This window comes from Podarcis tiliguerta, assembly GCF_965153285.1.
Source record: "Podarcis tiliguerta genome assembly, chromosome: 3".
In the NCBI taxonomy this organism is placed as follows: domain Eukaryota; kingdom Metazoa; phylum Chordata; class Lepidosauria; order Squamata; family Lacertidae; genus Podarcis; species Podarcis tiliguerta.
The window spans coordinates 113750184-113801774 of record NC_139536.1 but is presented as its reverse complement, the minus strand read 5'-3'; the positions used below and the strand labels follow the sequence as shown (position 1 = coordinate 113801774).

The 51591-nt window shown below is 42.1% G+C and overlaps 2 protein-coding genes and 1 long non-coding RNA gene across 6 annotated transcripts; 1 reads left to right on the top strand and 2 right to left on the bottom strand.

The window, feature by feature from the left end:
- Positions 1–2550: 2550 nt before the first annotated feature.
- Positions 2551–21449, bottom strand: LOC310675212 (N(4)-(Beta-N-acetylglucosaminyl)-L-asparaginase-like). 2 transcript variants are annotated; one of them, XM_083435469.1, is made up of 10 exons: positions 21317–21449; positions 17826–17964; positions 17443–17599; positions 16519–16564; positions 12818–12856; positions 12249–12337; positions 9335–9350; positions 6506–6573; positions 4538–4642; positions 2551–3810 (listed from the first exon to the last, which is right to left on the bottom strand). In XM_083435469.1, the coding sequence occupies exons 1-10, from the start codon at positions 21426–21428 to the stop codon at positions 3718–3720; spliced, it is 864 nt and encodes a 287-aa protein (XP_083291595.1). In that variant the 5' UTR covers positions 21429–21449; the 3' UTR covers positions 2551–3717. The 2 variants fall into 2 exon arrangements, with proteins under 2 accessions (XP_083291595.1, XP_083291596.1); XM_083435470.1 differs by lacking the exon at positions 17826–17964 and having other exon boundaries at positions 17443–17576; positions 21317–21444.
- Positions 21450–21568: 119 nt separating this feature from the next.
- ACTR2 (actin related protein 2) lies at positions 21569–48057 on the top strand. 3 transcript variants are annotated; one of them, XM_083435427.1, is made up of 10 exons: positions 21569–21714; positions 28621–28731; positions 33574–33588; positions 35771–35986; positions 37707–37779; positions 39870–40006; positions 41503–41652; positions 42974–43119; positions 43451–43583; positions 46664–48057. In XM_083435427.1, exons 1-10 carry the CDS (start codon positions 21667–21669, stop codon positions 46832–46834), a joined length of 1200 nt encoding a protein of 399 aa, XP_083291553.1. In that variant the 5' UTR covers positions 21569–21666; the 3' UTR covers positions 46835–48057. The 3 variants fall into 3 exon arrangements, with proteins under 3 accessions (XP_083291553.1, XP_083291554.1, XP_083291555.1); XM_083435428.1 differs by lacking the exon at positions 33574–33588; XM_083435429.1 differs by lacking the exon at positions 21569–21714 and having other exon boundaries at positions 28637–28731; positions 33571–33588.
- On the bottom strand, positions 32121–49266 carry LOC310675256. The gene is made up of 2 exons (XR_014510003.1): positions 48084–49266; positions 32121–33561 (listed from the first exon to the last, which is right to left on the bottom strand). It is a non-coding gene; the product is annotated as an uncharacterized lncRNA (long non-coding RNA).
- Between the last annotated feature and the right edge of the window lie 2325 nt (positions 49267–51591).

Sequence of the window (51591 nt, the reverse complement as noted above, 5' to 3'; positions counted from 1 at the left end):
TCTTGCGAGGCACCACTGTATTGCATAATTCACTCTACAGAACATTTGTTTGCACCTGCAAAACAAGTTGAAAAGTACCATACAGTAGATGTGGCACAATGAGAGCTGTAGTGCAACAACACCGAGGGCACTGGCTAGGCCTGACCTAGACAAATAGGATATATGCAAAAATTAATGTAAATAGCACAAAAGCATATTAATGAGCTTCTCAGCATCCCTGAGAAGTTGCCTGGTTTAACACCGATATGTTTTGACACTTCTGCAGAGCCGCCAGTGCAGTAAAAATGTCAGTTATTTAACATTGATAGGAGTGTACATACAACCTGTTAGCTATCAAGAAAATGCTTTTCCCTTTCTAAACAGAGCATAACAATAGTTAGCAGATTCTGGTACTAATACTGGAGAGCTCAACCAAATACTTCAAACCCTGTCCATACTGACACAATGATAAGTGGTCAGAGCACCAAACAACAAGGGGCCACAATTAGCTATTAAGAGGAACAAAGAAGTAGGGGTGAGGAGATGATAAATATTTGGCTTACAGTTGTTTTCTGTCTCTTGCAAAATAAGGGATAATATTCTCATGTCCCTTTGAGGGACTCGTACAACTTTGATCATGCACGTACATGCGCAGACCAGAACCCTCTTACACCTGGAACTTTTGTGTGTGCAGGAGGTGGATCCAGCAAGCCTATCAGAAAACAATTGCGTAGATGTTTCCTACACAATTTTATTTCTAAATTTTGCATCTTATTCATTGCCAGCATATGGGTACAATGAAAAGCTAAACTTAAAAAAGCAGTTATCTGAATTGGAAGATAACTCATTGCTCCCTAAATAAGTCAGCTAAAGGATTTGGGTGGTTGTGAATTTAATTATAACATTCAGACATCTCACATTAGACTAGTGCTCTCATGTTATGTCTCCAAAGATGTTTTAAAACTGGTTAAAGAAATAGTTGTGGACCAAAAGGTAACAGCAATCCTGTTTCCTTGTAAAGAACAAAAGCAGTGTCCAAATGACAAAGGCAGCCCATAATTATCAGCAGCCCATATTTCCACTGAGATGGCAAGCTGTGATTATATCCTAAAATGTCAATGTATTCTTATCTTCACCCTTTTTTGCAGGCAGAATGTTTTTGTCTTCTGTAGATAGTCTCTCCAGGCACCTGATCACAGATCAGGAAGAGAATCTGGAAGAGATTCAACGAACTCGTGGGTCGCATCCAGTTTCCATGGACTTTTTTCCAAATGCAATCATTGTCTGCATTGTGCGAGAAGGGGATTTTTAGTGTAATGGCAGAAGCTTCTAAGATGTCTGCTCATTTTATGCTGGGAGCTGCCACACAAATATTGCTTTAGGCCTGGCAAGTGTCCTTCCCAGGGCCAAAAGTTCATTTTCTGCTAGAACAAGTGCCTCCCAGATTAAAAAGGTAAAGGTACCCCTGCCCGTACGGGCCAGTCTTGACAGACTCTGGGGTTGTGTGCTCATCTCACTCTAGAGGCCGGGAGCCAGCGCTGTCCGCAGACACTTCCAGGTCACATGGCCAGCGTGACAAGCTGCATCTGGCGAGCCAGCGCAGCACACGGAAACACCGTTTACCTTCCCGTTAGTAAGCAGTCCCTATTTATCTACTTGCACCTGGAGGTGCTTTCGAACTGCTAGGTTGGCAGGCGCTGGGACCGAACAACGGGAGCACACCCCGCCGTGGGGATTCGAACCACCGACCTTTCGATCGGCAAGTCCTAGGTGCTGAGGCTTTAACCCACAGCGCCACCCGCGTCCCTATGCCTCCCAGATTAGAAGCCGTTTAGAACCTTACATACTGCTTTTTAACTTAGTAGTGAAAGAAGCTGCCCAGAGTGGCTTGGGAAACCCAGCCAGATGGGCGGGGTACAAATAAATAATAATAATAATAATAATAATAATAATAATAATAATAATAATGCCACCTTTACCTTCCAACATGGCAGAAACCCCTACTGGAACAAAATAAGAGGGGAGGGGACATTTAGCAACTTTTATCAGCCTGGGGGTGGGATAACCTGTTCACTGCAGCTCATGTTCCATTATGTCACTCTACCATTTCACTTCAGAACTAGGTCTAGAACTCGTTTAAAGTTGTGCCATTGAGGATATGTCAATGCTCTGGAGTAGTGTGCTGTGCTGCGTATTATGACTGGGGTCCCTTCCAATTCTACAGTTCTTTGAGTCTACGAAGAGGTGTCACAAGATGTATGCTGCTCCAACAGCTATTACTTTACTTATTACTTTAATAAGGCATGGTTATAGCAAATTTGCTACAGAACGTTGTACGTTTTGCCAACCACGGCAATTGACTGCCTCCAATGTGGCAGGGCTATCAGCGCTAGTACCAAAGGTCGAAAATCTGCACTGATTTGCGCAACTTCTGTGAAATCAGCAGCACACAGAACTTTGTCACTGCGATGTACAGAAGTAACAGTCATCAGTAATAAAATATTGCATGTTTCTGCTCTATGCATCCCAGAGCGACTTTTATTTTTAAAAAAAGCCTGGACAAAGCATGTATAACTGAAAGCATGTATAGTTTTATTGAAAAGGCTTTCCCTTAATAAATACAGCGCTAGCTTTCATTTACTCCCGAGAGTGAACCTGTGATGTCTGTATGTAATATGGAAATATGGCATTTTTGCAGTTTTTTTTTGCATTTTTAATTAATATTAGACAAAAGAGAGCATTATATATTTGCAAAAATACTCTCAGGGAAATACAGTGTAAGCATATTATGAAAGGTTTCTTTTTTAAAAAAAAGCAGAACTCCACCCCCCTTAATATATCTATGGTCTTACCATCTTCTTCCATGAGTGGAGCTATTGTGGCTAGTTTCCAAATGCCACCTCATAACTGAAGCTGATATTTGTTTTAGGAGAGAAGCTGTCATTGGTGTTAATGGCAGTTTTCTTCCCGGAATGAACAGCAGGTGAGGGTGGGTGTGATTTTGTAATGATCACAGCAGAGGGGAGAATCCTCCTCTCAGTTCAAGGTCTTTATTCTCTCTCACACACAGTGTCAATGGTGGGAGGCAGCAGCTGGGGAATCGCCAGGGGAACACAGCTCAGAGCCCGGGGAAGATGGCTGAGAACCTGGAGATTGGTCGTGGGACAACAATGAGTGATCAGAGGGAGAAGAGGGGCAAACATGGGAGGAGGTGTCAGAAGCTGAAGAGTTAACAGGGTTTAGTGAGCAAGAAGAGGCTGTGGCAGAGAGCAGCCCAGAAGCAGGAGAGGCGGGGTGGGTGTGTCAAGAGGCAGAGTGGAGGCAGACTGCTGAAGAAGCCAGGGAGTCTCCCCCTCCTGCTGCGACCAGCTCCCCTCCGCCCTGGTCTCCCAGAACACCCTGAGCAGGCCTTGTTTTCTCTAATAAAGTGTTAACTTCATGTACTTTGTGTGAGTTATTGCTGGCTCCCTGGCATACATGGTATAAAGATCAACAGTAACTGCACATTTTAATGTATTGTCCAGCTTGGCCGTAACAAATCAGAGTTTCTTGATTAGGTATAGGCTGAAGCTCTCATATACCCATAGTTCAGACCTTCTGAAGAAAAGTCTCAATTCAGATTCTCCTCCCCAATACTTTACACAAGAAAAGGAAACGTCACAAGATAAAGGTGGATGTGACTCTGAACCTGGGCGCAAGAGGTACACAATATTTTTTCCCTTGATCCTTTCAAAGTTGTTAGCATTGTTGCATCAATTGCTCTACAGAGTCCTTTCCCTGAGACCAGATGCAGTATGGGAATGGCATTGACGAAGCAGCTCCAACTTCTCCCTAAACATTAGAAATCCACAAGGGGAAAAAAGATGAATAAATTAGGATTCATTAATATCCTATTCGATTTGCCTCAATTATTACTGCAGCAACTCCCATCCTACCATTTTGTCCCTGTTTAGTCATAATCTAGGCTAGCTTGCTACATTATCCCATATGTAAGATATACGATGAAAGGTAAATAGGAACATACCGTATTTTTCGCTCTATAGGACGCATTTTCCCCCCTCCAAAAATGAAGGGAAAATGTGTGTGCGTCCTATGGAGCGAATGCAGGCTTTCAGGCAGCTATCCGCAAGCCTTCGGAGCGCTCCGAAGGCTTGCGGATAGCAGCCTGCAGCCTGCAGCCAACTGCCGCTGCGCTCCCTGGGCTTCAGGCAGGTATCCGCAAGCCTGAGCGCAGCAGGAGTTCCTGCTGCACTCGGAAGGCTTGCGGATAGCTGCCTGTTTTGGGAAGCTCGGGCTTCCCCCGCCCCAGCCGCCCGGCTGGAGAGGTTGTGCGTGGCTAAAGAGGAAGCCAAGACAGCCAGCGGGATGGATCCTGCTCACTGTCTTGGCTTCTTTGCTCTTTGGGGCTGGCGGGGGGAATAATTTTTTTTCTTTATTTCCCCCCCTAAAAACTAGGTGCGCCCTATGGTCTGGTGCGCCCTATGAAGCGAAAAATACGGTAAGTTATCATAGCCATCATCAACCAAGAAAGCGTGGGGAAACACTTGTCTTTGCCTACCTTCATATTCATTGCAATTATTCCAAGTTCAAACATATTTTCCTTTCCTGTTCGCTGGAGGATATCCTGGACAACAGTCTGGCATGCATCCATGGGAGACAAGCCCTGAAAGGTAAACAAAACCTAAAACAAGTTTCTTTCGCCACTCATTTCTATTCTATGTATCTAAGCAAGTTTTAATTCCTGCCCTCTCAATGCTGCTTACATTGACCAACAGACCGCAATGTAAAAACAGATGCACATTGCTCTTCATTTTATCTGTTTATGCATTAAATCACACAGTACGCTGCAAGGCATAATTTGGACTGTTCAACAGAGGGCATCGTAAGGATTACAACTCTGTAGAAAATGCCACAAGGACATTCTGTGGCTATTTCATTTATCAGGAGCATGTGCCAGGATTTATTTGTGCAAGAAGAATTCTTATATTGGAACTCAAATCCTTATCTCAGAATTGTACTGCCGATCAATGGATTGCCACCACCTCTAACAAATTGGTGAAACATGTCTAGTCCCTCTGTGATTGGTTTGCAGGAATGATTTCACAAGGGTCTGTAAGAAAGTGGTCTAGTGCAGTGTTCCCCAACCTTGGGCCTCCAGCTGGTTTTGGACTACAATTCCCATCATCCTTGACCACTGGTCTTGCTAGCGAGGGATGATGGGAGTTGTAGTCCAAAAAACAGCTGGAGGCCCAAGGTTGGGGAACAGTGAACCAAAATTCCTAACAGAGCCTCGCTTTCTTGTATAAAGAGGGCTGGGTAAAAGTTTTAACAGGGCTGGCAAGCTTCCATGAACAGACAAGGGACAGAATGTTTTACATATAAAGAGCTAGAGTCTAGACTGCACCCTCCTCTTCAGCACTCTGTCCTCAACTTTAACTGGCTAACTTTGACTACTGATGTTTTCAGCTTCTGCCTACCATTTGGCCTATCTTTCTGTTCTTTTCAATCACCTATGTCAGAGGTATGTTCCTTGAAAGGGACTGATGCCCCAAACAATTTCTTTAGAGAGTCTACACCACCCTCTTCTCTAGCAGGAGGCTTCAATCATTTCTAGTCAACACATTACGGTTGAAAACCACTTCCCTTGCCCTTACTAGCTAGTCCAGGGGTAGGCAAACTAAGGCCTGGGGGCCGGATCCGGCCATATCGCCTTCTAAATGCAGCCCATGGACGGTCCGGGAATCAGCGTGTTTTTACATGAGTAGAATATGTGCTTTTATTTAAAATGCATCTATGGGTTATTTGTGGGGCATAGGAATTTGTTCATTCCTTCCCCCCCCCCCATAGTCCGGACTATATGGAACTGATAGAAAGGACTGACAGAATCCGAGACCAGGGAGAAGAGATGGTGGAAGAAGATTGGAAGAAATTTAAAAATTTATTTAGAGAAATATTGTAAAATTAATGAATGTTAGGAAAATGTTGGAATGAAATTACATGGCTTTAGTAGAAACATTATAAGGAGTTAAGTACAAATAAGCTTTAGGGTCTTGATGGTAAGATAAGGTTAAAATAAATTAAGATAATTAAATGACAGAAAGCAGTGAAAGATGGAAAGGATTTGCTGAAATAATTAATAACCAGAACACAAAAAAGGGAGGTGTGAGGAGGTCGAGGAAATAAGTTAATGAAAGATAATGATAAATATTGGATGTGTTTTTAATTGTTTTTGTTTTGATGTATTGTGTTTTTTGTTTTTTTATGTATTGTAATGTATTGATTTGTATTGTTTATTCTTTTTTCCTTTTTTATTTTTTTCCCTATGTAATCTTTAAATTTTTAATAAATATTATTTTTTTTAAAAAAAAAGTCCGGTCCACCACATGGTCTGACGAACTGTGGACCAGCCCACGGCTGAAAACATTTGCTGACCCCTGAGCTAGTCTCTCTTCCTCTCCTCTCTCCCAGTGATGCTCTTAATGATAGTGCTTCAAGTAGGCATGCTTGAAACCCACTGATGACATACCTGTTTCATTAACAGGACTGCATGAAAACAAGGACAGAAGCACATAATCTTGTCTCCATCACCAGTAGCTGATGGGTTAAAAAAAGTTTTACTTGTGAATAAGTGTTCTGTGTTAACTTCTGGAAATAAGAAAACAGAATTGCAATGCATCTATATACAAATCACTCCTCTTCTATCATACATTGTTGGAGTAGGACAATGTTGTCTGGTTTCAGTGGATAATACCAACAGAGAAACACTTCGACTAGACTGTTCCCAAAGTATATTTTCTTGTACTCTCTGTATTGTTTTGGATTTAGTAGCTTGTACAGTGGTACCTCAGGTTACATATGCTTCAGGTTACATACACTTCAGGTTACAGACTCTGCTAACCCAGAAATAATGCTTCAGGTTAAGAACTTTGCTTCAGGATGAGAACAGAAATCGTGCTCTGGCGGCGCAGCGGCAGCAGGAGGCCCCCATTAGCTAAAGTGGTGCTTCAGGTTAAGAACAGTTTCAGGTTAAGTACGGACCTCCGGAACGAATTAAGTACTTAACCTGAGGTACCACTGTATCACAATGGCAAAAATCGCCTCCAGTCAGAGAAACTTTACAAAACCTGTGTTGTTTTCCACCCCATGCTTTTAGGAAATAGAGACTAAGGCTGCAATCCAAGGCAAACAGGTAGAAGCAACAGTACCTTACTTCTGAGTAAACAAGAATAGGATTGCACTGTAAGGCTGCAAACCTACACACAATATGGTAAATCCTGCTTGAACGCAATGGTGCTTATACTGTAGCAGAGACATACAGAATTGCAATGTAAAAGATTTATGTGACTGTGTGGTTGATCAGTAATTTTGGCGGGCTAGCAACACTCAGCCATGAAACTCACAGGCCAGTCATTCACTCTCAGCCTAACTGACCTCACAGCCTTATTGTGAGGATAAAATGGGGAGGAGGACTCCTATGTAAACCACCTTGACGTCCTTGAGGAAAAGTGGGATATAAATGTAATAAATAACAAACAGATAACATTTGCAGTTATGGCTGGGATACTTTTTTTGCAATAAACATTTGTACACGATCCTTATTCATCCCTCAAAACGCTTTAGGTGAATGTGTATTTCTAAGGACTAAAAAGCCAAACAGTTCTTAGCAGTTATCCAAGCAGCTTGGAAACAGGTGTGGCAGTTTTGCTAAGCCCTTGCTAGAGCAACAGAAAATACTAGCATTAGCATAACAAGGTTCGTGCATGAGATTAGGCTAGGTGGTTTTTTTCCTTAAAGAAAGTCCTCATATATGCATACTTGCAAACTAGTTTCCCCTAATATAAAGCAATACATACATAGATGCACACACATTATATGCACACTTTAGATGTATTTTATAATATAGGTAAAGGTAAAGGTACCCCTGACTGTTAGGTCCAGTTGCGGACGACTCTGAGGTTGTGGCACTCATCTCGCTCTATAGGCCGAAGGAGATGGGGTTTTCCACAGACAGCTTCCGGGTCATGTGGCCAGCATGACTAAGCTGCTTCTGGCGAACCGGAGCAGTGCACGGAAACACCGTTTATCTCCCTGCCAGAGTGGTACCTATTTATCTACTTGCACTTTGACGTGCTTTCAAAATGCTAGGTTGGCAGGAGCAGGGACCGAACAACGGGAGCTCACCCCATCACGGGGATTCAAACCACCAACCTTCTGATCGGCAAGACCTAGGCTTTGTGGTTTAGACCATAGCGCCACCCGCGTCCCCTATTTTATAATATATTATATGCATTTTACACACCCTTTACCCTACTATATGCATTTTTGTAAAGATTACTTGGCTAGAGAACTGCACCACAAAATTCAGAGAAGTACAAATTTTGAATGATTGCTGAGTTTCAATTCACATATTGTTTCCTAAAGTGCAAATTACATAGAATGATGACGTTAATGCCCCAGCAACTCATAATGTGGTGGCAAGAAAGATTAGGAAGAGATCAGGATAAAATTGCAGTAAACTGTAAGTGAGATTCAAAGGTCTAAATGGGAAAATGCTGTATGTTAAGTGGAGACCCTTAAGTCATGCGTTCTATGATTCTGATGGTTTAGGCAGAGGTTCTGTTTTTATACATAGATTTATAGAGATTTATTTCTTTGGTAGTCTGTATGCCTTTGTCATGGCCTTTGGCTAGTACAATAAAGCTACACACACACCCTACATGCTAGGAAAAAGGTTGTGTGGCCTATTCCCTCCTTTCATAGCCACCCCAATCATCCTTCAGAAAGTGAAAGTTTTGGAGGATGGTTGCGGTCATGTATTGTTTTGGAAAGTGTGGATTAGATAGGCTTGCCTTCAAATGCAAAGAAAACTGACTTTCTCCCCCATCCCCACCACAGATATATTCTTCCTTTTCAAACTGTGTTCATGGCCCAACTAGTCTCTGAACTAGTAACATCACATACTCACTCTTCCTGATCTCATACATTGCTTTGTTATTTCTGGCTAGTGTGCTCCTTTCAACAACTGCACCAACATGAGCTCAGCAAAACAGAATTGTGATCTGGGAAGCAGGAAGACGGCCTGAAGTGTTTAGAACCCTTTAAAATAGAAAGGGACTGATGCCCCAAACAATTTCTTTTCTGGCATGAGTACAAGAGGTAAATGTTTCCATAATGTGTGGATTCTTGGAAGGCCAATTAAACTACCGGCGGGATAAACTCTAAAAGAACCTGGAGTAAAAATTAACATCAAGGATATTAACTGGTTCATGGGAGATTTCAGCTCTAGATATATGCATGAATGTATTTAAACATAAACAGGTATGCAAATCTTTTAATTATCGCTACTAATACATACCTACTGCAGCTCCTACCTAGAAAGAAAGAAAGAAATTACTTTGGAAGTAGCATGATCTGGATTAATTATTCTCAGAGCCATAAAGAAACTGACAGCACAATTCTAACTCCCTGATCAGCATGGCTGGGAACGGTAAGAATTAGGTGGAGGTGTCTCTCTGCTGGCAGGCGGGCTCCGCTGCAACAGATGCCCCTGTTGCGCCCACTGAAAGTGTGGGTGGTTGAGAAGCTACTGCCAGCAGTGGCCAGTGTAAGGCACAGAAATAGGGGAGAGCGGAGAGCAGGGTAAAACTACCTCTCTATCCTGTCCAGGCAAGGGCTCACTCTAAGCCCCTTGGTTAGTCCAGTCTGGAGCTGGTATAGCAAAATAATAAGAACAAAAAAACGTCCCCCTTCCACCCTGGTTGCTGTGAGTAGCAGGGCTTGGATGCAATCGTGGCTCCATTGCTTCCCAACCACCTTTAGGGTTGCTGCTATTATCATCATCATCATCATTATTATTAATCACTCACTCATCTTGAAGACAGACCTCAACATTTCAGAAAGGACAAGAGGTTTCCCTGTTGCAAAATGTTGCCTTTTCCGCCATCTTAAAGAGAAGGAACTTTATATAAATAAGAGGGGGGGAAACGCATAATAGGTTGCAATTAACCAGCATATTCCTTCTGAGCACAATCAAAGAATCACAGAATTTGAAATACTTTATTGTCACTTGCACAACTTGTATACAGTGAGATTCCACAAGCACCCCCCCACACTCAGCTCTCTTAGTCTTAATTCCCCTCGTTTACTGACGCACACACACCAAACCCGAAAGTCAGTTGCCCTGTTGTTATCTTTTCATTCAGCAGCCTAACAGCCCACGGATAGAAGCTGTTCTTTACCCTGTTGGTGCGACTAAGCATGCTTCTTTATCTTCTACCCGAGGGCAGGAGATCAAGAAAGTGCCGGCCAGGGTGTGAATCATCCCTGAGAATTTTCCTCACTCTCCTGAGGCGACGTTCTTCCGCTATTTCATCCAGTGGATTCATGGGACAGCCCATAATATCTTGTGCTATATTTACCACCCTCTGTAGGCACTTCCTATCAGTTGATGTCAAACCAGCATACCACACCGTGATGCAATATGAAAGGACACTTTCTATTGTGGACCGGTAGAAGGAGATTATCAAATGTTGATTGACAACATTGTAGAGTTGGATCATCTAGTCCAATCCCTGCAATACAGAAATCCCAACTAAAGTATCCATGCCAGGTGGCCATTCAACCTCTGCTTTAAAACCTCCAAAGAAGGAGAGTCCACAACCTCTAGAGAGAGACCAGGTGTGTGATCGGGAAAAAAAGGAATTACAGTGGTGGCCCGCAAGACGAATGCCTCGCAAGACGGAAAACCCGCTAGACGAAAGGGTTTTCCGTTTTGGAGGTGCTTCGCAAAACGAATTTGCTATGGGCTTGCTTTGCAAGACGAAAATGTCTTGCGAGTTCCTGTGATTTTTTTTCGCTCCACACCCCCTTTTTCTAAGGTACTAAGCTGCTAATAGCCTTTTAGCAGCTAATCCGCTAATCCCTTAAGTCTTTAATAGCCGCTAATAGCCGCTAAACCGCTAATAGCGCTATTCCGCTAATCCGCTAATGGGCTTGCTTCGCAAGACGAAAAAACCGCTAGACGAAGAGACTCGCGGAACGGATTCTTTTCATCTTGCGAGGCACCACTGTATCACTTAGCTCACAGGGAAAATTCTTTCATCCTTTTTTGTTTGTTCAAATTACTCTATTCACATTTATGCAAATTGTGTCCATGGTCTAATGAAACTGAGCAAAAGACAACATGCAAAATGTTCAGAGTGGTTTTGAAACTAACCAGGTGTCACATATTTGTTTTGTTGTCAAGTAAATGCAACTGGCTTCCACTTCTACAAGGTCATCCAAAAAAATGGCAATGGATGGAAACAATTTTGGTTGTTAAGGCTGCAATCCTTTGCACACCTGACCAGAAGGTAAGCCCCAGTGACCACAGTAAGACTTACGTCTCGGTAAAGATGTAAAGGATTGTGTGGCAAGGCTATTTCCTCCCTTGAACTGTTTTCTATACTTGTGTGTTTTTAGTAACTATATTTCTTTAATGAAATATGTATACCGCCCGTCATCCAAAGATCACAGGGCAGTTCACAACATGAAAATACGAAACACATAATAAAATAAAAGCAAAAGAAGCCAGTAACCCTTTCTTCCACAGACACATTTAAATGAATAGTACTATTAATCAGCCAAATGCCTGGTTGAAGAGAAACTTCTGAATATTTGTGTTTCTATACACTTCTTAAATATAACAAAATCAATATGACTAACTGTTCCAGAGATACCTGTGTGATCACATAACTATTGCTGACAGTGGAGTGGGAAATACTTTTACTCTCAAGTTACTTTTTAGGAGTATTATGGTTGACTACTTGCTTCTATTTTTTTCCCCTAGCATCTTTTTTTTATAAAAAAAATATTTATTACTTTTCCAACAATTACAAAGAAGAGATAAAAGAAAAAAGAAAAAAAGAAAGAAGAAAGAAGAAGAAAAAAACAATACAATACAATACAAAAACACTACATACCACTAACACATTAAACTGACAAAACAAAACAAAAACAATTTAAAATACATCAAACACATCCAACAGTTTCAATATCTTATCTTTCATTCACTTATTTCCACGACCTCCTCACACCTCCCTTTTTGTATTCTACTTCTATTAATTGTTTCAGCAATTCCTTTCCATCTTCCTCTGTTTTCTATCCTATAATCATCTTAACACATTCTAACCTTATTTTTCCCTTTAGTACTCTATTATGGTTGACTACTTGTTTCTAAATGCTGTATCCTACTGCCATTCCTATGCTCCATACAATTTATCTTGGCATACCTCTTTATCAGCATACAGCCCACATCCCGGCATCGGGGAATCTCCCACTCTTCCTGGATATTTAAAAGGTGCTCCAGAAGTAGAAACCCCTAAACATTTTTTTTCAAATCAGTAAAATATTGGTAGTTATTCAGATAGCAATAGACAAATGGTTACATGAGATAGCAGAAATGATGGAACTAACTGAATCGTTATCTTTTATTCACCACAAACACACATCTCACCATCTTTCATGCGTTTGGTTTATATCCTCGGTGAAAAACTGTCAATGATACAGCTTCTCCGCTAACGAATTCTGCTGTAGTCACTGACTGTGAATGTTACACAGTGCTAACAATTGTAACCAAGCTCTATTTTTTTAAGGGTTCGTAAGTCCCCTGTAAATGCTAACACAGATGGATGTTTCTCATGACAGATTTTGCTTCCTTCTCCCCTCCAATAAAGCAAGTGTATTATTTCCCTTCCTGTAAATGATGAGAAGACCCACACAGCTAATTAGCAGCAGTTGTATAACATAAGGCAGGGATGAAACTCATTATTTTTTTTTTGTTTATGCTGCTCCCTCTTACCAACTGTTATATTTCCAAAGGTATCCAAGGCAATCAAACCTAATGAAAAGGCAAAAATAGAATATAGAATTAACTTACCAAGCAACACTAGGAATATTGCTTCAAATAACAGTCTCTATTGAAATTTTATAATTTCCCCATTTTAAAAAATACAGGAATATTTATCTGAAATTTTCCTAGACAACAGAGTGAAACCCAGATGACATCTTCATTTCATCCCAAGTCTGCTATACTGTCACCTTGCAACTTAGAAAGGACTCTAATAATATGGGTGAGTGAACTGTAGAATTCAATACAGCGGTACCTCGGGTTAAGAACTTAATTCGTTCCAGAGGTCTGTTCTTAACCTGAAACAGTTCTTAACCTGAGGCGCACTTTCGCTAATGGGGCCTCCTGCTACCGCTGCACCGCTAGCACACGATTTCTGTTCTTATCCTGGGGCAAATTTCTTAACCTGGAGCAACCACTTCCTGGTTAGTGGAGTTTGTAACCCGAAGCGTCTTTAACCCGAGGTACCACTGTACTGTTAAAAAAACCAAGCATGCGGCTATGATATCTGGAATAAAGAGAGATCCAGATAAAAGAAGTATATATTGGATAAATTCTGTACTAGTACACTTGTTAACCAACCCTTCCACTTTGAGAGGGTAGCCGTGGGGAAAGTGGGGGCAGAGAAGTCTGCTTCTGTAATATAGGTGGTATATTACACCGGTAAAATTAGCGAAAATGTATAAGACATGTAATAAGTGTTGGAAATGTAAAGAAAAAGAAGGTTCATTTTACCACATGTGGTGGGAATGCAAGAAAGTGAAAGGCTTCTGGGAAATGATATATAACGAGTTGAAAAAGATTCTAAAATATACTTTTACAAAGAAGCCAGAGGTCTTTCTGTTAGGTATTTTAGGAAAGGAGATTAAGAGAAAGGATAGTAAGTTTTTCCAATACGCAGTGACGGCTGCAAGGGTGTTGCTGGCTCAGAAATGGAAACAACAGGAAATACCGACAATAGAAGAGTGGAGATCGAAGTTGTTAGACTATGCCGAATTGGATAAGATGACTGGGAAGACTAGATACCTAAGAGACCAAAAGTTTACAGAAGACTGGGGAAAATTTGTTGAATATCTGGAGAGTATAAATGAGGGTCAAATAACGCTAGAGGGTTTTAAAAGAGCACTGTGAAAACGTGAGAGGTATTGTTAAAAGGGAATAGAGGAAAAAGATTTAAATAATGACAATATAAACAAAGGAAGTGCGTAAATTAATAATGACTACGAAAGATTTACGGAAAAGCTGAAGGAAGTTCAAAAAAGAAAAATTTGGAAAATTTGAATGTGAAAACAATGTATGTTTTGTTTTGTTTTTGTTGTAAATTAATAAAAAATATTTTTTTTAAAAAAAGAGAAGTCCGCTTCTGATGCCCCTGTTTCATGCATTAACCCAGAATCATGTTTAACTGTGATCTGTAAATTATCTGAATATTTTGGATTACTTTGAGATTGTTTATATACGTACATTCAGGCATATTGTACAGGTACTGAGTATCTGCCAGTGTAAACAATTAATTGTCATAATTTCTACTGAAACATCTTTTCAGACATCACTTTACACCTAGATGTCAAGCAACTGCATTTAGATTATCTTTCATTTTTTATATGCTGCCTAGCACACAATAACTATTTGATAGGCTAAACTTGGTGCTGTTTTAGAACCAGCAGAAATATCAAACCCAACGCCAAATTTCCATGAGTCTTTGATGATTTTGGGAACATAACAATAGTTTGTGTTATAGAGCCATTATTATCTGCAGTATACCTGCTCTTTATTGTGCACTACTGCCTCTGGCCAAACTGGCCTTGCAAGTGTTAATAAGGCTTTAAGTTGCACTCTGGAAACAGCCAAAACAAGTCTCAAGAAATGTGGCACTGCTGAAAAAGAGAGAGTGGTAGTTTTGACGTGACTTTCACAGATGCCTATTGGACTGTCTTCATCCCAAGAAAAATGCTGCATTTCTTCCATCCTAAATATGCAGAACACTTTTGGAACAAAGTTATTGTTTTTAAATCTAAAGTATTTATCAATATACAGCTCTTGAGGTCTTTAAAAGAAAAGTTCAACGTCTCCCTGAGAGAAATTTAATAGAATCTTCTGTTTCAATGGAAGACAGCAGCAACTAATGAATTGAGAAAGGGTTCCCTGAAAGTTCAAAGTGGCTACAATAGGAAAACACAGCCTAAGATACTTCTCTTCTCCCACCCCTCCCATTCATTACATTAATAGTGATGACTCTTTCAATCCTAGATCAGGACTTGTGCCACGTCTTAACAATAAAGGGGAAATGGTAGCTGTTCCATAGAAATGTTTGTGCGCTGCTAGCTTCACCACTTCTGTTGTGCGTATCTAACATGGGAATATGTATGAACACAGTGATTTTTTTTAAGAAGGTGGAAGATTTACCCTTAAATTAATTTTAAAAACCCTGTGATTCTACCTACTGTACTTGGGAGTGACACTGGACTCATTTTCAAACAAACTTGCATAGGATTGGAAGGCAACTGCTTACAGTTGTTCTGTCAACTGGATATTTACAATGTCACTTTGAGGCTGAAATCATTTACTCACTTACCTAGGAGTAAGACTCACTGAAATCAATGTGGCTTATTCTCTCCCCCCCCCCCTTTTTATGTGGCTTATTCTGAGTAGACATGTATAGGATTGCACTATAAGGCTTAGATCCTATCCTAAGCACCCTTAGAGCCCATGTATTTATGTCTCTTGTAATGGAGATGGTAGGCACAATTGCTAGAGCTGGAATAATTGCCAGGTGATTTTCAATTATTTCAAGGCAGAAATTAAATACCTTTTCCTAGCCACCATTTCCTTTAAATCCAACCTTAACAATTTTCTTATAGCTTTTATTAAGCCATAGCACCCTCTTGAGGCTGAACAAAGAACAGGATGTACAAACTTTTGCAGGATACTGAATAGGGCAACATTTTCTGGAATGGAATGCCCAGTACTGCACTAGGCAGAAGAATGCCTAACCTAGATTTCTGTAGGCCCTCAAGTAAAAAGATCTAGCAATAAGTTCTATTTACTTCCTACTGGTTCCCTGGCCACTGAAAATGAAGTTATTAGGATGAATTAGAGAGCATGCTATACTCCATGATCTCACGGCAACTCCCTGAATTTTCCAGGCACAATGTCACTTATATTGAAGCTTTCTTGATATTCTATGCGTACTAAAAAGGGGGCTACATTTAAACTAGAGATGTATGTCAGGCAGAAAAGAAACCATGCCCATACATACTGTCATCTGAGAAAGACAATATTTATTTGCTGCAGCCTTGTGCACATGTCCACGTCTTCATTGAGATAGATGTAGATGCTGCTGTCATGCATGACACACTACATGAAAAACCGCATGCTTGGCTATAAGGAAATGGAATATGTAGGAAATTACCATGCTGGAATCAGCCCAGATTGTTTCCAAAACTTAGATTAATTCCTGTATTATTTCAGAAAGTCTGTAAACGTTGCCAGTTAATACATAAGAATTAATTAACCACAGCATCTTATGTACCTGTAAATTCTTGGTAGCATAAACATACAACTAGAAAATGGCAAGTTAATGCCTCCACAATTACAAAATGAAGACCCAGCACATCCCATAAAAGTGTTATTTTAATAAAAATATTACTTACCCAATGTATCATGTTTCTTCAAGCTCTTTCCCTGTTCTAAGTATTCCTACAGAAAGGATAAGACTAGAATGAATTGTGCTATCAAATGCCACCCATTTGTAATGATAGTTTTTTCCCCAAGTAGAAATCTGTTAAGTAAGCAGAATGTATCTTCTTATGTATAAGTAACATCCAGAAGTTGTAACTGAAACATGGTTTCTTTCAAAGGATTAATCCTAAATTGTATGTGGGTTCAGAGGGAGAAATTGTTGGGCTCTTCTGATCATTCCGTCAGTGCAAGCATTGTCGGCTTGCTAGACAGAACAATCTCCACTCTCCTCCTCCCATGTGCTGTTCCACAGGTTCTCCAAGCACCCCAGAGCCAATTTTTGGGGTGGGGGCACACAGGGGGGAAAACACTGATGGGATTCATTAGTTGAATTCCACCCTCAATCTTATTCTAAGGGCTGGCAACTCACAGCCCATGGCCACTGGCAGGGGTTTTCCAATGCATTAAGAAGCAGCATAACTTCCCAGCTAGTTTCATGCCCAGGTGAGACGAGGAAACGTTAACTATAGAATGGAGAAATAAGCAGAATTTCAATCTATTTTGCTCTCCTTTCCAAGCCACCCATAGCTGATCCTTCCTCAGCAGTCAGCGTGAGCATATGCCATTGTCCATGCAGTTGGGAAGCACTTTGGCCAACAGAATATTAGTAGTCAGCTAATTTGAATTCTATTTCTGACTATCTGATGCATGACATTTTGAAAATGTCACGTTAGGTGCCCCCTTTGTTGTTTGAAATGACTTCAAAGAGACTTCTTGATGATTCATGAGAGTCAGGGGTGCTCAGAACATCTGCAAGGATATTTATTCCTAATGTGAATTATTCTACTACTGCATAAACAAACTCACATCACTATTGCTCCAAAGTAGAGTGTTACCTGATAAGCTTCTGTACTCTGCTGACTCATCATACTTTGGTTATCTTCCACAGTGAAGCCTTGGTCTTTTGCAAAAGCCACAGCACCATCCCCAACCAGAAAACTGTGTGGAGTTTCTTCCATGACCTTACGTGCTACAGCGAGAGGAGTTCCAATTCTTTATCAGCAGAAAGAATATAATTTGAGAAGGGGTTTGTTCCATATATACTTTCAAAGAACTGAGTTCTATGGTTAAATGCAATGATAATAATATGAAGAGCTAAACCATTAGGCTCTAAGGAATAAAAAAAATTCTGTGAAAAAGCATAATTAAAAAATAATAATCTCAGAGTTTTTGGTGCCGGGCTGGTGACCTCTGACTCATAGCAAGGTATAATACATACCCATGCAAGGCTGCCACAGCTCCAAAACGCCCAGGTTGTCCTTCCATTACTGCTGCATCACATTGGATTATGCCCTGTTTATTTGGGTAGCCTCCCCGTCCTACTACAAAACGTCCTGTGTTCTCATCGTTCTCAATATCTGAAAACATTTTTTAAGAAAAAAAGTGTTTTAAAACCTTTTATTTCTATAGCTATATCCTTGAGCACATTCAAAGCACATTTTCTCCCTCAAAGAATTCTGGGTACAGTCCTGTTGTTAAGGGTTGCTGGGAATTGTAACTTTGTGAGTGGAAAACTACAGCATCCAGAATTCTTTAACAGGAAAATGTGCCTAAGATTTCCTATTAGCATTTGAAAATTTCCATACAAAGGCATCCAGTGTGCGACAGTTAACCATTAATGTATGATTAACAGCATGTGCTTTAATAAGCTAGGTGTTTGTATTATTATTTTTGACCTGGTTGGAAAACAGTATTTTCCATGATGGACTGATATTAATGATAATACATAACTATTGGTTAAAGGGCAATTAGTCCTGAATTCACCTCAGTTACATACAGTGCTTTTATCTGGGTGTGTTCCATTCATACGAAAGGAAGCAATTGTCACAAGTACTGCATCCTTTCTATGTGGCAGTCATATTTGTGGTGCATCACCTTTACATATTTGCCATCTTTATTTTGATCAGCTAGGTGGACAATATTGACATCTTATGTCATTCATATGCCACTAGATATAGAATGAAACAGTAACCTTTATAAGTAAGGTAAAGGACCCCTGGATGGTTAAGTCCTGTCGAATTCTACTATGGGGTGTGGCCCTCATCTCCACTTTCAGGTCGAGGGAGCTGGCGTTTGTCCGCAGACAGCTTTCTGGGTCATGTGGCCAGCAGGACTAAACCACTTCTGGTTTCATGATGAAAGCCAGAGCACATGGAAATGCTAATGCTTTACCTAAGTTATATGTTAGCTACTTATATGTTAGCTACAGCCACAGTACTTTCACTGTTGGTATGCTGGCATATACATTTGGCTGGTTTTTTGTTGCAGAAACTGAGGGGGAGAAGGACAATAGCCAGTGGTTTTCCCCCTAGAAAAATACGTGCTGGTACCCACCATGAAATTGTTGTAGTAAGTGCCACACTTTTTAACAACAACAAAAGAGCTGCCGGTACTACATATCCTTTGAAAAAAGCACTGCCCATAGTGCACCATTGGGGTAGGCATCTCTCCTATTGCATTGTTTTTTTTAATCATGGGGGGAAGTCTTAAAGCCTTTCAGATTGAAGCCTTGAGTCCCAAGCCTTGAGTCTCAAACGAAAGAATTGGATCCTTAATATTTTGTTGTACATATCCAAATTTCTCTCCACCCACACTTTACACTTAAGTCTTTGACAAGTGAGATATCTGCATATCTATATATCTCTATTTGGGCCTACCCTGCTATTCCGATAGTAAATTTTTAAAAGCTGGTTTTGATATTGTTGTAACCTGCAGCGCGTTGAAGGATGGCTAAGAAATCCAATAAATTATAGGATTGTAGTGTGGGAAGGGACCACAAGGGCCATCTAAGTCCAACCCCCTGGGTACCCAACCAGGGCCAGTGCAAGCAATCTTGCTGCCTGAGGCAAAGGGCAAGATGGCACCCTCCCTCAAGGTGCACACACACGAGGTCAGCCCACCAGCCTTTGAACCTTGCTCCAATACAGTGGTCCCTCTGGTTGCAAACGGGATCCATTCCAGAGGCCCATTCGCAATATGAAAAGAACGCGATCCATAGCGGCGCGTCTGCACACACGCGGGTCGTGATTCGCCGCTTCTGCGTGTGGCATCATTTTGTGCTTCTGCGCATGTGCGAGCGGTGAAACCCGGAAGTAACATGAAGCGGATGTAACATGTGTTATGGCTGTACTACAAAGGACAGCACCTTCCACTGGACCTGAGGGCAGCAGGCTGGTGTGCAAGGTGTGCAGGCCCAGGACCTGCAGCGTTCCCAGCTCTGGACATTCCTTGAACCCCAGCCTAAGGTCTTAGAGGACAGCACTGATATATAGTGGACATAAGGGAAACTAGGTGGAACTGAGAAAACCAGGGCTTTTCCCTAGCCAAAACTCACCCGACAGAACTCAGTTATGGCACCTCTCCGGTGGGCACCATTGCCATTCTAAGAGAACGAGGGAGATGTTCATGGTGAGTTCTGGCAACTCTTTTTCTAGAAAAATGGCACTGGAGAGAACCAGTGTGACACTGTTATCTCTGGATATGAACCCAATAGGAAGGGCACAGAAGGACATACTGCAGGACATACTGCTGCTTTGTATGTGAAAGAAGGCGCTGATTCAAGCAAGCTAGAAATCCCAGATAAGGGAGACTCCTCCAAAGAATTATTGTGGGTGCTGATACCTGACTCCAGAAGTAATCTACTACTGGGGGGCACACTATTGACTTCCTGGAGAAAACTCTCAGGGAGATCTTTTGAATCATAGAATAGAATCATAGAGTTGGAAGAGACCACAAGGGCCATCGAGTCCAACCCCCTGCCAAGCAGGAAACACCATCAGAGCACTCCTGACATATGGTTGTCAAGCCTCTGCTTAAAGACCTCCAAAGAAGGAGACTCCACCACACTCCTTGGCAGCAAATTCCACTGTCGAACAGCTCTTACTGTCAGGAAGTTCTTCCTAATGTTTAGGTGGAATCTCCATTCTTGTAGTTTGCATCCATTGCTCCGTGTCCGCTTCTCTGGAGCAGCAGAAAACAACCTTTCTCCCTCCTCTATGTGACATCCTTTTATATATTTGAACATGGCTATCACCCCTTAACCTCCTCTTCTCCAGGCTAAACATGCCCAGCTCCCTTAGCCGTTCCTCATAAGGCATCGTTTCCAGGCCTTTGACCATTTTGGTTGCCCTCCTCTGGACACGTTCCAGTTTGTCAGTGTCCTTCTTGAACTGTGGTGCCCAGAACTGGACACAGTACTCCAGGTGAGGTCTGACCAGAGCAGAATACAGCCCAGAATTGCATTGGCTTTTTTAGCTGCCGCGTCACACTGTTGGCTCATGTCAAGTTTGTGGTCAACCAAACCACCAACCAAAGTTGGTGGGGAAGCATCCAAAAGATGTCACAGTAAGCAAAAAAAACTATTGATGCCCAAAAAAACTGTGCGCTAGAACAGTTGGTGAGGGAGCCCAATCAGGGTGACCCTGGACTAGCTGCACCCAGGATCTGGTGCAGGCTTCCTCAACCTCGGCCCTCCAGATGTTTCTGGCCCACAACTCCCATGATCCGTAGCTAGCAGGACCAGTGGTCAGGGATGCTGGGAACTGTAGTCCAAAACATCTGAAGGGCCGAAGGTTGGGGATGCCTGATCTACACAGCCTGAGGCAGCTGCCTCACTCTGCCTCATGGGAGGGATGGCCCGTTGCTAGGCAGCGGAATAAGGGGTTTTTGTCGTGTTTTTTTTACGCCTTCACATTTGTGATCTGTCTCTACCTGCCATGGCCTCCTGGAGGCAGTCGGTCGCTAAGCCCCCCTCGAGCAGCCGCTGCCTCATCCTCTCCACGGCCGGGCGCGAAAAGGCCCAGGTTCCCGCGGCAGCTGCCATGGCGACGCCCGAACGCGGGGCGGGGCTTCGAGGTCTTCGGGAGGCTCTGATTGGGCGTCCGGCGGCCTGTCAGTCACGGCGGGGTCACGGCCGTCGTCTTCCGCCTTCCCGCCTTCCCTTCCGGGGCAGCCTATGAGGGAAGAGAGAGAGGCCTGGTTGGAGTCGCGGGGAGGAGGCGAAGCTACCCTTCACTTCAGCCGCTCGCTCTCGGGCCCCTTTCCCCACGGAAGAAGGAGCCATGGACACGCAGGGCCGGAAAGTGGTCGTCTGCGACAACGGCACCGGGGTGAGGAGGAGCCGCCTCGCTCCCTGGAGCGGCGGCCGCGACTGAGCTCCCCCCCCGCCCCCGATACGAGGGCGGGAAGGGCTGGCGGCTCTCGCGTCAACCGCCTTTCCCCACCTCACCTCAGTAGCCTGGAGGGGAAACCCTAGTGGGTGTCTGGCCCGCCACACGGGGGAGCGGGGCCTGAGGCGGAGAGGCGGGGTGGGTGCGGGGTCTGGGAGGTAAGGCGTTAGCCCGCCCTGCCAAATAATTATACACAGGTAGGTAGCCGTGTTGGTCTGCCGTAGTCCAAACAAAATAAAATAAAAAAAAAATATTTCTGGGTTAGCGGAGTCTGTAACCTGAAGCGTCTGTAACCCGAGGTACCACTGTATATAATTATTTGAAACAAAATAAAATAAAAAAATAAAATATTTCCTTCCAGTAGCACCTTAGAGACCAACTAAGTTATTGGTATGAGCTTTCGTGTGCATGCACACCTCTTCAGATACGTGCACACGAAAGCTCACACCAATAACTATCTTAGTTGGTCTTTAAGGTGCTACTGGATGGAATATTTTATTTTGTTTCAAATAATTATATACAGTGGTACCTCGGGTTACAGACGCTTCAGGTTACAGACTCCGCTAACCCAGAAATATTACCTCGGGTTAAGAACTTTGCTTCAGGATGAGAACAGAAATCGCGCAGCGGGAGGCCCCATTAGCTAAAGTGGTGCTTCAGGTTAAGATCAGTTTCAGGTTAAGAACGGACCTCCGGTACGAATTAAGTACTTAACCCAAGGTACCACTGTAGTTATATACTCTGTGGTTTTCCCCTGACAAGGACTCGAGGTGGTTTACAGATTAAAAAAAAAGAACATCTCTAAAGCATACGGCGGGGGTGGGGAGAGAAACACCGACCATTGAGAAACTATTAAACATCAATGAGCTGCAAGCCTTTGAGTCCTTTTGAGGTGCTGGTAGAAGAAGCTAGAATGATCCTTCCTCTTTCTCCTCCCTGGCATAAGTAGCCTTTAAGTTGCCGAAGGTGTGCGCGTGCCTAAGTTAAGCATTTCTTCTCATACTGCTACACTTTCTTGAAACGAATTCTTTCGCTTTTTCTCTGAATTGTTGCATCCCTGTCTCACACTTTCATCCAAGGAGCTAAAGGTGATGGTGTCACATTCTCCCATCTTATCCTCACAACAACCCTGTGAGGCAGGTTAGGCTGCGGGGGTGTGAGTGATTGGCCCAAGGTGGGCTTCTTGGTGAGGTAGGGATTTCAACCTGCATCACCCAAGTGCTAGTCCAGCACTCTAAGCACTATTCTGCGCTGGCACAGAATCAGTCCCATGGTCACTTTTATTCCAGTTCTGTTGGATTACAATCCGACAGAAGTTGGATGAGTGTCTCTCAATTGCTCGCACACTCCTATCACTTTTCTAACGTTTTGCCATCTACTGGCACCTGAGTTACTTTCTTTGTATTTGGCCGTCCCCTCAAGCAGTTTGTCACAGCTGCACGCCACTTCTCCCCTCCCTGCCTGTCCACCCCATATCTGTTCTCTAGGTGTGTCACTGTTGTGACTCTTTCCCCATTTTTTAATGTTTGATGTTTTACTATGCTTTTACATATGCTGTAAGTCTCCCAGAATGGCTGGGAAAACCTAGCCAGATTGGTGGGGTATACAGAATAAAATTATTATTATATTTAGATATGTATGTGCTCACATGGGCATAGCCAAGGGTGGGTCAGGTGGCCCCCTAGATCAAGTAAAACAATAGAAATACTGTATTGCTTGCTTCAGTGTCCCAACCTTCATGTTTCACAGTCAGTTATTCAAAGAAGACACCAGAGGGTTGGTTTCAGTCCCCCCCCCCCTTGAAGGGCCTAGAATCAGCAGTACTAATAATAGTACCTAGACTCCTCCCTCCTCTAAAAATATGTTCTCTAACGAAAGGTCTTTCAGTTTGAGAATACCAAAAGTAGAATATTGAAGTCAGAAGACTTAACCGCCTTTTTTTCAGTCTGAGGCTAGAATCATTTTTTGTACTCTTCTCTAACAAGCCATTAAAACATTTCCCTCCCTGTATAGATTTATTGCTGATAGTACTGTGGCAGGGAATACAGTGGTACCTTGGTTTAAGAACAGCTTAGTTTATGAACAACTTGGATTAAGAACACTGCAAACCCGGAAGTAGGTGTTTTGGTTTGTGAGCTTTGCCTTGGAATAAGAACATGTTTTGCTTCCTGTTGAGTGTGTTCCATTTGTAAATTGAGTCCCCCGCTGCTATGGGAAAGCACACCTTGGTTTAAGAAAGCTTTGGTTTAAGAACGGACTTCTGGATCGGATTAAGTTTGTAAACCAAGGTACCACTGAAGGTACCGCTGTGACAGCATTTCTCACTGCAGAGTGATGAGTGGCCTGAGCTTTGGGGTGGAATTATTATTAGCCTGTTGTTCACCCTAAGCTCCCACGGAGGGTTACAAGAGTTTAAAATACAACTTTAAAGATATGTTGAAGTGTAATGACTTTCTTTGCAAGTGAGTAATGGCCCCTTATAAAATTGATGCTTACTGTGGCTATTCTTTATATGTGTGTTTGAAACAGATTATCTGGCTTCTCTGTATCACAGAGGGCTCATTCATTTTTTGGGAATGTAAGGCAAAGCTTCACTTTGGTTATTGCTTGTGCTTTTTTTGAAGAAAAATGGTATGCTTTCTATCTGCAGCCTGAGCCTGTAAGTCTTATGCACATTTATTGGCAGTAAGTCTCATTGAACACATATGACTGCTATGTAAGTCCTCATTAAGAACATAAGAAGAGGCCTCTGGATCAGGCCAGGGACCCGTCTAGTCCAACATTGTGGCCACCCAGATGCTTGGGGGAAATCCACTAGCAGGATTTGATCGCAAGAGCACTCTCTCCTTCTGTGGTTTCTAGCAGCTGGAGTTCAGAAGGATACAGCCTTCAACTGCGGAGGCAGAGCATTTTTAACTTTTGACACACTCACAATTTATTTTTTCAAATAAACAATTTTTAAAAGCTCAAGCTTTCCTTAGGGTGAAGTTAGATGTGACGTTAAATACATGTTTAAATTTTAACATGTATGTTTTAAAAAATTCACATAGCAAGTGGGGGGAGGGGAGCTGATAATTGATAATTGTCAGGATCTCAGCAGGCATGGAGAAGGAAGTTACCGTATTTTTCGCTCTATAAGATGCACCAGACCATAAGACACACCTAGTTTTGGGGGGAGGAAAACAAGGGGGGGGGGATTCTGAATCTCAGAAGCCAGAACAGCAAGAGGGATCGCTGCACAGTGAAAGCAGCAACCCCTCTTGCTGTTCTGGCTTCTGGGATAGCTGCGCATCCTGCATTCGCTCCATAAGACGCACACACATTTCCCCTTACTTTTTAGGAGGGAAAAAGTGAGTCTTATAGAGCAAAAAATACGTAAGTCTTGCTGAAATCCCTTCTCTGAAGCTGCTGTTTGCATTTAGAGGAAACACCCTGTTGACACCAATGGGATTTCAGCCTAACTAAAATGCCAGCTTCAGAAGATGAATTTTCTTCTAAAGTAGTCATTCACCAACAATTGGAACATGTTTATATTTCCAGTATGTGCAGTGTTAGCAACATCAGCAGGTGTACTTCAAAACTGAGTGTTCAGTTTAGTGTTTTTGGATTAATGGCAGAATGCTTCAGGTTTGGGTATTCTCATTAAAACCTTATTCTTCCATCAGGAGAACTAAAATGAAGGAAGTCTACCTTATTTGGAAATTATGATGGGAATAATGCCATTTAATATTAATGAGAAGACCTATTTTTCAAACATTTGTGCTTTCCATTTGAAGCAATATTTATAGACAGCAATTTATGACCACTTGATGACTTAACAGGAAGTGAGAGAGCCAGTCATAACCACACAGCATGTAGAAGAAACTATATATGGTAAAGCATACACTAGATAAACCCAGCAGATTTTCCTAAAAGAGTTTTTTTTTAAAAAAAGGTTATGTTAATGTCTATATTTACAATTGTGAAGTTAGCTGGTTTAGTGCTGTATTTCTTTTTGAAGAGGCAAATAGTTAGCAAATGTGCTCAGCACTGCGGTAAGCTGAAGTAGCCAGTTTTATTCATTTACTTAATTAAAATTTAAATTATTTATACTTAGACTTTAAACTAAAAAATCAAGGCAACTTAATAGTAGAGAGACCTAAATAATAGGTTAAAAGCTTTCCCTGGTTACTTTATTTTGTTTTATTTAATTTTACCCTGGTTTCCTATAGACATCAGGGCACCTTATGCCACATATCAAAACAGCATATCGCTTAAATGCTTTCTCGCAGCATACACATGTATAAAAGCTAGTATCTAAAATGCTTTTACTGAAGATTGGCTTATGTAGCTAGAGAGAGGGGGAGGAAGAGCAACGACAAATGAGGTGTATGCATTTAAAACACTAATAGGCTGCTTTTACACAAATCCAAAGCTATTTATGGTGCAAAAACACTTTGCAACACAATGGAAAGAAACAGATTCCCAAATGATCTCCTACACTGAAAAGATCTTTCACAATCAATCGAAGAGCAATCTTTGTGTGTGTTTTTCTAAAGTCTATAGATTTTCATAACCATTTAAAAACCAGTTTGAAATAATCATAAATAGACGGCTTTGGTGCATTTTTGAAAATATCCTTTGACACTCTTGTGTTGAGATCATGACTCAACACACCCTGCAGGGTTGTGCAGGATATAATAAGCCATGGCTGGAAAACATAATTCACAAGATTCGTTCAACATGCATTGAGAGAAAGTCAAGTCAAGTTGCCTTCAGCACCACATGAACTTCCTGCCCATTGATATTAATTAGGCAGGCAACTTTGCTGAACTGCTTTCAACACCGGCTAAAAACATTCTTGTTTAGGGAAGTCTCCCTAAATACGCAAACTTGACAAGTATTTTAATATGTAATTGTATTTTATTATGTGTTTTTTAAAAAAACTACTTTAAAATATTTTGATTTTTTAAAGAACAAATTCTGTTTGATTGTATCTGGATATTTTATGTAACCTGCTTAATGGCTTTGACTAAGCAGCATATAAATCTGGTAAAATAAAATAAAAATCAATTTCCCACCGAATGGGAAGCTCTGTGCACCAGCATGCAGCCCCCATTGCTTTTACTTCACATGAGCCAGTAAGCCCATAGCTTACAAACCAGTAAGCCCATAGCTGACCATAGGTAAAAGGTAAAGGTACCCCTGCCCGTACGGGCCAGTCTTGACAGACTTTAGGGTTGTGCGCCCATCTCACTCAAGAGGCCGGGGGCCAGCGCTGTCCGGAGACACTTCCGAGTCACGTGCCCAGCGTGACATCGCTGCTCTGGCGAGCCAGAGCCGCACATGGAAACGCCGTTTACCTTCCCGCTAGTAAGCGGTCCCTATTTATCTACTTGCACCCGAGAGTGCTTTCAAACTGCTAGGTTGGCAGGCGCTGGGACCGAACAACAGGAGCGCACCCCGCCGCGGGGATTCGAACCATAGCTTCCTGTTAAGTGCAAACTGGAAACGGTGGTTAATCATTTCCAAGTATGCCAGCCTAAGCCAGGATGAACCACCATTATCTATCCTGGGGGAAGAATTCAAGAGACAAGCAAAGCCTCCACAAAGTCTGCTCCAGTGGGACTATCCCCTCACTACCACAGTGCTATTTTACCACCAACTGTAGGAAGGATCCTAGTTGCTTTTTTGTTGTTGTTGCTTTTTTAAAAAAAGAAAATTAATGTTAACATTCTTAATTTTTAAAATGTAGTTTAGTGTTTCCTGTAAGCCACCTTTGAAGGATTTATATTCTGAAAGGCGGGGTGTAAATAATTGAAATAAAAAATGCATAAATTATATAAATCAAGGACATGCATTCTGATTATGCTAATAATTAGGGGGTTTATATTTGGCCACCCAGACCACTGGACTTATTAAACAATTTCAAAGATTTCATCAGGCATTGCCTACACAACTTTCTAGCATCTTTTTTCATATAAAATATTTGGAGCATTTTAAAAGAATGATGGCTGGGATTTTCAGGAAGCTGAGTTTAGTGCACCGTGCTTATGTACGGTACTTCACATCAAGTAACAGAATTCCAGCAGCTCTATGTCTTATAGATACTGGCAAACCTAAGGAAATCCCTACTGCTTAGATTGGTTTTTTTGAAGTGTATCCAGCCATCAGCAAGGCAAGAATTTATTGCCCTTTTTATAATTGACATTTCATACATTCAGAGGTTTTCTATCAGCATAAATGCAGAATCCATGGATAAATCTAAATCTCTAAACAGACTATATACATAACCAGATGAAACTGGACTATGTGTATTTTTTTTTACCGTATTGGCCTGAATATAAGCCTCACTTTCCCCCCAAATTCCGACCATGAAAAGTTAAAGTGTGGCTTATATTCGCGACCTTACGGTATGCAAACAGCACGGGGCAAACAGCGGCAGGAGTGCGGCAAAATGGTGTCCACCCCGCGCGTAGTCCCCTGTCCTCTCCCCCAAGGTCGGGCAGGGAGAGAGCGAGGAAGGGGAAAGGCTGCCGGCAACACAGCGTGCCCCCCCCCCCGGCAGTATGCAGCCAGGAGCAGCAAGGAATGGAGCGGCTTATATTCGGGTATTTTTTCTCCCCCCCCCCCCCCCAATTTTAAAGGTGTGGCTTATATTCGGGCCAATACGGTAATTGTCTTTTCACGATTTCCTTCATGAGAACATTTTTAACTTAAAATGATAAGTTCTTATTTGGGAATTAGTCCAGCTATCTTTAACTTGTTGTAGTTTTACGTTAAAGTAACAGAACAGCATCAACAAGCTATTATAATGTATGTGGGCGCCAACAAATTAACTTGAAGGATTTTTATTTTATTTTTCAGTTTGTGAAATGCGGATATGCAGGATCCAATTTTCCAGAACACATCTTCCCAGCTTTGGTTGGAAGACCAATTATTCGTTCAACTACAAAAGTGGGAAACATTGAAATCAAGGTACTATTAAAGAACTTAAGTCCTTTGCATGGTACTTTGGGGTGCTACCTCTCCCTTCTGGATAACTTCTTCTAATGTATTATGTGATAATCTAGTTAAATCAGTGCAAATGGAAACTGAGATGTGGCTTCTTTATTGACAAAAATACACTGATGGCGCTATTTAAGTACAGTCATACCTCGGGTTACAGACGCTTCAGGTTGCGTTTTTTCAGGTTACGGACCCGCCGAAACCTGGAAGTACTGGAACCGGTTACTTCCGGGTTTCGGCGATCGCACATGCGCAGAAGTGCTAAATTGTGACCAGCACGTGGGCAGACGCGCCGCTGTGGGTTGCAAATGCCGTGGGTTGCGAACGTGCATCCCGCACAGATCATGTTCGCAACCCGAGCGTCCACTGTAGATTTTTAAACGATTGTGAGTAAGTAAGCGAGCTGATAGCAATATTTTGTACAGTCATGGTTATTGTGTCAGACTAAGATTGGGGAATCCATGCTGAAACTCATTAGGCCATGAAAGATCACCTTGGACCAGTCATTTTCCTTCAGCCTAATCTGCTCACAGGAAGGGAATTTTCAGGACGTTATTGCTTCCCATTCACGACCCTGACAGCGCAACAGATAAGCTAGGTATAATATTTATTCTGTGACATTTCAGAAGACCTTTATTCCTATTGACTCATTCTGTTGGAGTTTAAAATAGCCTTTCCTTTGAGTCATGATTGTTTGGGGATCCTGGCATTGCCTCATTTATTATGTTGAGGTATAGCAGGGGAGGGACGCGGGTGGCGCTGTGGGTAAAAGCCTCAGCGCCTAGGGCTTGCCGATCGAAAGGTCGGCGGTTCGAATCCCCGCGGCGGGGTGCGCTCCCGTTGCTCGGTCCCAGCACCTGCTCGGTCCCAGCACCTGCCACCCTAGCAGTTCGAAAGCACCCCCAGGGGCAAGTAGATAAATAGGGACCGCTTACTAGCGGGAAGGTAAACGGCGTTCCGTGTGCGGCTCTGGCTCGCCAGAGTAGCGATGTCACGCTGGCTACGTGACCCGGAAGTGTCTCTGGACAGCGCTGGCCCCCGGCCTCGAGTGAGATGGGCGCCAACCCTAGAGTCTGTCAAGAGTGGCCCGTACGGGCAGGGGTACCTTTACCTTTTTATAGCAGGGGAATCAGACTAAATCAAGTATGTGGAGGGTAGCAGGCAGAGAGCCTGCTAAAGTGAGATTTGCTTAAGATATAACATGGGTCGATATCAGTAGAAAGTTGCATGTTGCTTTGTTCACTTAGGTTATGGCCCAAATTGCCCTCCTCAACCAACTACATAACCACAACGAAACGTGGTGGAATTGGAGATATCAGACAAGCAGGCCTCAGAATGTTTAAGTAAAACCAAATCATGGGGGTGGGGTAGAGCTTTCTAAAAGCAAAGGGGGTGATTACAAAGAGGCAGTACCACCTTGTATCCATGTAATTCACACAGATTTCTGTCCAATCTTGTTCATGCAATATAACTGGAGCACTGTCAGTCACCTTCATTTTAGTGGAGTAGTTATAACTTGTGGTATATGACAGCAGTTCCATTTCCTTGCCTTTCACTGTCTAGGATCATGTGTAGTTTTCTCGTCTGCTACTCCATTCTGTGTCTAGGCTCATGTTCATTCTTCTTTTCTGGGCAACTTACAACATCTCAGATAGCGTAACAAACAGTTCTGTTTTCTCCTCCTCACGATGCCCAAACAGACAAACAGCTTAGAAGAAGAGAACACACCAAGCATGGGCAGAGGGGGGCAAGGATGTTCAAAGTCTGCACCTACTTTCAAACTATAACAGTGATTGGCTAGCACAACTTTAGATAAACCTTGGCTTTTACTACGAGTATTAATACTATCAACAGTTAAACAATATATTAGCACTGCCAACTTTAAAATTCCCACAAGAATTTTCTGTAGCCAAATAGCACAAATACTTAGCAGGCATTAGGAAGAGAAGAATGATGGCCATCCTACTTGACTAGATTCTGCTTTGCTACTGCTTTGGATTAAGACCTCATTCTACTCAATAGGCAATTCAGTTATTCATGTCCAATCTTGAAGGCAAGGGGAAGATGATTCACCTTTGGGAAAGGGTGGTAGTTGAGTGGTAGATTGTCTGGTTTGCCTGCAGGAGGACCCAGGTTCAGTCCCCAGCATCTCCAGGTAGAGCTATGATTGTCCCCTGCCTAAAACCATGAAAAGTTGTTGCCAGTCAGTCTAGACAATGCAGAGCTAAATGGGCCAACGTTCCATCTATAAGGCAAATTCATGTGTCCCTGTAATCTGAAAAACACATCCGTGCAAGGCTGAAGAAAACTTGGCTAATGAGTGGTATTACGAAGAAAGTGTGCTTTGGGAGAGGATTGCTCTAGGCACACTGGGCCCAAGCCCACATTTTTAGCTGCCCTACACAAATATGAAATGCACTGGCATTACATATTGGGCACCAGCTGAAACTTCAAAGCTGAGGTGGAGAGCCTTGGGCTCAGGGGCCAAAAGGGCCCCTCCAGACCTCTCAGTCTGATCCTTGGGATTCTCCCAAGATCCTACTCTTCTCCACCTACATCCCATCTCCCTTGGCAATACCCCTTCCTAGCATCCTCCTCTGATGTTTTTTGCCTGATGGGAATGAGTCTGTGAACTCTAATAATGGTTCTTGCTTGTTTGATTGGAGAATGTGCGAGTGTGTAGAAACTAGAGTTCTGTATGAAGGCAACATTTATATTCATTGCTCTGCTCTGGCCCCTGCCCACTAGTGGCATGTTGCCCCTGAAAGATTGACCTGAACAGAAATTGGGCTTGGGGCTGAAACTTTCCCCATCTAAAGGAAGCCTTGGTTATTTGGATCCTTGTGAGATCTTCATCCTTAGCAAATTGTGCTTAAGCAGGTTCTAAGAATGAGGGCTCCTGAGTCATGCAGCACTCATTTTCTTCATTTGAAAGCAAAAGTGGGGTGTCACATAGAAACATTCCACACCGTTTCAGTTTTTCCTGGCATATAAATAGGCAAAACAGTAAGGCGCATGATCAGATTTCTAAACTGTCTTTTCAACATACAAAATGGTACAGACGTTTCCAGAATATACTTATTGGAACCTAGATGCTAATTGCAACAACATAGCAAAGAAGAAATTGGGGGCTGCATAATTTGATATCTGTTTTATATGCAAAATACATAATTTTCATTTAAGTGATATTCAGAAAATGGCCCACTTCACACATAATGGTAATCCACAATCAGAAATGAACTAAGGCTTGTCATGAACAATCAATCATACCTGTTTCAGCTTGTGTACCTCAGAGAGAAACAAGCCATGAGTTTTGGGCTCAGTATTAAATGGAAACCAGCACTTGTGGTTGTTTTCCCCCAGAAAAACCATGAATTGAAGCCAAGGTTTGTTCTTGGTTTAGCCAAACTTCATAGTTTGTTTTTGCCACAGGCAGGCAAGGCACAGTTGAACAGTGCATACCGGCACACTGCTCATTCATGCTAAGCTATGGTTTTATTTCTGACCTGGACTTACCTTTATGGGCAAAGTAGGGCACTGAAGGAGGGGTGATTGTGAAGTGGCTACAAAAGTCAAAATTTTGCAGAAGCAGCATTAATGCATGCAAAACCATCAACTAAACTATTAGCCTCTTTAGAGCATACTGAGGGCTGCCTGGACTATATGTGCACATTGGGGTAGCCCTTAAAAAAATAAAAAACTATGAATAATTGTAGTGTTTTGGGCAGCTTAGTGGACTTAACTTTGCCAAAGATTTGATTTTTCAAAACATGATAAAACACTTTAAAAAACACCCCAAATTTGACCCAGCTATTATTGATGAAATTCTCACAATGCTTAGTGTTCTTACATTTCAAACACCTTTGAAAGTCTCTTTGAATCCTACTGGTTTAAAGATTTGTGTAACTGCACTGTAATAAACTATAGTTGCAGTTCCTCCTTTTCTTCCCTAACCCAAACTCCCAACCAAGAAACAAGCTTCTGAAACACTGACAGCAGGAAATGGGCTCTAAGGGGATGAAAGTAGGCTGCATGGTACAGTCTGGATTTTTTTCTGGCAGAGATGGAGGTGTATCTGCTCTCCTTGGCTCTACACTGAAATATAGTAAGTAATCTAGTATACTTGAAGCTAATGGCTTTCCTTAGTGACATGAGATATTGTGGGCTCCTTGTCTTAGATTAGTGACAAATAGCCATTGTATAGCTATTATACTAGTACTTAAATTTTGCTTGTCTACAGAAATGCAGATTACTGCACTATAGAACAGTGAAAAGTTCTATTCTTTGCTTTCGAATTAGCAATGTGCTTAGAGAATTAAACCATGCAGTGTTTAACATTTATCTGGTTGTATGTATATATTTCATCCTATTTCTCCACATTTTGAGTCAAAATGGATAACACCTTAATTATTCAATATATTTTTAGTGGTTAAAGGATAATAGTCATTTCTTGGGGGATGACAGATGCTGTCCTGCAAAGCAAAATTGCAGCCACACCAGGATACCTGTAGTGCATTAATGATGAAAATCAGAACATCAGGCATTGCATGCATGGAAATAAGCTCTTCTTGTTTCTGTTTCTGTTTCGGTTCTTGGTTTTTTTGTTCAGTTTTTTAAACTTAGTAGACTTATTCTCACTTGCCCTGAAGTATGCAGAATTCGGAGAATTTCCACCTGTCCGTGCATCTGTTTTTTCTGCTTTAGTTCTGTTGTTTATACTTGAAATAATTTGAAAAAAAGAGATTTCACTTAGGCCTCTTCTGATTCTCTTGCTTCTGCCTTTTCTTCATCTTTCTTGACCTGTTGAAGTAGAATAACAAAAAGATGGTAAGTGAGGCGTCCCTGTGCTATCATCCACTCTTTTGCTTGGTGGGACCTTGTAGCCTCTTTTTTTGGGGTGCTTTATAATTTTCATGTCCTGTCCACTTATGTTCTGAATACATAACCATTTTAATCTTTCTTCATTGCTTTCATTCAGTAGCTAGTACTTCCTTAAAGCTATTGTACACATCTTGCAGATGTGACATGCCCCAATAATTGCAGCTGCCTGTAGAGGCAAGGAATCTGAAGGTCAGTGTCAGTGCTAGAAACCACTTGCTGAGACATAACAAAAATGAGTCATCGAAAACTACTTGCATCTTGTCTGCTATGTAGGCAAGACAGATTATATGGAGAGTTTTAAAACCAATAATGTCAGTTCACACATGCAAACTCGCCATTTCTTTTTTTCTGATGATTCCTCTTGCAATCCCCATGGGGAAATGCAGTGTGTGAAATGGTGGTGAACTGTTCGCACATAGAGCTATTTCTACAATCCCATTAATATGGCGGTTCCCAAAAGTGCAGATGCAGAAATCATGTCTATGAAGCGAACCTTCCTGCGATTCCCCATGCAGTCCTGCATTCTAGGGAAAAATTAACTGGCTTGTATGTGTGAATCTACCCTTAATATGTTCTGTGTCATCGTGTTGCCATATATTTAATATTTGTTCTTCTAAATTGAATACAGGATTCTCAACATGATTCTTCAAGATCATGTCTGAAGCATGTGCTAAAAGCTGTGTGGTTCCTTGCTCCTCTTGTTTGATGTAGATCAAGGGTTGTCAACCTGGTCCCTACCGCCCACTAGTGGGCGCTTCAGGATTCTAGGTGGGCGGGAGGGAGTTCTACGGCACAAGCTGAATCCTCCTTCCATTGAGCACTGGGGGGCGGTACGGAAATTTTACCATCAAGAAAGATGCATTAGTGGGCAGTAGGTATAAAATGGTTGACTACCCCTGATGTAGATTGAAAAAATAGTATTTTAAAAGTAACGTTAATAGGACCAAGGCAGCAGTGGGGTAAAATGATAACATTGAATATACTCTCTTTACCTTTCAGGCAGTTTTGCTTCTAAATTTGTTAAATGAATTATCTTCAGCAGACAATTTTAACCACAACTACTATGAAGTTAAGAGCTATAGTAGAGGTGCAGAATTACAATTTAAAAAATCCTAAAAAGCACAATGTTAAAATCCTGCTTAGAGGAGGATTTCAGTTTGGTTTTAAAGATGCCTTTTCCACTTGCATGTAAGTTCCCCATATGACAGATATATTTAGGCTCAAATATTCCATAGTTGCTGGTGATCTGTTACTTTATTTGAAAAATAAGGGACTTTACTGTTTAAATTTCCCCCTGTTTTGAAGCATGAGAACAAATTTAACTTTGTTCCTTTTTAATATCGTGTTAGTTAGGATATTGATGGGATAGGGCACAAACTAGATTAAACTTTTTCTATGCCTGTGTTCATTGCAAGAATGATGCCATATCACTGACTTGTCATCACTGACTTACAGTGCAAAATATTTTTGGTAACTTCAAAATAGATCAGAGTTGCTTAATCATTTCAAAAATGTCTTTATAAATCAAAATTAAGTTAGGAATGAAGTTCATATGTTTGTGGAGGATAGTTTACAGACTTTGAATAAGTGGTGCACATTGCAGAAATCTTCTGACTAATATAAAACTTCTATTTTTTTCTCCTCAATCAGTGTGGAATTTGCAGTCCCTTATTTGCTTTTGCTACTTGTTCTCTATGCTTGTGCAGCACTCGTTATTCCCATTTAGTAATGTGCACAAAAACATGAAACATGCATGGAAATTTTATTCTGCTAAGCCCACCTATTATTATGTGCAATTCCACATCACGTGACTTGTTCATATATAAATGTGTAATAAAAAGTTGAATGTATTGGTCTAGAAATCTACATGTAAACTAGGCCCTTTGTCCCAAATTCCATTTGATTTTTATATACATAGCTGTTTGTAGAGTTGTGCCTTCTGTGTTTCTTTCATTTTAAATACCTTGCTATATTTTTCATTCGAACATGTAAGTATTATCCCTCTCCATTGTATTGTAAGACTGAATAATAAAAGCAGCTTCTTTTTATAGTTTTTTTTTTGAAGAGTTGAATTCAAAAAATGGTTTTGGAAAATGTTAATTTTCCAGTTTTCATTTGTAACTTGTAGGATCTTATGGTTGGTGATGAAGCAAGTGAGCTGAGGTCCATGTTAGAAGTTAACTACCCCATGGAGAATGGCATTGTCCGGAACTGGGATGATATGAAACACCTTTGGGACTACACCTTTGGACCAGAAAAACTTAACATTGACACAAAAAACTGTAAAATACTTCTAACAGAGCCTCCTATGAATCCAACAAAGAACAGGGAGAAGATTGTGGAGGTAGGTACCTTGAAGCAAACCCTACTTTCTGTCTGAGAAAGCCCAGGTGGCAGTATTCTTCAGGAGGAGTTCTATTCTGTTTGGGGGCAGGGAAAACAGATTTTATCCAGGAGCATGCAGTTACCTGTGCTCAGAACCTTCTGAAATGGCAGTTAGCTATCCTTCAATGCTTAGGATGTTTTTCAGTGAAGTAATATGTCCTTCATTTCTTGCATGCTAAAGAGCATTTTAGGTAAAGAGACCCCTGACCATTAGGTCCAGTCGTGACCGATTCTGGGGTTGTGGCACTCATCTCGCTTTATTGGCCGAGGGAGCCCGGGGTACAGCTTCCGGGTCATGTGGCCAGCATGACTAAGTCGCTTCTGGCAAACCAGAGCAGAGCACAGAAACGCCGTTTACCTTCCCGCTGGAGGGGTACCTATTTATCTACTTGCACTTTGATGTGCTTTCGAACTGCTAAGTTGGCAGAAGCAGGGACCGAGCAACGGGAGCTCACCCCGTTGCAGGGATTCGAACCGCCGACCTTCTGATTGGCAAGTCCTAGGCTCTGGTTTAACCCACAGCGCCACCTACTTCCTAAAGAGCATTTTAGGCCTTGTTAAAACAAGCAGAGATGCATTTTAAATAAAAGCCCACCATCTATTCATGTAAAAACACCAGGCAGGCCCCACAAATCACCCAGAAATGCATTTTAAATAAAGGGACGCATTCTACTCATGTAAAAACATGCTGATTCCCGGACCGTCCGCCGGCTGGATTTAGTAGGCGATTGAGCCCTGGGCCTTAGTTTGCCTACCCATGCCCTAGATGGAGATTCTTGAACATCACTTTATTTGTATGCCACTTTCCTAGAGCAAATCCTGGCTTGGAATATCAATAAAGTTTGCATTTCAAGCTAATTCAGTAACCATGAGAAAACAGGAAGGAAATGCACTTTAAAAAACTAAAAAAATTAAAGATAGGAACAGCATATAATGCACCAGTAGGGATAGATATAAAGTGTTTAATAGTGTTAGATGGAAGGCCTTTCATTACTTGTGTTCTGAAAACACTTCTAATTTAACTATTAGAAATTTAGTAGTTGTAAAAATAGTTTTAGCAGTCTGTTAAATATTGACAATTTTTCAACATCAAAAAGCAATTCATTTGTTCTGTGCTGCATATTAACTGAATTGAGATATGTTAAGTTTATGACAACTTCTTTTTGAACTTCCAAACAACTATGAGCTATGATGGTCCAGGAATCAGCGTGTTTTTACATGAGTAGAATGTGTCTTTTTATTTCAAATGCATTTCTGGGTTATTTGTGAGGCCTGCCTGGTGTTTTTACATGAGTAGAATGTGTGCTTTTATTTAAAGTGCATCTCTGGGTTATTTGTGGGGCATGGGAATTTGTTCTTTCCCCCCCAAAATACAGTCTAGCCCACCACATGGTCTGAGGGACGGTGGACTGGCCCACGGCTGAAAAAGGTTGCTGACCCCTGCTCTAAATGTTCAGAAGATAAAATCAATTTTTTTCTACGTTTAATTTTTAAAAGTATGGACTGCTTCTATGTTTGAGGGGTGGAGAGACTTGCAGTGATCTTTTTATGACCTGTAAACCACACTTTTTTTGCAAATACAGATAATGAAGTTGCCAAATAGTGCTTTGTCAAACACTGACTTAACCTATGAAATTCACTGTGCTTTCTTCAAATAAGAGATAACTTTCATTTTTCAGGTAATGTTTGAAACCTACCAATTTTCTGGTGTCTACGTAGCCATTCAAGCCGTTCTCACTCTGTATGCACAAGGTAAGTGTAAATACTCAATAGCAGTCAGTTGGGTGAGGCTGCACCACTCAAACTCCAGTCATTTTCTTTTTGGTGTTTACTGGAAGGAGGGGCAAGACATTGGTACAAATGCATAATTGGGAGTACTGGATTGTCTCCTCTGGTGCATTTGAACCTAACTGCTGCTTCACCCCCCTCTCTCTACCTACTAGAAAGCAACAAAGATACAGGTGACAGGTTGGGTGAGAACTTGCCACCCAACCTTGGCTGACTGCTACTGTAAATGCTACTTTGTACTTAAGATTTATTTATGTGTTAGCAAAATTATAGAATCATAGAGTTGGAAGAGACCACAAGGGCCATCGAGTCCAACCCCCTGCCAAGCAGGAAACACCATCAGAGCACTCCTGACATATGGTTGTCAAGCCTCTGCTTAAAGACCTCCAAAGAAGGAGACTCCACCACACTCCTTGGCAGCAAATTCCACTGTCGAACAGCTCTTACTGTCAGGAAGTTCTTCCTAATGTTTAGGTGGAATCTTCTTTCTTGTAGTTTGGATCCATTGCTCCGTGTCCGCTTCTCTGGAGCAGCAGAAAACAACCTTTCTCCCTCCTCTATGTGACATCCTTTTATATATTTGAACATGGCTATCATATCACCCCTTAACCTCCTCCTCTCCAGCCTAAACATGCCCAGCTCCCTTAGCCGTTCCTCATAAGGCATCGTTTCCAGGCCTTTGACCATTTTGGTTGCCCTCCTCTGGACACGTTCCAGTTTGTCAGTGTCCTTCTTGAATTGTGGTGCCCAGAACTGGACACAGTACTCCAGGTGAGGTCTGACCAGAGCAGAATACAGTGGCACTATTACCGTATTTTTCGTCCCATAGGACGCTCCGTCCCATAGGACGCACCTACTTTTTTTTGGGGGGGGAAATAAAGGAAAAAAATTTCCCCCTTTATTTCCCCCCCAAAACCAGGTCGGGGAACAGTGGGATGGCGGCGCTGCGCCTCCCCGCTGTCCCCCGAGCTTGTGGGGCTGGCTGATGTCTGCCCGGCGCCAGGGCGCTCTGCTTCAGGGCGCGCCATGCGCCGGGCGGCAGGCTGCCGCCCGCAAGCCTTGCGCGCCGGGGGGAGTTCTCCCCCGGTGCGGTAGGCTTGCCAACACTTGCGCGAAGCACAGGGCGTCCTCCGAAGGGCGCCCCGTGTTCCGCGCTGCAGGCTGCCGCCCGCAAGGCTTGCCGACAGTTGTGCGAAGCACGGGGCGTCCTCCGAAGGGCGCCCCGTGCTCCGCGCTGCAGGCTGCCGCCCGCAAGCCTTGCGCGCCAGGGGGAGTTCTCCCCCGGTGCGCAAGGCTTGCTGACACTTGCGCGAAGCACGGGGCGTCCTCCGAAGGGCGCCCCGTGTTCCGCGCTGCAGGCTGCCGCCCGCAAGCCTTGCGCGCCCAGGGGAACTCCCCCCAGGTGCGCAAGGCTTGCGGATAGTTTCCTGGAGAGCAAGAGGTGTCGGTGCGCACCGACGCCTCTCACTCTCCAGGCTTCCGTGAAAGCCTGCATTCGCCCCATAGGACGCACACACATTTCCCCTTCATTTTTGGAGGGGAAAAAGTGCGTCCTATAGGGCGAAAAATACGGTACTTCCCTTGATCTAGATGCTATACTCCATAGTTTGAATAATAATAATAATAATAATAATAATAATAATAATAATAATAATTTGAATAATAATTTTTTCTACGCTGTAGTGTGAAAGCCCTAAGATGTTATAGTAGCATGCTTTCCACCTTGAGGCAGAATGACACTAGCCATTCTTGATATCTTCATATGGTGAATTTAGCTTACTTTTTTGCTCAATGTGGACGCTGTACCATGATGTTAGTTTCACAGGCTTCTGGAATAAGCCATTCAAGAAGCGGCAGTCCCAGTCCCCAATCTAGATAACTCTTCCAGGATTATACTTTCATTGTCTGTGTCACACGCCACAGAGAGATTTAGGAGAATCTGTAGGCTCATGCTTTCTTCTGCATACAGACCAAGGCTAGTTTTGTTTCCTAGACTTAAAACCAGGATCCACATTGACATGTTCTCATGTGCTTTTGCCATTATTCTTGTTCAGGTTTACTGACTGGTGTTGTTGTGGATTCTGGAGATGGTGTTACTCATATTTGTCCAGTCTATGAAGGTTTCTCTCTTCCTCATCTCACCAGAAGACTAGATATTGCTGGTAGAGATATTACCAGATACCTCATCAAGGTAAGCTAGTGGTGTTGAATCTGAGCAGAATGCATGCTATTATTATTATTATTATTATTATTATTATTATTATTATTATTTTCAAGAAAAAAGAAAACTTTCCACATATACACTCCAATACACAGTTTTCTTTTTTGTTTGTCAACTTCCCATCCCATTTTCCATGGTGATTTTGTTTTCTGCCCTTTGTTGCACCCTGTCTATCTCTTATGTCATAACAGTATTACCGTAAGTCCTAATTCTTAGTTGCTCATACTTAAAATCCTACTTGTGAATTCATTAAACTATAATATTTATTTAAATAGTCCCAAAAAGGCTTCCATTATTCCACAAAACGGTCATCAATTATTTTTAGCTGTTAATTTTGCCATTTCTGCTGCATAGTCCATCACCTTACCCATCCATATTTCTTTTGTGGGAATTTATTCTTCCTTCCATTTTTGAGCATATAAAATCCCTGCTTCTGTTGTAACATACATTTTAATCATATTTTTTTGGAACTTCTGTCCCTATAATCCCTAAAAGGAAAGCTTTAGGGTGTTTTTTTATTGTATAATCACTTTAAACATATTTTTTATCTCATCATATATCATCCACTAAAAAGTCCTTAAAGGTAAAGGGACCCCTGACCATTAGGTCCAGTCGTGGCCGACTCTGGGGTTGCGGCGCTCCAACGTCCTTATTTTCCTACAATTCCACCATATGGGAAAAAGGATCCTCCTGCCTGTTTACATTTCCAACAGTTCTTAGGAACCTTCTTATATATTTTAGCCAATTTACTAGGTGTTCTATACCATCTATACATCATTTTCATATCATTTTCTTTTATAACAAGCAGCAAATTTCAAATTTGTTTTCCATAACTTTCCCCATACATTTATTTCTATGTTACGTCCTAGATCCTTGGAACATTACTGATTGAACTATTTCATTCTTCATCTCCCATTTCAATAATAGATCATACATTTTTGACACCTGAAAATTTCAGTCTGGGTTTTCCCCAACAAAAAGGACTGTTGTTTTTGGGAAAGTTATACTTAAACATGTTTTTCAATTCATTATAAATCATTTCCCAGTACCCTTTTACCTTTTTACATTTCCATAGCCGGCTAAATTCCTGGACTTGAAAACTCAGTTCCCTTAACCTATGTAATTTGATTATTTTCTTAAAAGTCATGCTTTTATCAGCTTGTCTTTCAGAAGTCTGCTTATTTTAAAAAGCTATACAGTAAGCCTGCAACTTACACGCATTTAACTTGTGTGCATTCAGCTTTACATGTGTGGCTTTTTTTTTTTTTAGGGGTGGGGTGGGGTTTCAGGAAAAATGACTTTGGCAGTCCCCAACCATCATTGAACCCAATGAGTTTTGATTAGATGCAATTTTGGCTTTAGGCACAATTCTTGGAACATAACCCCAACGCAAGTTGTGGGCTTACACTATGTAGAAGGGAGAGCAGTTTTCAGATTTGCCACTAATTAACTTACTTTCATGCCAGCTGCTTTTACTACGAGGATATGCCTTCAACCATTCCGCTGATTTTGAGACTGTTCGTATGATTAAAGAAAAGCTGTGCTATGTGGGCTACAACATTGAACAGGAGCAGAAACTGGCCTTGGAAACTACTGTGCTAGTTGAGTCCTACACGGTAGGTCACGGCTTAAGCTACCAGACTTAGGCACTATTTCAGTTGCTGATTTGAGTGAAGCCTCTTCTTCTAAAGCCAGGGTAGCCAACTCTCAAGTGACTGTGATATGCTTTCAGAATTTAAAACTGGCAGTGATCTATCCCCGTTTTTGAGGGGGAACTTCTGTTTGGGGGGGGGGGTTAAAGGCAAGGGACAAAGGGGTGAAGTCACTCACAAAAAGATCTCTATGGATGAAAACAGCAGCACAGAGAAAGCTCCGTCTTCCCTTCCAGAGATCGTACAACGATGGAGGGTGGGGCAAGGGGGCAGGGCAGGAGTCAGGAAAGGAAAGGAAGCCAGAGATCAACCGTGATCTACCAAAACCTCCTGGGGATCTTCCAGTAGATCACGATTGACCTGTTGGACATCCCTGTTCTAAAGTGTTCATTGTTCAAATGGGCTGCCTTGTTCCAAATTCTATTGAAAACATGATCCTTAAGGCTTAATAAAAGCTGATGAGTCATCTGAAGACATTACCACTTGGTGTGCCATTTGCCTATCACTGTCTAACTCATGTCTTTGATGCTCCTAACTACCTTAGACTTAATCACTTTCTTGGAAAGAGCAGGAAGCAAATGCTTCCAGTTAATGGTCATCTGCCTCTGCTTTTTCCTCGGTTTGTCACAGCTACCTTATTGGGGTTGTGTTTTGTGGTTTTTTAAACTGTTGTCAGACACCTTGGAGGCTTTGTCAACAGGCATGATGTAATTTTAAAATGATATCATTTAAAATTAAGAGCTGGAAGAAAAAGAAGATTTTGCCAGGAGATGTAATATTGGGTCATGATAACAGCCTGTTTTGCATCAGCTGTGCTTTCTGGTCAGAAGTCAGAGAAAAAGCCACACAACAACCACTATGGTGGCTGTAAGCGATGCTTTAAAGAGCAGTCAGACTCCTGGAATAAAACCAACTTTTACATGTGTTTGTGGGAGGGGGACTAATTGTTTTGTTTTTGTTCTAACTATTTATTAGTGCTTTTATATTGTGCTTTTATATTGTCTTTTTCTCTTGTAAACCTCCCTGAGAGCTTCAGAGAAGGGTGGTGTATACATTTAATAATAAGAATTAGAATTATAATTCAAGTGGAGAGAGCGCCCAAACTCTCAAAATGAGATTTGGTAACTTTCCTCCTATCACACATTTGGACCAACTTGGGACTACTAGAGGGGATTCCAGTGATTTATCTGAACACTGTCAGTATTTTTTTTTTAAAAAAAAACACTTTTATTAGTTGTAATTTAACAGTAATTTTATCAGTAACATCAGACGTTCTGTTCCATAGCTTCCAGACGGCAGAATTATTAAGGTTGGTGGCGAACGATTTGAGGCGCCAGAAGCTCTGTTCCAGCCTCACTTGATCAATGTGGAGGGAGTTGGTGTCGCTGAACTGCTGTTCAATACCATCCAAGCTGCTGATATTGACACCAGGTAGGACCCGGAAAAACTAGCACACTCAAATCTGTGTGAAGGTAGAAGATGGGATGGGCAATTTCCCAATGTTGCATGGATGTTGTGTTTAAAGAGATGAGTATATGAAAATACAATTAAGATTCAAAGACTAGGCAAAAATGGCTACCAATCATCTGTACAGCATTTACTACTCCTGTCTTGCTGCAGAAAGACAATCCTGAATGGGAATGTTTATTACTGCATCTTTAATGTTGGTTTCTGTTCCCCTTTTTGGAAGTGTAAACATGTCTTTCACATTGGTGTTGCGCCAGTCACGCTCATTGTTTACAGAAGTGTGTTTCATCTTTAGGTCTGAGTTCTACAAACACATTGTGTTATCTGGAGGTTCCACGATGTACCCAGGGTTGCCTTCACGACTGGAACGTGAACTTAAACAGCTTTACCTGGAACGGGTCCTGAAAGGTGATGTGGAGAAACTTTCAGTAAGTAGCCTTCAAATAAATCCTAAGTTATATACAGGACCGTCACTAGAGGGAGCAAGGTGGTCAAAAATATCGTGGGACCGTCGATTGAGTTTGTAAACTTTGAATAAACAACTTCACGTTGAGATTACAGTTGTTTGTGAAATTGCTTTAAGCTGGTCAGCGTCTTGGATTGTACTTAAGTACACTGTGACTAACTTTCAAAGAGGGCCAGATTTGATGAAGCGAAGGGCCGTGAGGGCCGACCCAAGTTGTTAACCTTTTTTAGGATTGAAGTTGTTGAGCTTCTTTTAGGGTTGAAGTTGTTGAGGTTTTTTTAAGGATTTTACCCCAGGAAATAAACTGCCACAGGGGCCGGATTAAACTGACCAGCGGGCCGGATTAGGCCCCCGAAACGGACTTTGGCCATGCCTGCAGTAGAAGAACTACTAAGATGGAACAATGAGGAGGAACTGGTTTGGTTTTGTGTTGTTGCGAATTTCATAACATACAGTAGAAGTTTAGTTTCCTGAAGCTCTTAGGTGGTCTTCATCCTTCATAAAACAATTATTTAACCCAGGATGGCCAGGGTGCTTGTTGTATACAGTCCCCTGAAGGAATTTCTGGCAACTCCTGAAGCCTCCCAACAATGAACTTAAGACAAGAAAATTTAAAAATCCCCCAGCAGGCGGCATGGACCCAGTGTTGTGCTGGTCATACTGGACAGGTATCAGCCTCTCCCCTGGTCTCCTAAGCTGCCTCTTTTTACCATTGCAGAGGGGCACCTTCTCCCTTGGGTGCAGTGTCCTTGTTAGAAGTTCTCAGAGGGGCTTAGCAAATGGGAAGAAGCACTGCTGCCTTGTTCCTCTTTAAGAACATCTGGCAATGGCACCAGCTGAGAGCATGTATATGTATGTGTTTATATGAGTGTGCACACATACTGGAATGTGGCCCTTGGAGGGTGGCATACCTTTAATGTGGCCCTTGAGCAGAAAAAGATTAGCCCCCCCTGCTTTGACCTATCCACATCAGTGGCATAGATTAGAAAATATTCCAGTGCTTAAACTTTCTGCAGGAAAACGTTTCATGAGTTTGTTAGTACCAATGAATGGCTACTGATTGTCCAATTTATTTTGCAATTTTTCAAAGATTTTAGCTTGGTTTTCTGAAAATCAGTAAAATAAACCTGCTAAATTACCGTATTTTTCGCCCTATAGGACGCACTTTTTCCCCTCCAAAAATGAAGGGGAAATCTGGGTGCGTCCTATGGGGCGAATGCAGGCTTCGCGGACCTCACCGCTAGCAGCGGGAGCGCTCCCGCTGCTGGCGGAGAGGTGCCTGCATGCTGAAGCCTGCGCGCGCTGAGCTCAGCGCGTCCAGGCTTCGCGGACCTCTCCGCCAGCAGCGGGAGCGCTCCCGCTGCTGGCGGAGAGGTGCCTGCATGCTGAAGCCTGCGCGCGCTGAGCTCAGCGCGTCCAGGCTTCGCGGACCTCTCCGCCAGCAGCGGGAGCGCTCCCGCTGCTGGCGGAGAGGTGCCTGCATGCTGAAGCCTGCGCGCGCTGAGCTCAGCGCGTCCAGGCTTCGCGGACCTCTCCGCCAGCAGCGGGAGCGCTCCCGCTGCTGGCGGAGAGGTGCCTGCATGCTGAAGCCTGCGCGCGCTGAGCTCAGCGCGTCCAGGCTTCGCGGACCTCTCCGCTAGCAGCGGGAGCCAGCACTGGGCTCCCACGGCTTGCAGAGAGCTGCCTGTTTGGGGGCTGGGGTCGGGGGAAGCTCAGGCTTCCCCAACCCCGCGCCTGGGGGGGGAAATAATTTTTTTCCTTTATTTCCCCCCCAAAAAACTAGGTGCGCCTTATGGGACGGTGCGTCCTATAGGGCGAAAAATACGGTAGATCACTCTCTAACGTGAAATCTTTGACCCTCTGGAAATTGCTGGGCTTTTGTACAGGTTTCCAGAAACACCAAACACCACTGTGTTCTCAAAATTACATGTGAGCTGACCTCACGTTTGTGGGATCAACTTTGATTTCTTTCTTACTAGCACCAGTTAATTTTCTATATTATAAAGGTACCTGCTTTATGGGATAACTTTGTAACAGATTAGATTTAAATGTTAATGGATTAATCACCTAAGAGTGATTGGTCATATTTTTACAGCACAATTTTTAATGCAAGTGTTTATACAAAATGTAGGTGACATAGGAGGAACGCCTCCTAAATTGTGTTCCTCTAAATGTATCAAAAATATTCTTGCTTCACAGACATTGTGTATATGCAGGTTAATTGACTAAAACTGATTAACTGGTTTAAAATTGTGCAAACTGGGTTGCAACTCTACAGTATGTCATATATAGATCTTCCAAAATACAGTGGCTTACCAATTACAGAACTTAAAAAAGCCTATATAGAAACATTTTTAATATTTTAATACTTACATAATACTTCAGTTCATTGTGTGGCTTAATATGTATATAATTAGACATCTGCATTATACTCCGCTTGCATATTGGATAAGGTTATTGATTATAAACTAGTCTCTTAATATCTCAGTCCACAACTACTTTTGTGATTGTTCTGGATCAGAACATAAGGAAAACTTTCTGAGCAGAGAATACAAGGCATGCTGTGTTTTGTTGGTGCTCTTGAGTTCTACAGGGAGCCAAACCCAAAGCCGGGGGAATAGATTGGAGGTCTAATCTGTGCTATATCACTTCAGGGAAATAAGGCAAAATGTAGAATGCTCCCCTCTGTTGCTAAATGCATCCACATAAATATAGTTTACAGATTCTCCTAAACCTGCTTTTTTGTAATATATGTATATATCAGGGTTTGTTTTTTTAATGTAATAGGCTACAAGTTCAGATAAATCCATTAGAAAAAGACAAAAGTGGAACTACAGTTCAGTTTCTAATTTGCAATGTTTCCCATAACCTCCCAAGCTATAGCTCTTTTATACATGGTGTCTACTAATATTCCAGTACTGTAGTCATTGACCATCCAGAGAGAAAGAGCTGTTTGAATGCCAATTCTGCCATTGTTAACAGGTTTTACAGCTTTGCTCCATAACCTCTAGTAATGTTGCTTTATCATCTTTTCCCGTTAAGAAATTTAAGATTCGTATTGAAGATCCACCTCGTCGAAAGCACATGGTATTCCTTGGTGGTGCAGTTCTAGCAGACATCATGAAAGACAAAGATAACTTCTGGATGACCAGACAAGAATACCAGGAGAAGGGAGTACGTGTGCTTGAGAAACTTGGTGTGACGGTTAGATAAACTCTGGAGCTTGCTCCCATCGCAGCTCCAATGCTCGCATTCCTTTATTGCCAATCTTTGAACTCATTCAGCTATGTGACACGGAAAGGCCTGTCTCTGCCCTTTGACCCAAGGGCTAGGTTTTGTTCTGGTTCCTTTTGTTAGATATTTTAATTGTGGCTATATTTGACTACTTAATTGGACCACTTCTCAGCAAACAAAACAAGGGCACGAATAGCCTGTCTGTCACATCGTTCCTTCCAGTAGGCAGTTGGGTAATTCCAGTAGCTTTTTATTGGGTTATTGCTATAATGCTGTTGGCATTTGTCTGTAGCTCATCATGGACGGAAACTTTTTTTAGCACGAGAGAACCTTTGGACAAACAGCTCTTTACTATCATGTGGTTGTAGTGATTTATCTTTGCATCCTTTTGCCTTTATCCCATGCTGTTCAGTGTCTTTATATTGTAAGAACTCTGAAATCAGTGTCTTTATATCTTGCTTATGATCTCTTAAATTGGATCGAATGGCAAACATTTGTTAAACCTTCCCCTGGAATATTTTGGGGTCTGAAATTGTTTCACGTGAAAATTGATTATGTATCCTTAATCAGATGGCAGAGTTATGAGGAAACTAAAATAGAAATTTGCTTGTCTGTTGTTGCAAATTAATTATCTTAACTGCCTGCACTTCTATCTCTCAAATGTATATTTCTAGCTTAATGATTTGGCACTAGGTAGTTGTTTTCTCCTATGGAATGCATACAGAGCTTCTTGCAATTTTCTTTCTTTCTTTCTTTTTTGGTACTGTGATACCATCTTTCATTACCATTGGGGCTTAAATACTTTTTTTTTAATGGGTAACATTAGAATGTCATCTGGGACTGGATTCCTGGATATAATCTATTGAAAGTAGTATGTTTAAAAAAAAACCCTGAACTTTATTTACTGGTACAAAATTAGAGAAAAACAGAATTGTATTAAATTTGAACACACAGTAACACAGTGCCAAGTAATTATTGCTTTTTTTTAAAATAAAAAAAATTATAATTGTTAAATGTTATTTAAAATCACCCAGATATTTATATATGGAACTGTGAGGTAGGTTGTGAGGAATGACCTATATTTGTAGCGGTTAAAAAACCCCACATTGGAATATTGGCATTGTAGTAAACTGGTAAATACTCAAAATTTACCTGTCTAATCTTGACTCTGGGATAAAAGGAAATAAAATAAGTATTTGAAATACTGTTTCATTAAAGTCAAATGTACCACTGAAGAAAGGTATAGTGATTATTGACGCCCTTCGAAGTGACATCCACCAGGAATGCCAGAAGACGAAAGCTGCTTTCTCACCAGAGCATTCTTGGTAATTTGTGGTGTTCCATACCTGTGCATAAAAAGGAAAGCCTGTCAAAAAGATGGGCGAAACAGTTTCAGACAGAAAGAAGTACAACATACAGGGCAACTGTTCCATGTGAATAAGGGTGCCCTCTAATTTCTGTTAATATTTTCTCTTTTCGTGTGTGCATTTAGCATACCTGTTGAAGGCAAGTTCTAATGTGTGTGCAGTGCCTCACACAAGATGGGTTCAGCTTCAGCTAGTAGTAGCATGTACATTTTGCTGGTCCCAACTCTTTCTGCTTTTCATTCCTCCTTGGGTTTGTGAGCTTTTACTCTACCTTTTCCCCCTAGGTGAAAATCCCAAACAGGAACACAAACTACAGGGTTAACCCTTGTTTTCTACTATGAGAAGCACTGAAATATGGTAAAATAAACTAGATAACCGGTATCTAAGTACATAATATCTACAAATGCCAACTTTTAACAAGTGGCTGGCAAGAAATACTGACTCAGAATTGTCAGCCTTTTACTGTGTGGGAGAATATGGTATGGGTGTTCTTACAAAAATGTGTGCTATCGAACCTCAGCATAATTTTTAGAGTTTGAGGGTAAGATCATTCCAACATAATAGCCCCCCCAAAAAATTTCAGAAGAGAAAGAAGTTAAAAGACATGAATATATATAAAACAATGAAAAAGTACAACAGTTTCACAGAGTAGTTGCTAAGATGTTGAGCAGTACCCATCTTAAATGTTTAGGGAGTTAAGACTCAATCTAAAACTCAATCTCGAGAGCACCAGCTATTTTTTGGTTACTGATGCTATCACAGAGAATGAGGCTTATTTCTCCAACCATAAAGCTATATAGACAGTTCGAAGGCATCACATTCAATTTTTTTAAAAAAACCCCCAAACCTTTTCCTGATGATGATGATATTTGTATTTTGCCCATCTGACTGGGTTGCCCCAGCCATTCTGGCTGCTTCCAACTGAGCATTAAAAACACGGGAAAACATCAAAACATAAAAAACTTCCCTAAATTGTTTAAATGCTTTAAACAATTAAAATGGAAAAGAAATCGTTCTACACTCATGAGAAAGGAAGTAAATAAATTCAAATGTTTTACCGTATTTTTCGCCCTATAGGACGCACTTTTTCCCCTCCAAAAATGAAGGGGAAATGTGTGTGCGTCCTATGGGGCGAATGCAGGCTTTCGCTGAAGCCTGGAGAGAGAGAGGGGTCGGTGCCCCACCGCCAGCCCCACAAACTGGGGGGGGGGGGGAGAGGCCTGACTTGGTTAGAAGGCTGGCGGGGGGGAGAAGCCTGCTCCTCCCCGTCGCCAGCCCCGCAAACTCGGGGGACAGCGGGAGAGGCGCAGCGCGCCTTTCCCGCTGTCCTCCGAATTGGTTAGAAGGCTGGCGGAGGGCTCCAGCCCCTCAAGCTCCCAGAGCAAGGCCGAAGCTGCACGCAGCTTCGGCATCGCTCTGGGTCCCGTTCTGGGGGCTGGGGGAGGGGGAAGCTCGGGCTTCCCCCGCCCCAGCCCCGCGCCTGGGGGAATTTCCCCCCCCCTTTATTCCCCCCCCCCAAATCTAGGTGCGTCCTATGGGCCGGTGCGTCCTATAGGGCGAAAAATACGGTATATAACAAAACTGCTTTACATGAAAAAAACTCACTGTCAGTTATTCAGCTGAACCAAAGGCAATGTATTAAAAAATAGAGTTGGGTGCCTCTTACTTAAATTAATTACCTCTGTGCTGGATTGTGGCCATACAAGAATTCAAAGTGCAAGCAGTTTGCAAGATGATAATACAAACTCTTAAATTTTTAACAGGATCTGTAAAACATGAGTAACGCTATTTGCATGGAAGTTCTTTTTCTGTGGACTCCTAGCAAGCTCCAGACTAAGGAGTTTAGCTAGTCATTTGCAGTCTTGCCAAGATAAGAGAGAGCTTAAAATGACAGACCAAATTGTCTTGATTTATGACGCCAAATAACCTCAAGAAGCTTGGCTGATTTCGGTTGATTCATCTATTTCTGTAGCATGAGGGTGAAAAATCTATTGCAGTAGAGATGGAAGAAATTACTTCTGACTCTAGAGACTGAGGGAAATAGGAATCCTTGCATGTAGAATAAGGCAAATTTATGTAGCAGTGAATTAAAAGCTCTAGAACTTGGAAAACTGTAAAGAGAGCTGGAGAAAAAATTAAATCAAGTAATGAACATTGCATGAAAGGGACGCGGGTGGCGCTGTGGGTAAAACCTCAGCGCCTAGGACTTGCCGATCGCATGGTCGGCGGTTCGAATCCCTGCGGCGGGGTGCGCTCCTGTCGTTAGGTCCCAGCGCCTGCCAACCTAGCAGTTCGAAAGCACCTCCGGGTGCAAGTAGATAAGTAGGGACCGCTTACCAGCGCGAAGGTAAACAGCGTTCCATGTGCTGCGCTGGCTCGCCAGAGCAGCGATGTCACGCTGGCCACGTGACCCGGAAGTGTCTGCGGACAGCGCTGGCTCCCGGCCTATAGAGTGAGATGAGCGCACAACCCTAGAGTCTGGCAAGACTGGCCCGTACGGGCAGGGGTACCTTTACCTTTACCTTTAATGAACATTGCATAAACTAATCAAGAGATGATATTTGAAGCTTTTACTCATTATGTGTACAAAAAACATAAGGGATGCAAGCTATAAGATACCTGGACGTTTTAGCATTTCCTGTCCAGAAAAGCTTAAATTTTAGTTCAAAATGGAAATGCATGATTTCTCCTAGGAAATGTAGAAATTAGGTACTCCATTTTGAATAGCTTACTTAGTACTACTTCTGTTTCGTTCTGAAAATGTGTAAGGTATGCCAACATTCAGATCAGCTGCTTGAGGGAAGCAAACATACTTTTGCCTTCATGTGTTGGAGCTTCCAGAGCCATCAGGGTGGCTGTTGTACAAAAAAAGTACCGTATTTTTCGCTCTATAAGACGCACCAGACCACAAGACGCACCTAGTTTTTGGAGGAGGAAAACAAGAAAAAATATATTCTGAATCTCAGAAGCCAGAACAGCAAGAGGGATCGCTGCGCAGTGAAAGCAGCGATCCCTCTTGCTGTTCTGGCTTCTGGGATAGCTGCGCAGCCTGCATTCACTCCATAAGACGCACACACATTTCGCCTTACTTTTTAGGAGGGAAAAAGTGAGTCTTATAGAGCAAAAAAGGGTATATAAAACCCTAAGGGTCTGGGGTTTCCCATCCTTGCTCAATACACTGGGCCTTACGATCAGCAGGGGAGGCATAATTAAGCTTTCTACTTAATGATTCCCCTTCATGGATCATCATGCGAAAGGCTGGGCTGGATGAATCCCTAGCTGGAATTAAGATTGCTGGAAGAAATATCAACAGCCTCAGATATGCAGATGACACAACCTTGATGGCAGAAAGTGAGGAGGAATTAAAAA

Excerpts from the sequence above, each read along its gene's own strand:
- ACTR2 (XM_083435427.1), top strand. The coding sequence starts at position 21,667 with ATGGACACGCAGGGCCGGAAAGTGGTCGTCTGCGACAACGGCACCGGG. Across the intron at positions 21,715-28,620 it reads TCTGCGACAACGGCACCGGG|TTTGTGAAATGCGGATATGC; the intron begins GTGAGGAGGAGC and ends TTTATTTTTCAG. Across the intron at positions 35,987-37,706 it reads ACAGGGAGAAGATTGTGGAG|GTAATGTTTGAAACCTACCA; the intron begins GTAGGTACCTTG and ends TTCATTTTTCAG.
- LOC310675212 (XM_083435469.1), bottom strand. The coding sequence starts at position 21,428 with ATGGCAGCTGCCGCGGGAACCTGGGCCTTTTCGCGCCCGGCCGTGGAG. Across the intron at positions 12,857-16,518 it reads GAAGAAACATGATACATTGG|GTTTGATTGCCTTGGATACC; the intron begins GTAAGTAATATT and ends CCTTTTCATTAG. Across the intron at positions 4,643-6,505 it reads CAGTCCTGTTAATGAAACAG|GGCTTGTCTCCCATGGATGC; the intron begins GTATGTCATCAG and ends TTTACCTTTCAG.